Below are 72,089 nucleotides of genomic sequence, written 5' to 3'. Positions count from 1 at the left end.
GCCTAGGGTACAAGTGCATCATGGACAGCTTTCCCTTAAACATGCTCCTCTTATACAGTAAGCAGTAAGTTAAAAGATACATGTGTCATATTTCCATACAAGAAACACACTTGTACTATTGGTTACACGGCTTCAAACAGTTAAATCAATAACTGATGATGATGATGCTGATTTAATTATGATTCAACCTAAATAATGATATATAATAAATAAGAAATCAATCAATCAGTAATGAAAAAAATGAAAAATAATGTAAAATTTCTCAACCAGCAACACACATTTTATGCGTAAAGTGGATGCAAGGCAGGTGCTTTTAGAAAGCAGAGCGGACTGTGTTTTAGTAAGAGTCTTCAAAGTAAAAAAAAAAAGAAGAAAAGAAAAAAAAGAGCTAACCTTTCAGAAAAGAACTTTGTTGAGGAAAAAAATTTAAACCTGGACAGGTGTCCTGCACACCTTATTAGGAACCTTTATTAGGGACACCTGGACAGGTGTCCCTAATAAAGTGGATGGTGGGTGTGTCTTTTCAATTCAGGTGTCCAGGTGTTCCTAATAAAGTGGATGGTGGGTGTGTCTTTTCAATTCAGGTGTCCACGTGTTCCTAATAAAGTGGATGGAGGGTGTATCTTTTCAATTCAGGTGTCAGATGTCCAGGTGTCCCTAATAAAGTGGATGGTGGGTGTGTCTTTTCAATTCAGGTGTCAGATGTCCAGGTGTCCCTAATAAAGTGGATGGTGGGTGTGTCTTTTCAATTCAGGTGTCCACGTGTTCCTAATAAAGTGGATGGTGGGTGTGTCTTTTCAATTCAGGTGTCCAGGTGTTCCTAATAAAGTGGATGGTGGGTGTGTCTTTTCAATTCAGGTGTCAGATGTCCAGGTGTCCCTAATAAAGTGGATGGTGGGTGTGTCTTTTCAATTCAGGTGTCCAGGTGTTCCTAATAAAGTGGATGGTGGGTGTGTCTTTTCAATTCAGGTGTCAGATGTCCAGGTGTCCCTAATAAAGTGGATGGTGGGTGTGTCTTTTCAATTCAGGTGTCCAGGTGTTCCTAATAAAGTGGATGGTGGGTGTGTCTTTTCAATTCAGGTGTCCAGGTGTTCCTAATAAAGTGGATGGTGGGTGTGTCTTTTCAATTCAGGTGTCAGGTGTCCAGGTGTCCCTAATAAAGTGGATGGTGGGTGTGTCTTTTCAATTTAGGTGTCCAGGTGTTCCTAATAAAGTGGATGGTGGGTGTGTATTTTCAATTCAGGTGTCCAGGTGTTCCTAATAAAGTGGACGGTGGGTGTGTCTTTTCAATTCAGGTGTCCAGGTGTCCCTAATAAAGTGGATGGTGGGTGTGTCTTTTCAATTCAAGTGTCCAGGTGTCCCTAATAAAGTGGACGGTGGGTGTGTCTTTTCAATTCAGGTGTCCAGGTGTCCCTAATAAAGTGGATGGTGGGTGTGTATTTTCAATTCAGGTGTCCACGTGTTCCTAATAAAGTGGATGCTGGGTGTGTATTTTCAATTCAGGTGTCCAGGTGTCCCTAATAAAGTGGATGCTGGGTGTGTATTTTCAATTCAGGTGTCCAGGTGTCCCTAATAAAGTGGATGCTGGGTGTGTATTTTCAATTCAGGTGTCCAGGTGTCCCTAATAAAGTGGATGGTGGGTGTGTATTTTCAATTCAGGTGTCCCTAATAAAGTGGATGGTGGGTGTGTATTTTCAATTCAGGTGTCCACGTGTCCCTAATAAAGTGGATGCTGGGTGTGTATTTTCAATTCAGGTGTCCAGGTGTCCCTAATAAAGTGGATGCTGGGTGTGTATTTTCAATTCAGGTGTCCAGGTGTCCCTAATAAAGTGGATGGTGGGTGTGTATTTTCAATTCAGGTGTCCCTAATAAAGTGGATGGTGGTTGTGTATTTTCAATTCAGGTGTCCAGGTGTCCCTAATAAAGTGGATGGTGGGTGTGTATTTTCAATTCAGGTGTCCCTAATAAAGTGGATGGTGGTTGTGTATTTTCAATTCAGGTGTCAGGTGTCAATTAAAAGCCTTTTTTTTTTTTTCTGCGTTGCATACTGATGGTTTTTAAGTAACGAATAAATGTGAAAAACATACCTGGTGTCGATCTGCCTGAGAAGATTGTCATAGCGTTTGGAAAGCTTTTGAACGTCTGCTTCCTGCCGGTCGATGTCAGGGCAGTGCTCCTGCACTCTGTTCACCATGTTATCGCAGCTGAGTTTAGAGCTCCTCAGATTACTCTCCATGTCTGGGATGATGGTTTTCTTCACCCTCAGCTCCGAGCTCATGTCCTGTGTCGGACCGAATATAAATCATACAGCTTAAGAAATCATTCAGGACGATGTATAATATTGTGCTACGTGGCTTATAATTATTTCCGTTTGGATTTTCATTAAACCGAGCTTTACAGACGCAAGTTTCTGCAGAAGTGGAGATGTGTGTCCGCAGTGTCTTACAGTTAGCTCGCGCAGAGCCTTGTCCAGAGAGGTCGGGTCAGAGGGAGCGATTTCTTCTCTGGCCAGCCTGTTCTCGTAGGGTGTCAGCAGGTTTTTGCAGCTCTGTATCGAGCTCTCCAGTTTGTTGGAGTTCTGAAGTCTACAGAAATAAACGAGGAAGAACATTTTACTCTTCGTTTCTCGTATGTGTATGCACAAAACAAACAAACAAACAAACAAACAAACAAACAAAAACACGGCACATACCTATCATTCGAACACTTCAGCAGCTGATCGACCTTGTCGTATTTGTTGAGAGTCGTGTCGACCTTGGAGGAGAGCTGTGGAGCGCTGGCACACTTGGGGTTGGATTTGAGGAAAGTCTCAGCCTCACGAACTTTGGCGGTCTTCTCTGGCTCGATCTTACGGACGATGGAGGCGATGTCCTAAAAATAAACGAGTTGACGTTAATGGTTTTTCGGCTGAATCGATCTGAATGCGCAGACTGGACGAAGTCACTGCTTTAGATTTACTGAGAAGTTCCTGAGAAACACATGAACTCCCACGATACACTGCAACAGCTCAGTGTCTCCGTGATGTAAGTACGGAATGCCATTTTATTTCGAACTGAATGCCTATGATTATAAGCATCATGATGGATAAATGCAGCAATAAATATATGAGTCAGTATATTGTGAAATAATTCAATAAATAAATAAATAATACCAAACTTGAAATATTATGTTTCACAAGAACATAGTGACATTTCAGTTCATTTTTAATTTTGTAATTTTAATGCCGCATTTCTTACCCTCATGTTCTGCAGCCTGTCAGCGCTGTCCTGTACGGGGCGGCTCTGCTCCAGAGGGGGGCGCACTTGGGAATAAATGGCCTTCTCCTGCTTATCTAGGTCGTTCACCACTTTATCCAGTCCGGCCATCAGCTGGCGGCACTGCAGCTCCTGCTTATCTGTGATTCAGGTGCGAGGAAATCAGCTTAATAACTTCACATCCCGTTAGAACAACTTGAAGGTATGAAGCGAAAAGTGTGCGAGCAAGAGACAGAGAGATCTATTTAAATCCTTATTCACAACAAATCCTGATAAGACGCTATCCTGTTGTAGTCTGTCACGGTTATGTGTTTCGTCCTGTCGCTGTTTATACACAATATTAGGTCATAAACGGGTCGAGTTTCTTTTAAAATGAGTGGAAGTGAATTCTCCTAAAAACAATCATTCTAAATAGTGCTTTTTCAAAAATGCATTACTGATTGATGTTTTTCCCAGTACGTAGCCCTGTTACTTGTGTTTCAGTATGTATAGATGAAAAACACACAACAGAAGCCTGTTTTAATGCCGTGACATTGGAGTTAACGCTGTGTCTGAATGAATCCCAGGAACACACCTTGTCCACTCGTGCTGTCCTTCTTCAGGTTGGCCAGTCGGTTCTGCAGCGCCGCTTTGCTGCTCGCAACCTTCTGCTTGTTGGCCTTCTGCTGGCTCACGAGACTGTATCATGACAAAAGAAAGAAATACTGTCCATCCTAAAACTCTTTAAAAAAAATTAAAAAACCATACTTATACGTAGGCATGGAGAGGAAATAAAATGGCGATTGAACTGGCACTTTAGAAGTTATGCGCATGATATTAAAAGGTTTCATGATTAAATCTGTAATTATGGATTCTCCCTGATGTTTTATACTACTGTTCGTTATCCAGCCATCCATTTTCCGTAGCACTTGTTCATTCGTACGTTCTCCTTTGTGCATAAAATAACGCAAACATTGCGTACATTTCAATTTTGGATTAACATTCAAAGCCCTTTAGGACGTGAGACATATTATAGCTGTCTGTCCACAGGGCTACACAGGAAGAGGAATACTCACTTATCGGCGATGGCGACAGAGTCTGGGTCAGTCGGTGGAATGATGAAACACACGCCAGGGGCTGCCAGGGTGCGGCCGGCCGAGTCTTTCACGTCCCATTTGGCGCCGTTGTTCCTGAGCAGCGTGTAGCGTCCTCCTCGCTGAATCTGACCCTGTGCGTTCCACAAATAAACAAACAATCAGACGGAGCTTAAAAGGAATCCTGATATGTTTTGCTAAAAACGCGCTGCTAAATTCTCAGCAAAATCTGAGATTTATACGAGTCTCGCTGCTTAACCAGACGGGGTTTAAATCCGGTAAACTAAACAGCTCTACTCTGAGAGCAGAGGGAAAAAAGTGTTTGTGTCACTCGTTTTCCATTACTATCTTCCAATAATTGTCGATAAGAGGCATTAGAGACGGCTCGAGGAGGACTAGTGTTTAATACCTCGTCTGTGTCATAGTCGCACAACGCCTCGATGGGAAGAAGCTTTTGTGGTGGACTCCTGCGGTACTTCAAGGGCAGAACCTGAAGGCTGCGGTCCTGGAGAGCTTTCACGCGCTCATCAAAGTGATCCATGGCCTTCGCTTGGTCCTGTACAAATAAACACAGCTGTTTTGAGACTCTCCACCTGATCGCTCTGAAAACGTCCGTACGCTCACTCACGTGCTCACACACTTATGCACACACGCCCTCTACAAAAAAAAAAACAACCCAAAACAAATATGATTAATAAATGCTGAAATGACTATATTTACATTCAGGTCTGTGAGCAAGCCATCCAACTGGTACTGGTCTTTAAAGTCAGGGTTGTACTTCTGGTTGATTTCCGTATCCAGGCGCTTCAGCAAGTCCTGAGTGTCTCTGGCTTCCTTCTGAAACTGCGCACGGCAGAAAACGATCCGTTTAAAACTCTGACACGTGGCGTTATCGAATCATCCTTACCGCCGTGACTTCGTGTCCGTACGGCTCTTAAAGCAAGCGCACTATTAATTAGCCTTTTCCCCACCTTGTGGTAGTCATCCATGTGCTTGAGGTGATTCTCTTCACAGATGAGCAGGTTGAGATATTCCTTCCAGTCTGCATGGACAGCATCCATGTGCGCCTGGAGACGAAACACACGACAAAACAATAAGTAAGTGGATTTCTAAATATGTACGCTTTACATTAGGCCTGGACGATATCACTGAGATTTTCAACAATACAGGAAATTGCAAATTTTTAAAAAAAATGCCTACAGAAATAACATTTTTTTTTAAAAAAGTACTATTTTAAAGATGCGGTAAAAACAATTTCAACCCTATCTGCTTCCAATTACGATTAAAAAAAAAATGAAAAATGTTATAAAGATACGATTATATATTATAGACAATATTCACAATATCTCAGAACGCAGATGGTACATTCTGGCGAAAATGATCACGTTATTTATATTATATCATCATATTGCCTAGCCCTGCTTTACATCGTTTTAAATTTCAACTTACAAGCTTACAAAATTTGGTAAAAATTTATAAATAAATATAATAATAATAATAATAATAATAATAATAATCTGACTGTACCTCGATGACGTTCTTTCCTGGGTGTCCCTGGGCGATGAGTTTCTCCCCATCGTCACTCAGTTTAGTGACTGTCCCTTCCTTGGATTCCAGACACTTACTGATGAAGTTCTACAGACGTGGAATAAGGTGGAAAAAAAAGGGACTGTTAGTAATGAGTTAAGTTGTATTGTAGCGGATTTACCTAATGGAAGAAGGACTTTTACCATAGACGCATTTCATGGAAAAAAGGAAGTAAAGAATGAAAGCATGCAAATACATGACGGTTTCAGGGAAATGAACTTGAATGAATGAACGAGGTTTGTTTTCATTTTTATTAAAGTTGCTATGACAGCACATGACATGCAGGTTATAAATAAATAAATAAACAAACAAACAAATAAATAAATCGCAGCCGCCACATTTTATTCATTCGTTATGTAAATATGTTCTTTCATTCGTTTATACTCTTGCCCTCTCCTTGTGAAACAGGCTACTTCCCCGTTACAGTCCGCTCCCCCTTGAAGCCTTGCTTTATGCGTGTTGATGAACCTCCTTATCAGTTTGCTAAACAGAATTTTGAGACTATGTTTAACATAGCATAAATTAAAACACCTTTGTGTAGTACACTGTCCATAACAGCAGCCATAGATTTCCTTCATCACTACACAGTGAAAGGACGACGGATTTATGAGACTGCAGGCACGAACTGGTAAATCGTGGCCATGATTTACCTAAAACAAGGGAACGAACGAATACAATGTGCTCACGTATTAACAAGCCGTGGGAACGAATTCTCAATTCTAGGCCACTGTAGAGTATATTGTTTTTTTTTTTTTTTTATGACCCGCATGTCATGTGCAGGGGTGATGTATGATTCTGAGACGTGTTCATTTAGTTACAGCTCTCTGAGACACATTTGGCGAGGGCGGTTACCTCGTACTGCCTCTTGCGAGCCGGGTAGTCAAGGTTGGCATCGCTCCAGTCGTACATGATGCGTTCATCAGCCTGCTGGTCCAGCCAGTAGAGCTCGTTGGTGCAGCGCTGCATGTAGTCTCTCAGACTGAGCAGGTTCTTCTGACGAGCCGTGGAGCTTGCCTGGGTGTGAATTACATGCAAAAAATACAAAATAAATACACAAAATGTACAATGGAGCTTTGAATGGGTAAAGATGAAAGGCAAATTTTTAACACATCCTCCAAACACAGATTAACTTCCTATTCAAATCCACAGAGCTCACAGAGCTTTTCGTTTCATGACAGCTAAAAGGAGGGGAGCTTGCTTAAATCCAACATTAAATCCAACAGCAGAAAGGTAATGAAAGGGAACAGCGGAGTTTTACCAGGAGCTTGTTGTATTTTAGCTGCAGCCCACCAACGTAGTTCTGCAACACAAACGGGAGAGTCAGATGAGTCATACACCGTTCTCTAGTGTTTCAAACCTGCATTCGAGGTATCTAGTTAAATATTAACAATCGGACATGTTTATGGTTGTGTAATAAAGAAGAAGCAGCAGCTTTGGAACACAACTCGAATACATGAATACAAGGCTAGGCTAATGATAATATAACACGAGATGCTAGCAAATTAGCGATGCAGCTAAATCACCTTGTCTCCCTGACCGATGTAAGGAGCCAAGGCCTCCACTTCACTGTGAAAGATATTGTGCTCTTCCACTTCATTCTCAACAGTGGGCAGGTCTTGTCCAAATCCTTTGTTGTTGAGATTTGCCTGTATAAACACAACACACCCTTCCAGATTAATAGTTGGCTTTCTGTTGGTAAATGACTTGATTTCCAAAACAAGAGATGCAAATAGAGAGAGAGAGAAAGACTGAAGGAGATAGTCTTGGTTACTCACCGTTTTCTCATCGATGATCTTGCCCCAGTCGACGCTGGGAACCCCTTCGGATCGTGTCAGGTGGTAAATGTGGTTGTGATCATTCCGCAGCTTCTTCACACGCTCACGCAGCTGCATCATACTTAACAAAAATATCAATAAAAATGTGATTAGTCTACATTGCGTATTGGTCCATATCCTATTCTATCTAAAAAACTGATGCAAACATCAATGTCTTAATGCCAAGACGGTGATGGTGGAAATGTGAAACTTTAAGATGATCCAAGTGTCAGCAGGGGAAGCCCATCCTCCTCTGACCACTACTGGAATTACTGCTATATCAGATAGGCTACAGAATCCCAGTTTCAGTTTCTAATAAGGATACAGATGTTCAAGTTATGACTGAAATCTTTATAGATGTTAAAAAATAAAAAGTGAGATGGACTGGCCATCGGTTGACTCTCAGAGGTTAATAATGAATAGGAATGGGCACAAGTTCTCAAACTACTTGCAATCGTTTCTTCATTATTTTATTTTATCCTTTTTTACGTAGGAGCTTGAATTGGTCACACTGAAATCCTAACCGACGTAAATCCTTTCCGAAATGGAGCCACGATTGTTCACAGCGACACTGGGTGTGTAAAACATGGTCTGATCAGTTACACTGGTTTTGGGGGGGGGACTTATGATTATCACCCTGCATTTGAACACAGTGTGTTGGGCTAAAACAAATTTTGCTAGTCGATTACACTTATATGTAACAGTTACGACAGCAAATAAACCGCTTTCTCTATGTATTTGAGTCCTTGCTCATTTAAGATGTTGTTATGTTTAAGAACTTATAATATAGGTGGATCTAGATTGACGTGGATGTTAAATCGCCGGTCTACCGGCCTAACGACTTTACTGTAACATTAAGCACATGCTTAAGCTCTCTCTGATCGGCGCGTTTCCGTCGCGTCTACTCACTCGTGCTCGATCATCTCGGCCTGCGGGTGCTGCAGGCGCTTGGCTTCGGCTGCGTCTTCATCCAGACCGTTTAGCAAGTACAGCGAGTTCTCGATGGCCTTGTTGGTGGAATCCTGATATAGCGGTGGCTTGCCCTCGTTGATCTTGAGCACGTCCTGGTAATAAAAAAGTCGTCGAGAAAGTCATACGGTTAGATGGAACTTTCACTTTGGATTGATGCTAACACTGACTGACACTGAATCAAACCCAGAGGAAAATATTAGCATAACGTTCTAATTCCTGTGGTTAGCTGGTACGATCTCAGACAAACGTCATGTCTCGTACATGTCTTGTTCTGTACATTTAGTTAAAGGACCTAGAGAATGTAGTATAACTTTAGAATTTTTATTTATTTATTTATTTATTTATTTATTTTAAAGTACATGGCTGGACTTTGAAGACCATTTCGAGGGTACGATTACATTGTTTAGATCTCTGGCACCAAATATGCACAGTACCTTTCTAAATCACAGTGTATCTGCATTATTTATATTTATTATTAATATATTAAGGCTGTGTTGTCACTCAAGCGTCACCTTGTTGAGATTCTGCTCCGTCTCCAAGATGTTCTTCTCCACCTTGTCAGCATTCTTCTGCAGCTTCTCGATCAGAGTGGTCAGATCCACCCTGAGGTACACAGAAAGGTTTTAGTCTACAAACAGAATAAAGCGACAAACTAGCAAGTGAAATCATTTATATATATATATATATATATATATAATCAGGGCCTGATCTCAACATTACTGGCCTTCATAGACAGCTAATGTAATGCAGGAAGACGACACAGAACCCACTCTCTGTCTGCTCACCTGTCGGCTAAAACGAGTCCACACCTGCATTTATTATTTTTTTTAAAGGAATCGTGCTGCATGCACAAACACTCCTCATTCTCAGAACACACAGGAAACAGAATCAGACCACACCGGGAACATGACCGGCTCCTAAAGTCAACTGCCACACCTTTTTTCATGCACAAAACCAGGTATTGGAGTGTGTTACGCTACAGGGAAATCTTTAGAGTGGTAACAAGTGTCTAATATGCAGCTACTTTGCACAGCTGGGCATGAACTAACATGAGGAAAAAAAAGAAGCGAACACCACATTTACCTGGAGGGTGAAACCTGCACAATTTTACACTCATCCGATTTCTAGTGCACGGACTGTAGTTCTTTAATACTTGGAGATAAGCCTTCATTTCCCTGAGCTTTGAGTTTCAATGACTTTAAGGTGACGGGGGAAAGTGAGATCGCAAAACACAACAATGCGGGTTTTTCATACATGAACAGGATAGACCGGATTAATTCCCACAGGTTTTAGCGGAGAGAGAATGTAACTAAACGAAGCCGAGAGAAACTAAAACGTATACTAAATCTCTGTAAAAGAAAAATACACCACAACAACAAAGAATTCACAACTCCTCAGCGTGCATCGGAATTATAATGGTCTAACAAGGGGGTGTGGGGGCGGAGCTTTATCGACAAGACAATCTGAAATCATTTTGACTTGCAAAGTGTCTCGCTGCCTACACGAGCTTATCATCAGCGTGCATATCTGCAAACAGAAGTGCGCTTCAGGCAGAATGTCCTCATAACTGGTGATTATTGACATCATACAATGCAGCATGATTACACGGAGCTAGGATAAGAAATCTGGCTGTGCACGTTTCTGGAGAACACTCATTTCAAAACACTCATTAGTTCACATGATGTAATGAATGGGTTTTAATCATTCTGTGATAGTTACGCAATCCCATGTTTGGATAATCACTTCCAGAGAAATCAGAGCTTTCTGCTGAGGACATGTCTCCTTTCTTTCACAGCATGTTGCTGTTGTTCAGATATACAGGGAGTTGGTGCAGTATCAGTGGGAGAGGTCACGGTCATTTGTTGCCACACCGCATGTTTCTTGGATAAACACACAGTGGTGGCTCAGGTTCTGGGATTTTTGGCGAGAAGGGTAAGAGTTCAAGTCTCAGTATTGCTAACAGTCAGCTCTTGAGAAATGCTCTTAGCTGTCAACTACTTGAAGGACGTTGCAGAATATTTGAACTCACAATGTTAGCACAGAAGGCTAGGTTTTGTTTGTTCCTTGGACCAGCCAAGCCTGAACACCTAGTTCTAATAAAAGCAACACCAGCATTTGGATTGGTGAAGATTTGCTCAAGATTAGTTCGGCAAACTTTACATCGAAAAGTGAAGAAATGCTGTGGAATCGAAAGATACATAGGCCTATATTTTGTTCTGCAGATTATGACCACCGTACCTAAATGAACCTCGTTAGAATGCATTCAGAGAGTTTGTGAGGTTTTTCACCACTCGACAACATCGGGTGCGACTTTCATGGATGACCTAGACAGAAAGCTATGCAACTGAAAATTTTCCTTTCTCTGACATCTGTTTCAAATACAACAATCTCAACAAAATACCCAAGCCACATCCCTGCTGGGCACGTCCTTTAAAAAAAAAGAAATCACCAGAGAACTCTGTGGAGGCTTGGCATGCGGAGAGCATTATGGGTTGTAGTTTTGCGGCTGACCATGACTCATGCGAGAGCCGGGCCTTTCTTGTGTGTCTCATTCGGGAAATAAGGTCCAACGTTCAACTGATCTGATTCACATGTGGGATGGGACGCCATACACAAGTTTTTGACGTGGGCGTTAACAATACAACACACATCCCACGGAGCTGAAGCACATCCAGTACAAACACGAGAGCAGTTTCTAATTCATAACTTCACTAGAAACACAACAATGTCTTTACTAAGCCTAAATATACCGAATACCCCATTGAGAGTTCATAAAAAGCCATTTTGCATGCATGCAAAAAGCAGTGCGAATGCTCAAGGCTAAACTCAAATCTCCCATCCAGGCTACTTGTCTGAACTTGAACTGTTTCTTGGACCTTCCAGCCCAGGAACTAGAAAATCAGGCCACTGAAAAACAAAGAGACACCTCAAGGTCTTAAACAAGAAGAGCAACTCGGGGTAAGGTGCGATGGGAAGGGCATGGAAAGCAGACATTGTTCGAATTCCACCTCACCTCCCAACCAGGTAAACACTCATGTATAGAAATGACATTCATGTCAAACATCCACACACCTTGAAATGCCATTCAATCCAAGCACAGTTGTGAAACGACCTGAAACGCCGTCGTATCGGACACCTCCTCTTAGCACGCCTGTTTTAATTAGTCATTTCATTTTCAGTTGGCTTAATGAATACACCCAGATTAAAATGTGTCACAGTAGCAAACCTCCACTGTCTATTTAACGAAACTATTTCCTGAACATTCACACACTACTTGTATCTTTAACATACATAACCGGACCTTAAAAACCCCTGACGTACCTTTAAAACATTCATTAAAAAGCCACACCACAAAAATAAAGGTACCAACCTGCATTTTCTCTCATCCAGGGGACATGTTTGTACCACTAGTATGCATCTTTATACTTTTAGGGTACTTAATTGGACCGTAAACACCAGTGACATCCCTTTAAAACTTTCATTAAAGGTACACCACATACACCTTCCCAGGTACATCCTTACGAATAAAATAAATGTAGCCTACCAAACAGGACGTTTTCATTGTAGTTGGGGTGGTATCATCAAGGGAGCATGATTTGTACAATAAGTATTCATCTTTATACCTCTAAGGTACATTATACGACCTTAAAAACCACTGATGTACCTTTAAAGCACTGATTAAAAAGGTACACCGCATGCACCTTCGGAGGTACATTCTGGGAAAATAAATGTACCAAACTGCATTTTCTTGGTTGTAAGGGTGCCATTATTAATGGGGGGGGGCATGTTTTGTACCTTTAGTATGCATCTTTATACTTTTAGGGTACATTATAGGACCACTGAAGTTCCTTTAAAGCTTCACCTTTACACCACATTTACCTTTCTAGGTTTATTCTCAGAAATAAAGTCACTAGTGTGGTACTATTAAGGGAAATTATTATTATTTTTTCCCCAACCTTTAGTGTGTATATTTTACCTGAAAAGGTGTATGTGGTGGAGCTTTTCTAGAATTCATGACAGGATTTTGTGCTCCTGAGGGTGTCTCTAGCAAGCATTTTTTTTTTTTTTTTTAGCTTTTTATCATCAGAAAGAAGTTTATCCTTAAGCCTAAGGTGTGATATTTATATACAAATATCACACCTTAGGCTTAAAGCCTAGCTAAATGTCAGATAATCAGTCGGTTGATAGTTGACAGTTAGCATTTAAAAATAAATAAATAAATAATAAATAAAAAGCCGTTATTTTAAATATTTGAAAATTCGTGCTCGCGCGCGGAGCAAATTCACATCAAGGCAAGCAACACACGCCTGTTTGGCTGTTCAGAAAGTGCTCGTGCAGCCATTTTGACCTCTAAAACCGTTTTTTTTCGCTTACTTTTCTAAATAAAACGTACACTATGGCAGTCGAAGCTGACAGAATAATGTATAGTGAGGAAGGATGGTGAATGTAGGCTTTAAATAAAGGGCGGGGCACGAGCCCACACACACACACACACACACACACACAAATAAATAAACAAATGAAGCCCTCAACACACAATAATGACCAAAATGTCGACGAAAGCTCAGAACAAACACGCTTTAAATAAAATAGTAATAATATATCTTGCTCACTTTTTAGTGGACGTGGATGAGGGGGTCACGCTGGACTTCGCGGTCTTCCTCTTGAACATTCTGACAGATTTCCCAGCACTTGTATGAGTAAAAATCCGCCCTTTAGGGTGCTGTTCTGTTTAAAGTTGAAAGTTTCTCTACACACACTGAAGGATGCCGTCGCCAGGTAAAAACTCTTACACACGCAAAGCCAGAGCTCACAGCTGCTCTGTTCCAGCCAACACCTGCAGCTGTCTGTCTCTCTCTCACACACACACACACCTGCACTGGGGCTGTTTTACAGTGCACAGGGAAACGCCCACCTATGTGGGCGGGTCTCAGTGGTAGTAGAGTGGGCGGGGTTTCGTGCACACTAGGCATCAGGGTAAACCAAAAAGTGAGACAAAAAATCTACAATGCAATGGTAAAATCCTACTCCAGAAACAACAACAACAACAACAACAACAACAACAACAATGCAATGAAAATCAGAATAAACAGCAAACCAACCAACCAACAAACAAACATAAAACTATAGAATGCATTGAAATCTAACACCAGTGGGTAATGAAAATCATATTTCATGGAAAAAAAAAAAACAACATAAACTTATGCAAAGCAATGAAAATTATACTCTAGAAAAAAAAATATACAATGCAATGAAAATCAGAAAAAAAACAACAACCAACAAACAAACATAAAACTACAGAATGGATTGAAATCTTACTCCAGGGGGTTAAAAAACAAACAAACAAACAAACAAAAAAACATTATTATGCAAAAAATTATGCAATGCAATGCAATTAAATCCCTACTCTAGAAATAAAACCCCCATAAAATCGCACATACTTCATGGAAAGAAGCAACGTAAAATGATGCAAAGCAATGAAAAATCATACTCCAGAAGCAATATGCAATGCAATGAAAATTATACTCAATGCAAGAACATTCCTACTCCAGAAAAATCCCTCTCATAAAATGACACAATGCAATGAAAAAAAATCATACTTCAGAAAAAAACAACAACAATTATGCAAAGCAATGAAAATCATGCTTCATGAAAAAATACAGAATGCAATGAGCAAAAAAAACGAAACATTTTTTAAATTACAGAACGTAATGAAAACGAGATTACACAATGAGATTACAGAAAAAAAGAGATTACAGAGATTACACAATGCAGTGAAAATCATCCTCCAGAAAAAAAAACCCCTATAAAAGTACATAAAAGTACACAATGCAATTAAACCAAGGCAACTAAATAAGAATATTTCTATGTTGTTTTGGTAAATAGTTTTAGGTTTTCTAAAAAAATATAGACATCACACTAAATTATTTGCACAAAAGCTCAATTTTGATCAAAGCCAAAAGATGGCATGGTGATGGAAAACTATTAGCAAATGTTATAACATATTTATAAACACATATACCGCACCGTGCAAAAGGCACATGCAAAGAAATGCTGTAGAACGAAGTAATGAAAATGAATGTTTCTACGTTTTAAAAAATACCATAAAGAGCAGTAAACAGTAATAAATGAAACAAAGTCAATATTTGGTGTGACAACAAATTAAAAATAAAAATAAAAGTCGTAGTTTCCGGTACAATTTGTGCAGCTTTATAAGGAAATGAGCTGGAAGTGTTACTGAGCATCTTGCAGAACCAGACACGGTTCTTCTGGAGACTTTAACTGTCGCACTCGCTTCTTATTTTTGCAGCGAAACCCAGCGGCCATCGTAGTGTTTTCTGTCTGAAAAGCGTCTATTACCACTTAATACGCTGTTTTCAAACACTGACATACAAACATTTTTCTGTAGCATTGAATTTTGTGCGAGAAAACTAATGTTTGGAAATCTAACACACTTTTTGTACTGACTTGAAAAACATGGGGTGCCTAAAACTTTTGCACAGTACTGTACATATAATATCATATTTTATATCCATTAATACTTATGTTGTAGGTAATGGTCTACATTTGGAAGGTCCCAATTGTGTTCATTATCGCACGACTGTATAGCCTCATTGTGAGAACGTGTTAAATATTAATGCTATGAAGCATACGAGCAGCGTTAATGACAATGCTACTGTCGAGTGTGCATGAGAAAGAGTGTAATAGGTTTGTTAGTGATGATATAAGCAGCTACTGTATTATTGGGCATCACTGAGGAGGTTTAATTATTTGGAAACAGCTGAGAGTTCAGCAAGAAACTCCAAATCATAACCTGTTCAACTAAACTGTTGTAAACCTTTGCCTGTAGTTTGCAGTTTGATTAATGTGCCTTTCCTGTGAAGTTACTTTAAAATTACTTTAGAATTCTGGTTCGAGTCTCCCCGATGGAAGAGATTACAATAACTCGTCTAACCTGTGTGAAGACTGCATGCATTCCTCTTATTGTGCTGTCACCTGTCAGTGGCAGATTCGTGGTAAATGTTACAGTGAAGAAAACGAGCTGATGCAAAATTCACAAGAATTCTAACAGGATGATTTCTCAAGAATGAAGCTATAATTAGAACAAAGAAGACACTGCCTCATACACACGTCTCACACACATGGTTTCATACACACGGTTCATACACACTGCCTCATACACACTGCCTCATACACACGTCTCATACACACGGTTCATACACATGGTTTCATACATGCTGCCTCATACACGCTGTCTCATATATGCTGCCTCATACATACTGCCTCATACATGCTCATACACACTGCCTCATACATACTGCCTTATACACAATGTCTCATACACACTGCCTCAAACACATTGTCTCATACATGCTGCCTCATGCACGCTGCCTCATACAAGCTGTCTCATACACGCTGCCTCATACACACTGCTTCGTACACATTGCCTCATACATGCTGCCTCATACATGCTGCCTCATACATACTGCCTCATTTTCAATGTCTAATACATGGTGCCTCATACACGCGGCCTCATACACACTGCCTCATACACACTGCCTCATACACACTGCCTCATACACATTGTCTCATACACGCTACCTCATACACACGGTTTCATACACACTGTCTCATACATACGGTTTCATACACACTGCCTCATACACATGGTTTCATACACACTGTATCATACACAATGTCTCATACACAATATCTCCTACATGCTGCCTCATACAGGCTGCCTCATACATACTACCTCATATTCAATGTCTAATACATGCTGCCTCATCCAGGCTGCCTCATATACACTGCCTCATACACCATGTCTAATACTTGCTGCCTCATACACGCTACCTCATACACACTGCCTCATACACGCTACCTCATACACATGGTTTCATACACACTGCCTCATACACATGGTTTCATACACACTGTCTCGTACACAATGTCTCATACACAATGTCTCATACACACTGCCTCATACACAATATCTCATACATGCTGCCTCATACAGGCTGCCTCATACATACTACCTCATATTCAATGTCTAATACATGCTGCCTCATCCAGGCTGCCTCATATACAGTGCCTCATACACAATGTCTAATACATGCTGCCTCATACACGTTACCTCATACACACTGCCTCATACACAATATCTCATACATGCTGCCTCATACAGGCTGCCTCATACATACTACCTCATATTCAATGTCTAATACATGCTGCCTCATCCAGGCTGCCTCATACACACTGTATCATACACAATGTCTCATACACAATATCTCCTACATGCTGCTTCATACAGGCTGCCTCATACATACTACCTCATATTCAATGTCTAATACATGCTGCCTCATCCAGGCTGCCTCATATACACTGCCTCATACACAATGTCTAATACATGCTGCCTCATACACGCTACCTCATACACACTGCCTCATACATGCTACCTCATACACATGGTTTCATACACACTGCCTCATACACAATATCTCATACATGCTGCCTCATACAGGCTGCCTCATACATACTATCTCATATTCAATGTCTAATACATGCTGCCTCATCCAGGCTGCCTCATATACACTGCCTCATACACAATGTCTAATACATGCTGCCTCATACACGCTACCTCATACACACTGCCTCATACACGCTACCTCATACACATGGTTTCATACACACTGCCTCATACACATGGTTTCATACACACTGCCTCATACACATGGTTTCATACACGCTGTCTCATACACACGGTTTCATACACGCTGTCTCATTCACATGGTTTCATACACACTGCCTCATACATGCTGCCTCATACACAATGCCTCATACACACTGTCTTATACACATTGTCTCATACACACTGCCTCATACACACTGCCTCATACACACTGTCGCATACACACTGCCTCATGCACATTGTCTCATACTTGCTGTCTCATACATGCTGCCTCATACACGCTGTCTCATACATACTGCCTTATACACACTGTCTCACACATACTGCCTCATACACACTGCCTCATACACACTGCCTCATACACACTGTCTCATACACGCTGCCTCATGTACATTGTCTCATACACACTGCCTCATACTTGCTGTCTCATACATGCTGCCTCATACTTGTTGCCTCCGACACACTGTTTCATGCACGCTGCCTCATACATACTGCCTCATACTTGCTGTCTCATACATGCTGCCTCATACTTGTTGCCTCCGACACACTGTTTCATGCACGCTGCCTCATACACACTGCCTCATACACATTGTCTCATACATACTGCCTCATACACACTGCCTCATACACAGTGCCTCATACACGCTGTCTCATACATACTGCCTCATACACACTGCCTCATACATATTGTCTCATATATGCTGCCTCATACACACAATCTCATACACACTGCTTCAAAACAAAGTGTTTTATTCTTCTTATACCACAACAATTTGCCAAAGCTACAGCACATTGCACTTATCTATTTAAGTATAGTTACATTTAATGTTGTGAAACATCCACTAGGGGCTATAAACAGTCCTTCTCTCACCAGACTCTCCTTTCTCTCGCTCTTGAGTTAAAATTACAGCTCTATTTCTGACTTTTCCTAAGCATTGACACCGGAAACTTCACCACATCAACAAAAACACAGGTTTTAGAATCCGTTTCAAAGGCCCATTTCTTTGTTACTATAGAAACAATAACCTACTAGAATGAGCAAATTAATATAATTATGATTTGCAGATGCACTATTGTCAGAGCTGCTGCTATAAAAAAATAATCAACACATTCTGTTCAATCGGGCGCACACCGCCAGGGTCGGGGTTCGATTCCCGCGGCTCTGTGTGTGCGGAGTTTGCATGTTCTCCCCGTGCTGAGGGGGTTTCCTCCGGGTACTCTGGTTTTCTCCCCCAGTCCAAAGACATGCATGGTAGGCTGATTGGTGTGTCTAAAGTGTCCGTAGTGTATGAATGGGTGTGTGAGTGTGCGTGTGATTGTGCCCTGCGATGGACTTGCACCCTGTCCAGGGTGTACCCCGCCTTGTGCCCGATGCTCCCTGGGATAGGCTCCAGGTTCCCCCGCGACCCTGAAAAGGAGTAAGCAGTTGAAGATGGATGGATGGATGGATTCTGTCCAATGAGATTCAATATTACAACAGTGTTGTTTAGAGATGCACCGATGTATCGGCTGATAATAGTTTAAAAACAGCTGACGATCAGGGCCGATTATATCCTGTCAATCAAAAGAGGGTGGGAAAACACATTGATTTTACACCATAAGTGAGCAGCAGCAAAATCGAATCTACTCGATAAACCACTTGAAGCATTTGTTGTGTTGAACTATTTCAGTTGCTTTTGTTTGATTTTTTCATTGCAAACCGCTGAAAGTTTGTAAATTTTGACAATAAACCTGATTTTCAATGGGGGTTGAGTAATTTTGATTGCAACTGTATATTAAGGAACCCTCATGATTCATGAAATTCCAATAGAATTTTAGTCATTTCTAGGGCATAAAAAAGGATAGTAATTTATTATTCTCCAGGAATTATTTTTTAATATTTCTCTTATGGGCTCAATAAATTGTTATCTTATGTCTTATCCTATATTAATGCCTTAAAAATGACACGTTCATTGGCACTTTAAAACGGCAATATTATCTTTTCAGATGTTCAGTGGGGTTGAGGTCAGGGCTCTTTGCAGGACACTCGAGTTGGTCCACTCTGACCTTAACACACCATGTCATGCTGGAACAGGTTTGGGCCTCTTAGTTCCAGTGAAGGGAAATTGTAATGCTATAGCATACAAAGACATTCTACAAAATTGTGTGATTCCAACTCGGAAGGCCCACATATGGGTGTGATGGTCAGGTGTCCACAAACCTTTGGCTATACAGTACTTAAGGCAAACAATTTAGGTTGGAGTTTGGGAACCACTGGTACAAACAATACTGATGTAAATGGAAAAGTTCCTTCTCATACTCTGGGCTCCTCCTGAGTTTTACATGTTATCCTCCTCACCCATTTGGGTTTCCTCTGTGTTCTCTGCTTACCTCCCACCTCCCAAAAACACACCAGTAGGTAGATCCACTGCGACCCTGACCAGAACAAATTGCTAAATAATTATGAATGATTGATTTAATTAATTTTCCAACACCAGTCTTTTCTCCATTTTCTTCCAAGTTTGGTCACCTGCCAATTCCTGCCCACCCCCCAGCTTTCCCTTGTCATGTGACAGCTACCAACAGGAAAGGGGTGAAGGCTAACGAGTGCGTTCTCCAAGAAACCTGAAGCCAGCCAACTACATCCAATTGAACAGTGGCAGTGTAACACTGTAACACACTCAGAGGAAAACGCTATCCACCCTGTTCTGCATTCATGATCTCACAGACGCCCATGATGGGCTAGCATCGCTGTGATTGACAGGGGAGAGAGACAGAGTCTGCCCCTCCTACCCAGAGAGCACAGCCAGTTTTGTTCTCTTGACTCTATAGTGTGAATACTTTTCTATTGTGTCACTCAGAAGTTCACACCCTTCAGTCTTTTCACATAAGGAACAATGACTATGCTAATTGGTAGAGATAATCTAATAGCAATAAAATAAATTAAGGACCTCAACTGTAGGCTAAGCCAAGTAATGTAATGCTAGCTCAAATATCATTTTGGCAAGCAAGCAGCTAGCGCATACTTGCTTGGCGCTTGGTTTGCAGCATGCAATGTTAATTATTTAGCTAGCCTTCTTGGTAGAATTCATCATTTTGGTAGATGGTAGATGCTGATAGCGTTTACTGGTGGGTCCGTAATCAGGACAGCTATTTTTGCTAAAAATAGTGAATGCCTTTAAAGAATTTGTGTGTTAAGTGTGTGTGTTATTCGGTGATCACAGAACACTTCACATATAGCATTAAAGAGTGCTACATCTCCTGTTATCTAACACTAATCTGAATATTTCTAATAAGAGCTAAATGGTCCACACTTATATTGCGCTTTTATCCAAAGCGCTTTACACTGTGTCTCATTCACCCACACACTCATGGTAGCAGAGCTGCCACGCAAGGCACTAACTTGCCATCGGGAGGAACTTGGGGTTCAGTGTCTTGCCCAAGGACACTTCAGTACGTGGAGTCATGTGGGCCGGGAATCAAACCGCCAACCCTCCGATTAGTGGACAACCTGCTCTACCACCTGAGCCACAGCCGCCCCGAGAGCTAATAATAAGTGCTCTGGTGTGAGGCATAACGCACAGTAGCAGATTTTTAATGATGCTCAAGGATAATCAGGTGACGTGTTCAGTTGGGATGAGTGCATTATAGTAAATTAGTGTGTTTAACCTGAGCTCAGAAAGATGGGAGGCTGTGGAGTGACATCACCCTAAACATTCACATCCAAGGCCACGAGTGGGAGGGGCGCCACTTTATTTGCACACCTCTGTACAGTGTCACAAATAAACACACCTCACACACCCACAAATATACACACACCTCACACACCGTCACAAGTACACACACCTTTAAGCGAGTCAGTTTGATGGTATTATGTTACTGCCATACAGTGCATCCGGAAAGTATTCACAGCGCTTCACTTTTCCCACATTTTGTTATGTTACAGCCTTATTTCAAAATGGATTAAATTCATTATTTTCCTAAAATTCTACAAACAATACCCCACAATGACAACATGAAAGAAGTTTGTTTGAAATCTTTGCAAATTTTTTTTTTTTTTTAAAAAAGGCACATGTACATAAGTATTCACAGCCTTTGCTCAATACTTTGTTGAAGCACCTTTGGCACCAATTACAGCCTCAAGTCTTTTTGAGTATGATGCTACAAGCTTGGCACACCTATTTTTGGGCAGTTTCTCCCATTCTTCTTTGCAGGACCTCTCAAGCTCCATCAGGTTGGATGGGGAGCGTCGGTGCACAGCCATTTTCAGATCTCTCCAGAGATGTTCAATCGGGTTCAAGTCTGGGCTCTGGCTGGGCCACTCAAGGACATTCACAGAGTTGTCCTGTAGCCACTCCTTTGTTATCTTGGCTGTGTGCTTAGGGTCGTTGTCCTGTTGGAAGATGAACCTTCACCCCAGTCTGAGGTCCAGAGTGCTCTGGAGCAGGTTTTCATCAAGGATGTCTCTGTACATTGCTGCATTCATCTTTCCCTCGATCCTGACTAGTCTCCCAGTTCCTGCCGCTGAAAAACATCCCCACAGCATGATGCTGCCACCACCATGCTTCACTGTAAGGATGGTATTGGCCAGGTGATGACTGGTGCCTGGTTTCCTCCAGACATGACGCTTGCCATTCAGGCCAAAGAGTTCAATCTTTTTGTTTCTCATGGTCTGAGAGTCCTTCAGGTGCCCTTTAGCAAACTTCAGGTGGGCTGTCATGTGCCTTTTACTGAGGAGTGGCTTCTGTCTGGCCACTCAAGCATACAGGCCTGATTGGTGGAGTGCTGCAGAGATGGTTGTTCTTCTGGAAGGTTCTCCTCTCTCCACAGAGACACGCTGGAGCTCTGTCAGAGTGACCATCGGGTTTTTGGTCACCTCCCTGACTAAGGCCCTTCTCCCCCGATCGCTTAGTTTGGCCGGGCATCCAGCTCTAGGTAGAGTCCTGCTGGTTCCAGGCTTCTTCCATTTACGGATGATGGAGGCCACTGTGCTCATTGGGACCTTCAATGCTGCAGAAATGTTTCTGTACCCATCCCAGATCTGTGCCTCGATACAATCCCGTCTCGGAGGTCTACAGACAATTCCTTGGACTTCATGGCTTGGTTTGTGCTCTGACATGCATTGTTAACTGTGGGACCTTATATAGACAGGTGTGTGCCTTTCCAAAGCATGTCCAATCAACTGAATTTACCACAGGTGGACTCCAATCAAGCTGTAGAAACATCTCAACGATGATCAGTGGAAACAGGATGCACCTGAGCTCAATTTTGAGTGTCATGGCAAAGGCTGCGAATACTTATGTACATATGCTTTTCTTCTTTTTTATTTTTAATAAATTTGCAAAGATTTCAAACAAACTTCTTTCACGTTGTAATTATGGGGTGTTGTTTGTAGAATTTTGAGGAAAATAATGAATTTAATCCATTTTGAAATAAGGCTGTAACATAACAAAATGTGGAAAAAGTGAAGCGCTGTGAATACTTTCCGGATGCACTGTATTAATGCTAATATTTATTTGTTTTGGTGTGTGTTTGTGTAAGATCATAACCACCTGCCTAATACAGTCTAGGCCCTACTTGTGCCGCCAAAACAGCTCTGAGCCGTCAAGGCATGGACTCCACAAGACATCTGAAGGTGTGCTGTGGTATCTGGCACCAAGACGTTAGTAGCAGATCCTTTAAGTCCTGTAAGTTGCGAGTTGGGCCTCCAAAGATCGGACTTGTTTGATTGGATTGAGATCTGGTGATTTTGGAAGCTGAGTGAATACCTTGAACTTTTTGTCATGTTCTTCAAACTGAACAGTTTTTGCAGTGTGGCAGGACGCATTATCCTACTGAAAGAGGCCACTGCCATTAAGGAATACCGTTGCCATTAAGGGGTGTACTTGATCTGTAACAATGTTTAGGTAGGTGGTACGTGTCAAAGGAACATCCAGTGAATGCCAGGACCCAAGGTTTTCCAGCAGAGCATCACACTTCCTCCACCAGCTTGCCTTCTTCCCATAGTGCATCCTGCTGCCATCTCTTCTCCAGGAAAATCACACACACACACACACACACACACACACACACCTGATTGTCCACAAGATGTAAAAGAAAACGTGATTCCTCAGACCAGGCCACCTTCTTCCAGCTGCAGTTCATAGGCACAAAGCTACAGCATCCAGGTGAGATGCAAAGTGAGACTTGGCCACAATTTTTTTTCTTGGGAAATGGAAATCTTTAGCACAGTGATTCTCAACATGGGGTCTAGCCAGGGGGTCTGTGACTTTAAAAAATTTTTTGTCACAGAGGCAGAAATCACAACCCACCTTATCAAAGTTATTATATTTAGGGGTCCAAGCACCAAAGTCAAGTCAGACATAATATGTTCAGGTATAAAGAGCTCTGTGGCGCCAAAAATACTTACAATTTTAAATAAAATCTGGCAGTGGTGGCTCAGTGGTTAAAGGCTTTGGGTTACTGATCAGAAGGTCAGGAGTTCAAGCCCAGCACTGCCAAGCTACCACTGTTGGGCCCTTGAGCAAGGTCCTTATAAGATATATGGATATCTTATGGATAAGAGCGTCAGCCAAATGCCATAAAATGTAAATAAAGATTGTGAAATAAATCCGTATTGAGGGGGTCTGTGTAATTTATTTGACAGTTAAAGGGGTCCCTGGCTACAAAATATTTGAGAACCCCTGCTTCAGGGTATCCATGCGGGACAGCAAGAGAAGGCCATTACACTTCACTATATAAGACACAGATGCTCATGGTGCTGCTTTTATCAGCTGGCTGTTGATGGCTGTTGCTTCACTCGATCACAGTCCAGCCACACAGTTAAACATTAACTGTGTTAATTAATCAATCATCAGTTTGTCTCTCTGCCAAAGTTCACCTGTTTCTCCTAGGGTTGGACGAGCTGATTAGGAACTCCTGAAGAGTGAGGAGGATCAGAGAGTTCGCTTCTTAAAACCAGAGCTGCTGCATTTCAGGACTCAGGATAAAAGTTCATTTATTTGCAGATGAGCAGCTACATGGCTTCTTTTGACAAACACGTGTATAACACTTCACAATTGTATATTCATTGGATATGAAATGGATTTGAAATGAAACAGTCACGATGTGATTGAAGTGTAGACTTCAATTCAAGGGGTTTAACAAAAATATTGCATTAACTGTTTAGGAATTACAGCCATATTTACAGCGATTTTCACAAGCTCAAAAGTAATTGGACACTTGACATGACAGTTTCATGGCCAGGTTTGGCCTGTTTCCTCGTTATTTCATGACAAATTAAGGGGATAAAAGGTCCGGGGTTGATCCCAACCGTTGAATTTGCATTTGGTAGCCGTTCTTGGGAACTCTCAATGTGCGGTCCAAAGAGGTGACGATGCAAGCGAAGGAGGTCATCATTAGGCTGAAAAAACAAAACAGACCTATCAGAGAGGCAGCAGAAACTTTAAGAGTGATCAAATGAACAATCTGGTACGTTCTTAAAAAGAACTAACGCACTGGCGAGCTCAGAAACACCAAAAGCCCTGGAAGACCACAGAAGACAACTAAAGTGGATGATTGCAGAATTCTTTCCTTGTTGAAGAAAACCCCTTTCACAACATTTAGCCAAGTCCCGAATACTCTGGAGGAGGTAGGTGTTTCTTGAATGTAAATACCGAGTGTTTACCTCAAGATGCAAATCACTGGTAACACGCAAGAACAGAAAGGCCAGATTAGACTTTGCTAAAAAAAAAAAAAAAAACTTCTAAAAAAGCCTGACCAGTTCTGATGCAAGATTAACTTCTACCAGAATGATGGGAAGAGAAAAGTATGTAGAAGGAAATGAAGGGATCATGTTCCAGTGCATACCACATCATCTGTCAAACATGGTGGAGGCAGTGTTATGACATGGGCATGTATGGCTGCCAGTGGTACTGGGTCACTGGTGTTTATTGATGATGTGACTGCTGGTAGAAGTAACAGGATGAAATCTGAAGATATAGAGCTATACTTTCTGCTCAGATTCGGTCAAAAGCTACAAAACTGATACGACGATGCTTCACAGTACAGATGGATAATGAACCAAAGCATACTGCAAAAACAACCCAAGAGCTTCTTAAGGAAAAGAAATTAAATGTCCTTAAATGTCTGATCACCTAAATCCAATTGAGCTGTTTTTGCACTTAATTAAGAGAAAACTGATGGCAGAAAGACCCACAAACAAGCAGCAACCGAGGGTGGCTGCAGTATAGATCTGGCAAAGCATCTCAATGGAGGAAACTCAGCATTTGCAGATGTCCATGGGTTCCAGACTTCAGGTATTCATTGACCGAAAACGATTTGCATCCAAGTGTTAAAAAGTATCCTAATATTCATGATTATGTTAGTTTGTCCAATTACTTTTGAGCTTGTGAAAATGTAGGGACTCTCTAAAAAAAATTGTAAAATAAATGGCTGCAATTCCTAAATGCAATATTTTTTTTGTTAAACCCCTTGAATTAAAGGTGAATTGTGTTTATATATATATATATATATATATATATATATATATATATATATATATATATATATATATATATATATATATATATAAAGACAATTAAAATGTTTTGTTGAATTTTGATGAATTTTGTTTTGTATTATTTTATGAAACTACTGATAGGTGACGTGAATAACATTGATTATCTTGTTACAATGGCACCTGTCAAGGGGTGGGATATATTAGGCAGCAAGACTTTCATGTAATAAACACTCTAATTATTTTAATGTAAGTTTTATTTTATTTTAATTTTTATAGAAAATATCCTTATTTTTGTATCGGTGACTGTATGAAGTCTCACAAGCCAGTTAAAAGGTGTGTAAAAGGCAGGAATGTGATCTGAATTCTTTTGCATGTGTGTGTGTGTGTGAGAGAGAGAGAGGGGATTCTTTAGTGCATTCTTTGAGCTCCTTCTAGAAAAAGGGGGTGTGTTTTGCATACGGTTTGTTTTGCATGCGGAATTTGTGTGAGATGATCTGTCATTAAGGAAACTCGTTTTTGGAGTAACGTGGAGAGCAAGGGCAGATTCCTGCAGTGGGTGGAGTTCAGTGACAGGGAGTGTGTGTGTGTGTGTGTGTGTGTGTGTGTGTGTGTGTGTGTGTGTATGCGTGCCTCAGTAAAATGTGCAGGTGTGGGCAGAGAAAGCAAAAAGGATCGGTCGTTTCATACCAAAGATAAACGCGTTTATCAGATACAGTCACTCAACACCTAGATTAAGTGCCAAATAGTAAAAGTCACTTTTTTTAAAAACAAAGACAAAGAAAAAAAAACAAAACAATTAGCTTCCGAAGGAATTTGAATGCACGGCCTGTATGCGTATACCATGGTGTGATTTGCTATTTGCTAGCTAGCAAGTTACTCTGAAACAAATTCTATTAGTATACAAACACAAATATGAGTATAAATTTAAACTGTAATGAAATTGAATTGAGTTGAAGTTGTTAGCTAGCTTACATCGCTAAACGCTAATAGCTCTGTCCACCATGTTTGTTTAACATTAATGCAACCATTACATCATTAAATGCTCTATATTAAAATTTAGTAAATTTAGAGTAAAATTGACATACTTTACATCCCTCCTGAGAAAAACTGTTCCCAAAGCAAAAAGAAGCAAATTAGCGCCAATACAGTGCTGCTTGAAAGTTTGTGAACTCTTTAGAATTCTCTGTGCATCTGCATAAATATGACCTAAAGTGTCATCAGATTTTCTTAAAAGTTCTGAAGGTAGACAAAAAGAACCCAATTAAACAACTGAGACAAAAATATTATACTCAGTCAAGTATTTCTTGAGGGAAATGAACCTATACATCGTATCTGTGAGTTGCAAAAGTATGTGAACGTCTACGGTAAGTTAATTTGAAGGTGAAATTAGAGTCAGGTGTTTTCAGTCAATGGGATGATAATCAGGTGTGAGTGAGCGTCCTGTTTTATTTAAAGAACAGGGATCTATTAAAAGATGATTTTCACAACACATGTTTGTGGAAGTGAATCATGGCCTGAACAACGGAGACTTCTGAGGACCTCAGAAAGAGTTGTTGATGCTCATTACACTGGAAAAGGTTACAAAACCATCTCTAAAATGTTTGGACTCCACCAATCTACAGTCAGACAGACTGTGTACAAACGGAGGAAATTCAAGACCATTGCTACCCTCCCCAGGAGTGGTCGACTGTCAAAAATCACTTCGAGAGAAAGACGTGTAATAGTCTGCGAGGTCACAAATGAACCCGGGGTAACTTCTAAGCAACAAAAGGCCTCTGTCACATTGGCTAAAACTGAACAACAATGGTGCAGAGCCATATCTCCCTGCAGTTCTCGCCTGGTTTCCCACTGAAGATAAGCAAGGTTGAGCCTGGCCAGTACCTGGGTGGGAGAACTATTGGAGAAAACTAAGGTTGCTGCTGGAAGTGGTATTAGTGAGGCCAGCAGGGGGTGCTCACCCTGTGGTCTGTGTGGGGCCTAATCCCCCAGTATAGTGACAAACTGCACTGTCTTCTATGAGAAGTTAAACCAAGGTCCTGACTCCCTGTGGTCATTAAAAATCCCAGGACATTTATCATAAAAGAGTAGGGGTATAACCCCTATGTCCTGGTGAAATACCTCCATTGGCCCTTCTCTATCATGGCGCCCTAATAATCCCCATCTCTGAATTGGCCACATCATTCTCTCCTCTCCACTAATAGCTGGTGGGTGTTCTGGCGCACTATGGCTTTATAAAGAAAAGAGCTATATAAATGTAAGAAATTATTATTATTGTTAATGGTGTGCATGGCAGGATTGCAAGGACAAAGCCACTGCTCTCCAAAAAAACATCTGCAGTTTACTAAAGATCACGTGGACAAGCAGGAGGCTATTGGAAAAATGTTCTGTGGAAGGATGAGACCAAAATAGAACTTTTTGGGTTAAATGAGAAGCGTTATGTTTGGAGAAAGGAAAACACTGCATTCCAGTATGAGAACCTTATTCCATCTGGGAAACACGATGGTGGTAGTATCATGGTTTGGGCCTGTTTTGCTGCATCTGGGTCAAGACGGCTTGCCATCATTGATGGAACAATGAATTCTGAAGTATACCAGCGAATTCTAAAGTAAAATGTCAGGACATCTGTCCATGAACTGAATCTCAAGAGAAAGTGGGTCATGCAGCAAAACATAGACCCTAAACACACGAGTCGTTCTACCAAAGAACGGTTAAAGAAGAGTAAAGTTAATGTTTTGGAATGGCCAAGTCAGAGTCCTGACCTTAATCCAATAGAAATTTTGGGGAAGAACCTGAAGCAAGCAGTTCATGTGAGGTAACCCAACAACATGCCAGAGGTGAAGTTGTTCTGTACTGAGGAATGTGGTAAAATTCCTCCGAGCCCATTTGCAAGACCGATCAACAGTTATGGAAATGTTTAGTTGCAGTTATTGCTGCACAAGGGGGTCACACCATATACAGAAAGCAAATGTTCACATACTTTTGCCACTCACAGTTATGTAATATCGGATCATTTTCCTCAATAAATAAATGATCAATTATAGTGTTTTTGTCTCATTTGTTTAACCGGGTTCTCTTTATCTACGTTTAGGACTTGTGTGAAAATCTGATGTTTTATTTCATATTTATGCAGAAATATAGAAAATTCTAAAGGGTTCACAAACGTTCAAGCACCACTATACACGTAATGGTCTCGCTTCTCTTAACCTAATAGTCTCCGTGATAACACTTTACAATAACAGCACATGAATAATCATGCACTAACACGTGTTAATTAATACATTAAGTAACAAACATGTACTGACATGTAATCAAGGTGGTCGTTATTCACGCATGAATTCATAAGACTCACATCGTAGTTAAGGCTAACTCTTCATTAGTTCGTGATTAATACATGCCTTAACTCATCATTAGTTCATATTTAAGTAAGTATTATTTCACGTATTAGTACATCATTATTCATATACTGTTATTATAAAGTGTTACCAGTTCCATTAACCACTTTCCCATCGGTATCTAATAATATTTAGTGTTAGCGTAATAGAAGTATTCCACATGCATTAGCGCTAGTTTGCTTATTCGTAGCCATTTGAAGTCTTTTTAAAGAAGCGTGAATGTATAGTGAATTCACAGACAAGCCGGTGTGTGTGTTGTTCCTCTTTCACATCTGTGTATGTTTTTTCCCCCTTAATTTTACTGATATATGTATATCGCAAAATTATGTTATACCATAACACTAGCTAGCAAGTCACATGCACTGCCTAGCTAACAATTGCTAGCTAGCAAGTTACAGTCACTACACTGGAACGATGTCTGCCAAATTGCGAACACAAATACCGTGCTTGTATTACACATGTGCAGTCAAAGTAGTACAAAGTCACGCTGTCAGAGATTTGCTGATAGAACCTGGACCTGTTGTAAAGTCTTCTGCTCGGGTGTGTCGGCTTTATCACTCAATGACAGGAGTGCCACTGATCTTTTGGTTTAAATGCATTTTTTTCAGAGGAGTGCCACACGGAGTCTCGGTTTTCACGACCAGATACAATGCCACTTGTAACCAAGGTGTCTCAGATATGCAAGACAAATATGTAACCAAATTCATCACTGCCTTTTTACAATAGACATGGAAACAAAACAAAAAAAAAAAGGAGATAATAGGAGATGATTAATGGTGTGATATGAAATTAAATGAATTCCTGCACCTGGCCTCTCTGGGGTTTCAGAGTTGATGCTCGACATTTTTTTTTGTAATTAATGTATTATTAAATAATAGAACAATAAATCAAGTAAATAGTTTAAACCAGGGTATGATAACTATACAACCCAGTGCTGAGACCAATTAGGGCACTTCTTAGTCGGCTCCACCTTCCTATACAGTATAGATCAGGACATTTAACTACAAAGTCTGTATAAAGGTCACGATAAGCGACTAACATCACTAACAAGGTGACAACATTTACTTTTTAATGCTTAAAGATTAATGATTAGCTTATGGCTATACAGTAAATAAGACACTTTGAAGTGGTTATGTTTCGTTTCATAGTGGTGCTTTATGTTCCCAATGTACCTACATGTTTCTTCAGATAGATTATTCCAGGAGTAATTGAACCCCTTCTAAAAATAATAAATTCTTCCCTTAGCACTATCTGTGTACCTAAATCATTTAAACTAGCAGTTATCAAACCCCTGATTAAAAAACCTGACCTCGACCGCTGTCAACTGTCTAGCTATAGCCTAGTATCAAATCTCCGCTTTATCTCCAAGATATTAGAAAAAGTTGTAGCACAGCAGCTATGCTCGTACCTACATAGGAATTACATTCATGAAATGTATCAGCCAGGATTTAGACCTCATCATAGCACAGACACAGCGCTGGTTAAAGTAGTAAATGACCTCTGATCAGGGTTGTGTCTCCTTGCTCGTGTTACTTGACCTTAGTGCAGCTTTGGATGCTATAGATCATAGTTACGGAACAGCCTTCCAATTGGTGTTCGGAACTCAGACACAGTTTCAGTGTTTAAGGCCAGGCTGAAAACATATTTGTATACTCAAGGTTACCATGAATAGACTTACTTTTACGCAAAGTACACAGTCTTATCCATTACGGGATAGTAAGCATACTAACAGTCTCTCCCTCTCTTTACCTCCCTCTGACTCTCTCCTTCTGTCAAGCTACACATGATGTTATGGAGATGCCAGTGATCCTGACCCTTTCTGCTCTCCGGACCTGCCTGATCCATCCTGATGCCCTACCTCTGGATGGAGCTCTCATCAAATGGACGCTACATTCTACCACTGAGGACGACCCCAAGCAGTGCAGCCTGGAGATCGCTGAGGATGGTGCTGCTTGAAGTACTGTGGAAATGGTTTGGGGCCTCGATTTCACATGAACGGTTGTTATGTAAAAATCTGTATCCTGTGTTTATATGTTTCTGTAAAGCCGCTTTGAGACAACGTCCGTTGTAAAAAGCGCTATACAAATAAAATTGAACTGGATTGGATTGAATTTGGACTAGCACCAGGAATCTGATGTGGAAAGAATAAACGTGTACTATTCTGTCCATTCCTCTTGAAAAAAAACCTAGTGTTTTCTCTGCTCTAACACTCTGACTTCACCTCAGGATGGACTGTTAATTTGCTGATTATTTGAATCAAGCAGGGAAAATGTAAAAATCTGTAGGACAGTAGGTATTTGTGCATTAATTGAAAGGCAGCACCACAGAACCAACCCCAAGCAGATATCTCGGTTTATCACTGACATTGGTGTGGTGTGGTGTGGTGTGGTGTGTGTGTGTGTGTGTGTTGCTGCTACAAGTAAATCAGGTGCAGCAGCATTTCCAGAATATTTTATCACCTCGGTATCACTGCTAGATTGGGAAACAGCAGTTTGTAATGAAACAGAGTTGTAAATGCCCTGTAGTGATGATTTAGATTTGTGTGGAAGAAAACCGCCAACACCAACGATATCTTGGCTGATTGACTGCATTTAGGATAAGGAGGCCACTGTGTACATTTCATTTTTGGCCAAAGCATTACTTTAGGGGCGTCTGTGGTTCAGGTGGTAGAGCGGGTTGTCCACTAATTGTAGGGTTGGCGGTTCGATTCCCGGCCCACGTGACTCCACATGCCAAAGCGTCCTTGGGCAAGACACTGAATCCCGAGTTGCTCCCGATGGCAAGTTAGCGCCTTGCATGGCAGCTCTGCTACCATTGGTGTGTGTGTGAATGGGTGAATGAGAACCAGTGTAAAGTGCTTTGGATAAAGGCGCTATATAAGTGCGCCATTTACTTTAAATACAGGATAAAGTGTGTTCAATACCACAGCACTGTGCCTTTTAGTGCAGAACTGTGTGGTGTAGCGAGGTGTTTATGGAAGACAGTGGGACGTCAAAGCAAGAGGTGTGTATCTGAGGCATGTGGTGTGTGTGTGAGAGAGAGACAGAGAGACTCATAAGCTCAGAATCCTCTATAAGATCCAGAAACAAAGAAAGAAATGGAGACTCTGGCACAAACCCCTGGCACAAACCTGCTGTGCTGCAGTGAATCCAGCCATAAACACAGCTCCTGCTCTCAAACCCCTGGTTAAAAAACAAAACAAAAAAACCCCACCTCCCTGATATCAGGCCGCGATCTGGCGAGATACCTGTGTGCGCTCCACTTACACAAGCTTGTCTGTGTGTACCTGTGTGTGTGCACGCGAGTGTGTAGGTGATGACAGCCACACCCAGATCACCCAGAAGAACCTGCTCAGCTGGACTGATCTAAAAACTCATGACCAGTCCTTCACACATTCATGAGCAGGGCGGGGCAGAGATGCAAGTTGTTCTCAGGTTCATTCCTTCCATTCCCTGCCTGAAAAGACACACACACACACACACACACACACACACACACACACACACACCTTCATCGTACATCAGCAAAACTGATTAATCATTATTAAATCAATAACTGTGATTAATACAGATTTGCATGTATAACAAGGATATTGAGTATATGATCCATCCACCCATCCATCCATCTTCTAGCCCTTACTCCTTTTCAGGGTCAAGGGGGACCTGGAGCCTATCCCAGGAAGCATCGGGCACAAGGCGGGGTACACCCTGGACAGGGTGCCAGTCCATCTCAGGGCACACTCACATACACTCTCACACACCCATTCATACACTACGGACACTTTAGACACGCCAATCAGCCTACCATGCATGTCTTTGGACTGGGGAGGAAACCGGAGTACCCGGAGGAAACCCCCGCAGCACGGGGAGAACATGCAAACTCTGCACACACATGGCCCCGGCGGGACTCACACCCCAGACCCTGGAGGTGTGAGGTGAATGTGCTAACCACTAAGCCACCATGGACCCTGAGTATATGATATTATCTGAAAATATATGAAGGGAATAAATATTAATACGAACTGATTCAAAATGACAGACTGTAGAAAAAAGCATTCAGACCATCCAGCCATCCATCCGTCTTCTACCGCTTACTCCTTTTCAGGGTCACGGGCCCATTCACTTAAAAAAATATTTTGCTACAATTTATTATAGAAAATGTTTCTTTAAAATGGATTAAACTCATGTTTCCCTTCTCAATCCACAAAATATGTTCCATAATGTCCCTGAGGAAATTCCAGCTCTGTACTTTGCTTCCTCCATCTTTCTGTCATTCTTGAATCCTGCTTCTGAAAACCAGAGCACCCAGAGCACAAAAGAGCGAGTGAAAGGAACGTCCTTTTATACTGTGGCTGTGATCGTTCAGTGAATTGGATGTAGGTGATTAAAATGAAGGCGAGAATGAACGTACCAGTGTGTGAGTGGTCGGGGAATTGCAGTCCGTGGCGGCCATGTTTGTAGGCCGCGGTGCAGGCTGGGAAGTGGAGTTCGTGGTGTGAGTAGACCTAACATGCAACTACTCCTCACAATCATTGATGAGGCTGTGAAGGAGCATTGGGGGGGGGGGGGGGGGGGGGGGGGGGCGTGTCTGTAAAATGATTGAGAAGATGAGACAATGGCTTGAACTATTATTTAAAAAATAATAATTTCTACATAATTTTCCACATTATTTGTACTAGTAACAAATAAAACATATTGACTACTGCACCTTTAATGATGAAGAAAACTGACGTGTAGAATTTAGCAAGGAACTCATTTTCAACAGCACCTTACTAACGCACTTTATGTTGGTTGTTCCTTTAATTCTTCACTCATCATGGGTTAGAAAAATGCTCATGTATTACACGTAGGTCCTTGAGACCAAAGTCTCATTTCAGCATAATTACTTATGGCTCTACTATCAAGGTTTAATGTATCATACAGTCGACTGAAAAAGTGTTAATACACCATATGGAATTTTTTTTATTTTTTATTCTTTTCTTTTTCTTTTTCTTTTTTTTTTTGTTGTTTTTTTTTGGTTACATATTTGGACGATCAAACATTTGATCCTTTTTGAAACAGTGCCTATTAATAAAGGTGATACACGCTATCAAATGACACATAAAATTGCCATTTAATTGTAATTAAGTAAGTACACCCCTACATTTATCACATCTTTTATAAAATCCATCAAATTAGAATCAAGTGTTGAAGATTGGGTGCCAGAGGTGGAACCTGTCTTATTTATACCCCTTTCATATCTAGTGTCTGGTGTTCCCTTTGGTATTGAGGTGTGTGGTGTCATCATGCCAAGATCTAAAGAGTTCTGGACCATCAGAAAAAAAAGATTGTGGATGCCTATGAGTCTGGCAAGGGATTTAAAAAGGTCTCCAAACTATTTTAAATACATCATTCCACTCCCAATTTATCCAGAACTGGCCGTACCAGCAAATTCAGCCCAAGAGCAGACCATCTGATGCAAAAAGAAGTCCCCAAGAACCCCAAAACCCGATTTGAATCCCATTGAAATGTTGTGGGGGATTTGAAACGGGCAGAACATGCAAGAAAACCCTCAAACATCTTGCAACTGAAAGAATATTGCATGGAAGAGTGGTCAGAAATTCCAGCAAACCTGGTGAACAATTATACAAAACACCTACAATACCTTATTTCTGCTAAAGGGGGCATTACTAGCTTCTGAGGCCAAGGGTGTACTTACTTTTTCCACAGATGAATATCACATCTATTTCTATTTCTATTGAATAAATGATTGAAAAAGCTTTTGTTCACGTATATTAACATTTTTAATAGGCACTGTTTCAAAGATGATCGAATGCTTGCTTGTCTAAATATGTCAAAAAAGCCAACAATTTCCATGGGGTGTACTTATTTTTTCACTTGACTGTATATCATAGGGCCTATGGTATATAAAAGATTTTTAGAACAATGTACAATATAACATGGGTTTGGTGGTCTAAGCATAATAGGAGCATAATCGAACAGTAAAGAAATTTCATTGTTCATTTGATTTCTAGAGTCCACTAGGGAGGACTCTTACCAATCAAGCCCAGGTATAAAAAAAGAAAATAAAAAGAAGCTACTCCCAAAATCACCCAATGGTGTGTATGAGCTGGGTCCAGAAAATGACCAGTCATCTATCGAGGATCCATGAGGATGTTCCTGCTGGACAGGAAAGGGACATGAATAAGACTGCTGCTGATGATGATTATGAATTTCTTCTGATCATTGTTAAGTGTTCCTGCTTTCTAATGGTATATGTATAAACTTGTTTGTCTTAATGGTACAATAACGTTCACAAATCTCTTTTTCTGCTAAAAGATGACAAGGGATTCTCTGAAGAATCAGAAATGGAAGCATCTTTCTCCGTCTTGGTCTCCCTGATGCTCTAGAAGATGATGATGGAGGTTAAGATTAGGAGGATGACTTTGAGCCTTTTGTTGAAAAAGACAAGCTTCCAGAGAAGAAGAAGAAGATACAACACAGCTTCAGCCAACAACGAGGGTTTCTAACATATTTCTTATATAATTCATTACTTAAGGAAAGAAGCCATCTTCGGACATGGCACCACAAAGTAAACTTAACAAAATACCGTACTTTCTATCAAGTACACAGACAAAAAGAAGCCATGATTGTGCGTAGTCGTGAAAGGTGAGTAGTCATGAATTACACGATATGGCCAACAGTATGTAGTAGACACCTGAACATCTCACCCATATGTGCATTTTCAACATCCCTTTCCAGATTTAGTCCCCGTTTGCTCTTATAATAACCCTTCTACTAGATTTTGTAGCATGGCTATGGGGATTTGCTCATTGGGGTTCACTGGGGTGCAGCTGGAGTCACAGTTCATCCCAAAGGTGTTCAGTGGGGTTGAGGTCAGGGCTCTGCACAGGATACTCGAGTTCTTCCACTCCAACCTTGGCAAATCATGTCTTCTTGGACCTTTGTGTGCCCAACGGGGGACATCCTGGACGAGGTGCCAATCCATCGCAGGGTACAATCACACACACATTCACACACCCATTCATACACTATGGACACTTTGGACATGCCAATCAGCCTACCATACATGTCTTTGGACTGGGGGAGGAAACCGGAATACCCGGAGGAAACCCCCGCAGCACGGGGAGAACATGCAAACTCCGCACACACATAGGGGCAGCGGTGGGAATCGAACCCTCAACCCTACATGTGTGAGGCGAACGTGCTAATCACTAAGGCACCGTGTGCCGGCTAACAAATATCATAGATTTTCAACAAAAATACTATATACAGACCTTTTGTACGTTTTTGTGTAAAGCAGCAGCTCATAGTCTTTTCAATATCTTCTACCATTTTGGCGACATTATTGTAGTCATAAACAACGCATAGCAATTGACGGTAAACTGATCATCCTGACAGTGTGTACAAGACTGTAAACAAATACACACCACGAACACAAATACAACCCTCTGATGCACAAACTAAAATGTCACACTCCCTTCAAATGTTGATCCTCAGTGTTCACATCAGTGTTTATAGCGTATAGTTATACTGCTGTCGACTCCTGAGCTGCACTCGGGGTTAATTATGTCATGGGCCCGATATAAATATCTGATCATGGGACAAAACAAGTCCACTCGAGTGAATCTGACCCAGCTAAGATCCAGCGTGTGTATAAAACTACTCCTCCTCTTTTTCAGCTTTTTACTGTTAGTCACATTAATGCATATGATTCACTAAGTAATATGAATCATTTAGTAACTGCAGTGTAACTAACTGGAAAGGCATGTAGCTGTGCGAATAAGGAATGTAATACTAGACTTGAGGACAGATTGTGGGAGTGTAAGGGATTAATGACTAGTTAGCAGACTGAAAGGCTTAGTTCAGGAGTGACATAGAGCTTTGTTTGGGTCTGGCACAAAAGGAGGAAGACTGATACCAAGAATACATGCTTTCCAGGATAATAAAAACACTATTAGAGCGTTATAGCTTCAGCCCACTAGATGGCAATGTCAAATATATTGCAGGGGCAAGCACTTTTGGCAGAGGGATGAATCCATGAGGGATATGATTATTACCTAGAGAAACTGAATCAGGAACTGGATCCAACCAGCTAATATTTCCCCTCATTTTTATGTATTTATTTTTAATCTTACCGCACCATTTGTGTTTCTCTAATCTACTGTAGATCCTCTTACACTCCATTTACATTGTCTTTTTGGACCATCCTGTATGTTTAGCAGTGTCTCAGCTGAGTCTTGCATCATCTATACATACTAACAAAGGGATTTATTTACATAGTATTACCATGTATTTTACATTTAATATAAGAATGAATAATATTAGTCTTCTTGAAATGTTCAAACTGTCCAAATGAATGTGTGTACTTTATGGTAGTTTATTACTGTGAAGCACCATATCAGACTAGCTACATGTACGCTTGGTGACTCTTGGTTAAATGAATCATAATACAATAACACAAATTACTGTATACTCTTTGGAAATTTACTAACACAAAGACATTAAAATGGCATTTTCATCATTCAGGAAAAAAAAAAAAACAATTAAAACTTTTTTATATGTTTAAAAAAAAAAACTTTTAAGACTTAATGATTAAAGAACCACACCAACAACAATAATAAAAACAATGAAAACGTTTCAAAAATACTTTTAAGATTTAATGATCAAACAACAACAAAAACAATAATAATGTTTGTGCTTTATGTTGATACCATAATTGCATGCAAGTGTATCAGTCTATGTCTGTAAAAAAAAATCCGTTCAGCGCTCAGTGGTAATGATGAAGAGGCTCGTCCTTCTGGATCCCTCTGAGGAACAGAGATGCATAAAGGACTGTGGAAATTTGTGTTTTATCCCCTCCATCCTCCAATTTGACCAATATATTATGCATTATTACTTATACCTTTTTGCTTGTTAGAAATAAAATGTATTACAGGTTTACATTTATACTCATGTACTGTATGCCTGTGTTAAACTAATACAAAAAATGTCATTTCTGTGTGTACTGTTAAATTGATTTTTTAAAAATTATGATGTAGACACTTTATACAACGTATAAGTTGTGTAACGTTTTAAGAGTGAAGAAACCTTAGGGCCAGGCTGGATACAAATACTTTTAGGAAGTCCTTTGTTTTCCCAGAATGTTTTTGGTGGAGAAAGACATTTTAACCCTTTAATCCCTTAAACAATCCCTTGCACGTCCGGTGTTAGGGGTTCGAATCCTGACTACACCCTGTGTGCATGGAGCTTGCATGTTTTTCCCTTCGGGGGTTCTCCTGATTGGGGGTTTCCTCCGAGTACTTCAGTTTCCTCTCCCAGTCCAAAGACATGTGTTGTAGGCGAATTGGCATTTCCAAATTGTCCGAAGTGTGTGAATGTGTATGCGATGCGATCCATGGTTTTCCCCAGCCTTGTGTTCTGAGTTCCGTCTGACAGGCCCCAGACTCCCATGCAAACCCTGGGTAGGATAAGCAGTTCAGATGTAATGACGTGTCATGATAATATCTAAGCGTGAAGAAGGGTTTGGGACAGATTTGTTTCTTTCTTTCAGAATGTGGTGAGTTCTCTGATCATTGGTTCAGATGTGTTTGCATTTTATACAAAGCAGTCTGATGATCCTTATAAGCATGAAGTTCAGAGAAAGCAGGCTGGGTGCACATGAATGTATTTTAGGAAATGAAATCCCTTTATTTCATAATGTTCTGGCTCAAGATGTGTTAAGCCCTTAAACAGTGCTTACTGACTCATATAGAGAATATGATCTGATATATGATATTCTATGATCTGATATGAACTGATATCATATTATATTGTATTAGATTAGATTATATGGTCCTTTGGAGGGTGATAGTTAAAACGAAAATCATGGAAAAATAGATTTATTAGTGCAAAGCTGATTTACATTACACCACACGGGTGTTTTGATCAGAGCCAAGACAGAATAGGAAACATTTCTGTCGCTATGACGAGTTCTTTTCGAACGTGTTTTAAACTGTGTGTTCACTTCATTCTATATTCTATATTCTTCAATATTCCAAGCTAGACGACATTTCTAGTTCTCTAACCAAGTGAAACTTTCAGTGAGAAACTGTACCTGCTTCTTAGCGACTAGGTGAGTAAACTACCGCACACTCATGCTGAGCAGAGAGGAATGTCGAGTTAGAAATGATGTCTAAAATGAACTAAATACAAATAATACCTTGATATATTTCCTCAAACCTCAAACAATGCGTCGAGGGCGTTGTTTTTTAACCGTAATGTTTAAACCAGAGGGACATTATAGAGAAGGTTCATGAGAGTAAATCTCACAGAGAGGTGAAAATTTACAGTATAAACAGATTAACATTGTGGTCACAGTGACATCTAGTGGTGAGAGCCGGTATGGCTTTATCTCTTCTGTGTGAACCCTTCTGTTTCTGTTTGAGAACTGGGGAAATTAGATTGAATAGCCATGTATGTGTACAACTTCGTGTTCCAGTTGCATGCCGTCCAGGTGGGACACACACACACACACACACACACACACACACACACACACACACACACAGCAAGTGAAGAACTTCACATCATCCAGCCTGACCTTCAGATTAGAGGATACCTAACTGCACTATAACATTTCACAGACAACAGACAATAGTTAGGAGGGAAAAGAAAAAAAAAAAGGGGGGGGGGGGGGGGGGGGAAGCTTGAGGCCCAGTGTTTAGTCCTGAGGAACGTTATAATATGTAAGGTTGTAGTTTTTAATCCTGGACACAATTAATACAAGAAACTGTCAAATGAATAAGATTTCTATAAGCATAGAGTCATGTAATTAGTCTGTAGCCCTAACTGAGGATTTGACTCCAGGGATGCCCAGCAACACGTATCAACCTGATCATGGCGACCTGCATCAGTTTCACACTGTGGCTTTTCCTGGCCCTCTTATGAGGTGAGACTCTCGTTCTCCTCTCTTATAAGATAAATCGAACATTCGTTGTAAGCAGTAATGTTTTCAACCGTATCGTGTGCAGTAATCCTCATAATCCAGCTGTGTTCCAACATCTGTTGCAGCAATAAGATGCAGAAAGAGGACCTGTTGAAGTTTATAGAGTGCCAAGTAGAGGAGTGTCTCAGTCGGATTAAAGAACTTCACCAAATGGAGGCCTACTTCTTTTGGCAGATTATGGACTTGTTCTGCCGTCAGAACGGAGTAAGTGTTATAGTTCAGTACGTGTGGTGTTTGACTTTGTAAGCAAATATGTTTTTCATGAAAGTAAAGATTCTCTGAATTATAATAAGTGCCTAAAAGAATAAATCTAGTAGCTGTGCTATTCATATTCAGTTACATCCCTAATACCTACAATGCATGTGTAACTTAATGACATTTCTTACAGGAAGTGATGATGGCTCAAGTCACCACTATCCTCTTCAAGGGAGACGGCTTAATTAAGAAGAAGGTATCAAAACTTATATCACATCATTATCAGCATTTGTCTGTATATAATTGCATTGTTTTTGCCAGACTGCTGACTAAAATGACTATTTCTGCTCCAGCTGAGAGGAACTGAGGACCTGAAGTACTGGTTCCTTTCTCTGGCGCAACTTTTGTGCTCCTCTGCCCCAGATGATGAGCGAAGAGAAGCCGTGATTCAGATGGGAGATGATCTCGGTATGGATAAGCTCCACAGTAACCACATTCTTTTCTGAAAATGTTGTAATCATATCCTGAACTGTTTCATGGACCCTGATCCTCACATGCATGTTTGATGCTTCATCTGCAGCCTTCAAAGGACTGACGTTCGCAGCGCACATCTGCTACGTGGTGGCAAAAGTGGAGCTGGGGACACGTAGTCGATTCGAATTGATCGGATGTGACAAGTATTTGTGTGTGTGTGTGTCTGTGTGTGTGTGTATGTGTGTGACGTCTTTCCTGAATTGCTACTGATCATTTTTTTCTATTTGCACCAGTGTGCCATTCGGTCTGACAGTCCTGACTTCAGCCATTGAGAGAACAGAGGTTTACGAGTACGTGCTGTCTCTGACCTCAGGCCTGGCCCAGCCAAACTTCCAGGTTGGAATTTCTCCACTTTTCTGTTTCATGCGCACCGATCTTCAAATTTAACCGCTGTACTGAGAACGAATGACTGTCTTAGATCTTCAAGTTGTGTCACGCCAACCGGTTCGCCCAGGCTGAATTTCCCAAGGAAGCCATGCAGTATTGCGAGACCATCGCCAGGGCAGTCATCACCTTCCCCGGCAGAATCAAAAGAAGCTTTGTTAAACGGCTCGTTTTGGTAAATAAGATTATTAACGATTGGGAAATGGTTTCCAGGTTTTTAATGCAAAGTCTTCATCCCTAATGTACTTTCATTATCTGTATTGTAGCTGTTTAACATGCTGCAAGAAGGGGCAGAAGGACAAGAACCTGTGTGGCTGCTAGAGCTTTGCCAGCTGTATAAAATCAAAGCCACTGATGCAGATGCTAATTCTGACTCAGAGCAATACTCAACATCTACCGGCTCTGAAATGGAGTACAACCTTCAGACCTCAGAGAATAGCTCGACGAGTCACAAGATCATCGCTCCGCAGTCTCCTGATGTGGAGCGGACTGACCCAGAGAGTATGCTAAATCCCCCATTCGGACAAAAACATTTTCACATTGCGAGCTTTGTACAGTGTTGTGTAGTTTAGGTTACTCATAACTCTCACACACCGATTCGTAAACTCACAAATCAGCACTGAAACCTAATAACTTGTGCGTTTTAGCATATACAGAAATAAAGACTTGTACTATTTTTACTAGGTCCTCATATTCAAGGTGCTTTGCCCTACTCAAAGAGACGATAACGTAATAATGCTGTAATATAATAGCTGTTAACAAGACAAGTCTCGTTCTTTCCTCGTTATTGCGAGACAGGACACTGAGCATGATGCTGTTTCATCCTTCATTCGATTTCATTTAACCGAATTATTGTTTGCTTAACAGTCGTGTTTGCGTCACGGTACACCACGGGAGAGCTGCTGAGGATGGGAAGCTTCGGGTCTGTCTACGCAGGCATCCGTGTGGAAGACGGGAAAGAGGTAAATGTTCTCCCTCACTCCCATAAACAAACCGCACTCCACGGTAGCTGCTGGTTAGCAGTGAACATGTGTAGTTTTGATTGTACAGCTTCCTGCATGGTAATTCCTCTTCCAAATCGTCCCTTGAACGTCTGATTATATTGTGTATAATTTTGTGAACAGGTTGCCATCAAAACGGTGGGCAAGAACATCGTGACCAACATCTTGATCGATGTAAGTAACCTTATTTTTTACTTAAGCAGTAAGCTCCAAATAGCAAGCGTTTTATAGACTAGGGGTCTGCTGCACCAGCTGAATGTGAGTTTGATCATAAATCAGGGTGTGATTACAAACAGGGAATACTACATGCGTTGTAGTACTGTACTTTGTACACTCGAACGTAGTGGCCAGTTAGGCTACAACACAACTTACGTTCTGCTGGTGCAAGTACAGAGCAAAATGACGTGACTGTTTACTGGTTCCTGCGAACATAATGGAAAACAATCCACTGTAACATCTCTGCTTATCATAGTTTAGATGTATTCACACAGAACCCATGATAACCACATCTGTCCTTATTTTAGCCCAGAGAGAGGCGCGAGCTGCCATTGGAGGTGGCTCTAATGGAGATGGTGTCCAAGCCACCTCGCTGCAGCAACGTGGTGGAGCTGCTGGACTATTTCGAAATGCCCGATCGCATCGTCATGGTGCTGGAACGACCCAGCCCCTGTATGACCCTCAGAGATTTCGCCAGACTTCAGGACGGCTGTCTGACTGAAGCACAGACACGAGACATCATGCAGCAAGTGGTTCAGGCGGCTCGTCACTGCTGCGACCGCAAAGTGTTACATCGCGACATCAAGGCCGAGAATCTGCTCATCAATACGGACACGATGCAAGTCAAAATAATAGATTTTGTCTACGGAGACTTACTGAAGGACACACCGTACAGAAAGTATGCAGGTAATAATTTCAAAATAAATATGCAATAGAATCAGAAGGAAGCAGTGGAGAACCATTTCTGACGTGTTTATTTTTTTCTTGTGACATTGCTAACGACCCTTTTTCTCTCCTTTACACTCAGGCACTCGTGCTTTCTGTCCTCCTGAGTGGCTGATGTTAGGAATGTATGAGGGCATTCCTGCTACCATCTGGGGTCTGGGAATTCTGATGTACAACTTGGTCTGTGGAAACTACCCCTTTAGATCCGACAGAGACTTTGAAGGCGGTCGACTGGACTTATGTCCTGGTGTGTCTCGAGGTGAGTCAATACAGAAGCATCACATTTATACCTGTGTGATAAAGCATAGCAAAATGACTGGACTTCTAGACTGACCTCTGTCTCGTCACTGCACACACAGATTTCTTCGATCTGATGATGTGGTGCCTGGAGTTCGAGCCTACTTTGCGCCCGTCCTTTGAGGACATCACCAGGCATGAGTGGTTCACAGAGGGAGTCCAGGTTAGACAGCAAGGATACATTACAGCTAATTAATATGAGCTAAGGCTTTGCTGTAACAGTCTAGATTATATGATTGTACTGGATCAGTATTGAGTTCTGTATCACAGATTAACATGCTTATGTAATTATACTCAGAACATATCATTATATGAAAGAAACAAAGTGTAAAAAAAGGAAGCACTAATAGTTTTCTATCCTAGTCTATTTTAATTTACATTTATTAATTTATTCATTTAGCGGACGCTTTTATCCAAAACGACTTACAAATGAGGAAATACAAGCAAAGCGATATATCAAGCGGAGAACAATACAAGTTGTGCTGCCGTGCAAGATGTATAATTGAGATCTAGAGAAGCAAAGTGCACAGAGTAGAGGTGTAAGTGCTAGAGTAATTAAAACGTTTTATTTTTATTATAAATAATGTGAGCTTGGAATTTTAGGGGTTAGTTAAGTGCTCACGGAAGAGGTGGGTCTTTAGCTGTTTTTTAGGAACATAGAGACAGATTCTGCGGTCCGGATTGAGGTTGGAAGCTCATTCCACCACTGAGGGACAGTCAGTGTGAAGGTTCTGGAAAGTAGTAGGCACTACTACTGAGTAGGCACTACTAAGCGTCGGTCGTTAACCGATCTCTGATTGCAGATTTAATGTTTGTTTGTTTGTTTTATTTTGCAGATCCTTTCTGGAACCAATGATGTGGCAACAGCCTGACCATGTACTGCAAAACACACACACACACAGACACACACACACACACACACACACACACACAAATAAATAAAAAAAAACAAAACAAATAGAAATGTTTTAGACAGACAATAAGTGTTATTCTGTGTCTAAAACATTTCTATTTGTTTTTTTTTTATTTTCAATGTGTTGTTTGCTTTGTCATATTAAATGTAGAAAAAGATCTGACATGATTTATCTTGGTTTCTTTCTTCTTCTTCTTCTTCTTCTTCTTCTTCTTCTTCTTCTTCTTTACATCATAAAACCCTGCTATTTTAACAGGGGTGTGTAGACTTTTTATTTCCCCTGTAAGGTGTGTTTTTAAGGCATCACCACCCTCCTACACACACTGTGGCAGTCTGTCAGAACACTAACACACATGATTTCAATGACGATGAATATCTAGTGGTCACTGTTTGTCTTAATGGTTTTCATTGTAGCATATTTAGAGTTTCTGTTTGTTATCTGCAGATTTCCCTCTCAGGTATGAATACATTTGTAAATATTCTGCCAATATGGATGTCTGGTTTTTATGTTTTATTTTATATTATCATTTCCCGGAGCGGCCACTAGATGCCGCCTCAATCCTTCACCATTATCAACTCAAGCATTTCATTTACACTTGAAGATGAAATATCAATATTGGAATATTTTTTTTATTTTCTGAAAGATTTTATGATCTAGAAGTTCTTTTTAAATCCTCTGAGGTCAAGAAGATCTTCCAGACACAGCTCCTTAGTGGCTGAATATAATTATTTGTGATGATTACTTTTTAGTTTTGAGCAAAAGCACATGAGAAGCCTAGCAAGCTCTTGGGTTTAAAAGGCCGAACAGATCTAAACCACACTGTGTTTCTGCTATTAAAGATTTTACCACTCACATCTGTACAGCCTTAACTTATAAATGAAGTATTTAAAATTGTTCAACTGTTCAAACATAAGAGATATCAGAAATGGATCATTTATTCATTCATTCATTCATTCATTCATTCATTTATCCTGCTCTGGGGTGTGGTGGATCCAGAACCTATCCCAGGAACACTGGGAACATGATGGGAGAATCACCCTAGATAATACGGCAGTCCATCCCAGGCCACCCTGCACACACACACACACACACATTTATACACTCATTCACATCCCAACGTACTGTATTCCCTTCATACCACACCAATGTGCTAATGCTGACAATGTTTTATTTATTAAAGAATGATGTCCTACTTTTTTTTTTTACAGTTCATAATGACATTTTTAACGTCGTGTGACGTCCAAAAAAAACAAGGTAAATAACTACAAAGAAACTCCATCCAGACTTAACAGACATGCCGGGGAAAGTACTGACTCTTACAAAGATCAAAGAATGATAATGTATTAGAACTAGCACATTAATACAAACCTTGCAGGCAACACTATTGCCAGGGCTGCTGTTATAGAACATTAATCACCACCTTTTGACCATTCATATTCAAGAATTTAACATCCTGCAGTTCCATCATTAACTATAGACGTTTGATATATAAATGTAAAGATCTGTTCAACTCTTAAAGCCTCAGCTCAGTGTATTAATTACACCCACAGTGTTTTATTTTGGTGGTACTAGCAGGAAGGGCACCTGACACACCTCCAGATATGCCAGCGAGAGCCGTGAACAAAGACTGTGACGTCATCATGGAAATGCGGAGTCCAGCTGGTCAGACACAGAGGGACAGAGAACGGAGATAAGGCAAGATCCCAGTTGTGATTAGACCACCAATCGTGTGAGGTGATGACAGGGGTGAAGCAACAGCATAAAATGAGCCGTGTGTTAACGATGCACAGGAAATGAGAAAGGAGCCACGGTTTCTAAACATGGTGCTCAAATGAAATCTTCAGTACTTACATGATGGTGAATATGAGATGGTGTTAAATGTGTTACTGCAAGCAACTGGCAGATGAATATTTTTATTATGCAAGAAATCCCTGTTCCCTGTTCAATCAATAATCAAATATTCAATAATGTTACTTATAACACTACAAACTGCCTTCCACTTCACTGTATTCAAAAGCATGTAGCCATATCAAACTCTTTAATTAATTAATTAATTACATCCTCTAAAAGAATTTTTATTTAACAAAGAAAGATGTATCTAACTTATTGATATAGTGACACGTTGTGTAAGACGACATTTGTTTATTTATTTATTATTCAGTACTTTGTAGCAGTTAGTAAGTTTTCCGCCATGAGAAAATCTTCAGAACAGAGGAATTTGCACTTTCCCGTTTCTGGGTAACACGCTGACAAGATTTTTTTTTCTCTTATTAACTTTAAGAGAGATAAAATAAGAGAAGCTGGTGAGGGAACGACTGTTTGTCGCTACTATAAGATAAGTGATAACAGGAACTTGTCTCGCAGACAGTCCAGAACATTAAATCTAAATATTCAGAATTAATGAGTTTTCTGTAAAATGCTGTATGAACATGTCATTAATCGATAGACTATGTGCTACTAGATTCTTCCAAGTCTGAACAAGGTGAACAATGTCTGCAATGTTATAAAAACACGGTTTGAAATATTAAACTCTTCCTAATCTGTTCTCCATCCACTTTCAGTCTTAACCCTAGACCCTGTAGGACACCTAGCCAGTCCACCTTTATTCCAGCATGATACAGCTAATGAATGTGTGTTAGTAATTAAAACAAGAACAGTGTGGAACATCTGGGGTCATTGACTAGATTGTGAACATCTGCACTAAATAAACTGCAACATCAAATTACATTAATGGTGTCACGAAATGGTGGTGAATGTGGGTTGGCTTTCCATGAAAACAGAAGTGGCTGTTAGCCTAAAACACAATGGGAACGGGGTGAGACGTGTGGCCGAGTGACGTAGGGAGTTCTGGGCGTACTCGGCACATGGGAGGAATCTGGATCAGTCCTCGGGGTTTGATACACAGAATGTCCGGAGAAACCGTCCTATCTCCTGGTTCCACTTGACCATTCGCTTGTGGGTTGTAGCCTGAGGTGAGATTGATGGCGATCCCCATCTTCTCCATGAAACTGGAGCAGACACGAGATGTGAATTGTGGTCCCCGATCACTGACAATTTCCTCTGATATTCCAAAGTACCTGAATACAGTGCATCCGGAAAGTATTCACAGCGCTTCACTTTTTCCACATTTTGTTATGTTACAGCTTTATTCCAAAATGGATTACATTCATTATTTTCCTCAAAATTCTACAAACAATACCCCATAATGACAGCGTGAAAGAAGTTTGTTTGAAATCTTTGCAAATTTATTAAAAATAAAAAACAAAAAAAGCATTATACATAAGTATTCACAGCCTTTGCTCAATACTTTGTTGAAGTGCCTTTGGAACCAATTACAGCCTCAAGTCTTCTTGAGTATGATGCTACAAGCTTGGCACACCTATTTTTGGGCAGTTTCTCCCATTCTTCTTTGCAGGACCTCTCAAGCTCCATCAGGTTGGATGAGGAGCGTCAGCCATTTTCAGATCTCTCCAGAGATGTTCAATCGGGTTCAAGTCTGGCCTCTGGCTGGGCCACTCAAGGACATTCACAGAGTTGTCCTGTAGCCACTCCTTTGTTATCTTGACTGTGTGCTTAGGGTCGTTGTCCTGTTGAAAGATGAACCTTCGCACCAGTCTGAGGTCCAGAGCGCTCTGGTGCAGGTTTTCATCAAGAATGTCTCTGTACATTGCTGCATTCATCTTTCCCTCGATCCTGACTAGTCTCCCTAACCCTAACCCTTGCCGCTGAAAAACAGCCCCACAGCATGATGCTGCCACCACCTTCACTGTATGCTTCACTGTAGGGATGGTATTGGCCAGGTGATGAGTGGTGTCTGGTTTCCTCCAGACATGGCGCTTGCCATTCAGGCCAAAGAGTTCCAACTTTGTTTCATCAGACCAGAGAATTTTGTTTCTCCTGGTCTGAGAGTCCTTCAGGTGCCTTTTGGCAAACTCCAGGTGGGCTGTGGCTTCCGTCTGGCCACTCTACCATACAGGCCTGATTGGTGGAGTAGAAAACCGGTCCACAGCCACCAAGATTGTTGTGTTACCTTGAGATTCTGGTAGGTTGGTGATGAAGTCAATGGAAAGGTACGTTCAAGTATGGGTTGGGGATTGAGCTTGCCGGCATGAATTCGTCATGGTTTTCTTGGACCTCTGTGCTGTGTAGACGGGAGAGGGCATCGGCCTTTATTTTCTTGGAACCTGACCTGTAAGACAAGGTGAACTGGAAGCGGTAGAAGAATAATGACCAGCGGGCTTGACGAGGTGTCAGACGCTTGGCTGTACGTAAGTACTCAAGGTTCTTGTGGTCTGTGAAAATAATGAAGGGGTGTGTTACTCCCTCTAGCCAATGTTGCCATTCCTCCAGGCCTAGTTTGACTGCCAAGAGTTCCCTGTTTCCCACATCATAGTTTTGTTCTGCTGGAGACAGTTTCTTGGAAAAGAAGGCCACAGGATGAAGTTTGGGCTTATCTTCGAACCTCTGTGAGAGGATAGTTCCCACTCCTGTCTCCGATGCATCAACCTCCACGACAAAGGGCTTGGACAGGTCCCGTTGCTTTAGGATGTGATCTGTGGTGAAGGCTCTCTTGAGGTGATCTAATGCTGTTTGGGGAGCTGGATTCCAGGGCAATCGTTTTGGCTTGCCTCTTAGCAGGGACGTTAAAGGGTCTGCGATGGAGCTGAAACATCAGAAGAAGTTGGCAAAGCCCAGAAATCATTGTAAATCCCTGACTGTTCATGGAGTGGGCCAATCCACACCCACCTGTACCTTAATTTGGTCCATGGTGACACCCTCAGGGTTGATGATGTAGCCCAAGAACGAGATGGTGTGCTGGTGTAATTCAAATTTCTCTGCTTTACCATAGAGCTGGTGTTAAGGAGTCTTTGTAGAAACAATGTAACACTGAGGGGGCGCTAGAGAGCAGGGGATGTAGAGGGTCTGATGTATCCTTGCTGGAGTGCCTCTTGAATATATTCCTCCATAGCTCGTTGTTCCGTCTGTGATAGTGGATTCACCCGCCCTCGAGGTGGACTGGCTCTGGGAAGCAGTTCAATAGCACAATCATATGGTCGGTGTGGTGGTAGTCAGTTGGCTTTCTCCTTGCTGAAAATCTCCAAGAGGTCCTGATATTCAGGGGAAATTTGAACTGGAGTGGGTTGGTTAGAGCTTTCGATGGATGTAACCACCAGCGGAAATACTGGTGTTTGTAGACAGTGTGCAAGGCAGTGAGTAGACCAGTGTGTGATTTGTTTGTCAGTCCATGAGATGCATGCATTATGTTGCTCCAACCAGGGGTGACCTAGGATGATGGGATGTCTAGCAGAGACTGTGATATAGAGGATGATGATCTCTTTGTGGAGTGCGCTGTCTTGGAGGGTGAGAGGCTCAGTGCAGTGTGAGATGATCCCTCTCCTGATTGGGGCTCCAGCAATGGCTTGGGATCTTCCGTGGCTGTAGTAATGGATGAACGGGGATGTTGAACTGGTTCACTGTATCTTGATCGATGAAATTCCCCACCACTTCAGAGTCAATCAGCGCTTCTAGGACAAAAGACACCCCTGAGTATTCAACCATGACTGGTAGAACGAATGTTTGCTGAGAGAATAACTGGGGTGGACTCACCCTTTGCGAGTGGGGTCTGAGAATTGAGAGGGCACTGCAGGATGAGATGGTTGTCTTGTCCACAGTAAAAGCAGCGAAACTCTTGCTGGCATCTCTCTCTCTCCTCTTCATTGAGCCACGTGGGCCCCAGCTGCATAGGCTTTGTAGTGGCCTTCGGTGCTGTGCGATGTCTCTCGCTACAGGAGGGACAGCAGCTCTGAAGAAGGCCTAATCGCCAGGTCAATCAGCGAATCGAGGGTGAGTTGTTCATAACGGAAGGCTAGCGCTGTTATCACTTCTGGGTTAAGTCAATTGCGAAATACAGTTTTTAGTGCTGGTTCATTCCACTCACTCCTGGCGGTGATGGTCCGCCTCACTCCCATACTGCTGTTGCCAGGTGAGTGCATTGCCGGTTAAGAGTTCCATGAAGTAGGTGATTTTCTGTGCCTCTAGGATGCCTTCATAGCTGGCAAAGAACAACGAATATTGCAGGAGAAACCCTTTGCATCGTGCTGGATCACCTGCATACTTCCCCGATACTGGTATAGGAGGAAACGGGGTGTGAGTCTGCATGACAACCGGAGTGTTCTTGGACAGACAAGCGACCTGCTCGGTCAGGTAGGTGAGCTGTTGGTGAGACTCTCCCATGAGCCGCCTGTGGGCCACGACGGTTCGTCGCCACTCCATCATACCTGCTGCTTCCATGTTGAGGCGAAGTATGCTGTCACAAAATGGAGGCGAAGACAGAAGCAAGTGCAGGTTATGTAGTTTAATACCAAAAACAAGAATTCCAAAGGCTAATGCAAAATCCACAAACTTAAACAGGCAGAGGACTTAAATCAGGCAATCAGGCAAACAGTCAAAACAAGGGTAGACAGAGAGACGAGGTCAAGAAACGAGAGCAAAGTCAAAACCAGAAAAACAAACATGATATCAAGGCTTGATGTATGGGGTCGGCTGTGGCTCAGGTGGTAGAGCGGGTTGTCCACTAATCGTAGGGTTGGTGGTTTGATTCCCGGCCCACATGACTCCACATGCCGAAGTGTCCTTGGGCAAGACACTGAACCCCAAGTTGCTCCCGATGGCAAGTTGGCACCTTGCATGGCGGCTCTGCTACCATTGTTGTGTGTGTGTGTGTGTGTGTGTGTGTGTGTGTGTGTGTGTGTGTGTGTGTGTGTGTGTGAATGGGTGAATGAGACCAGTTTGGAAAAAAGCACTGTATAAATTTAGACAGAGAGCTAGTCAACTGAGTGTATACTTTGCAAAGACATTGTGTGTGAACAGTCTCTATGAAGGAGTGGTGTGGGTGATGGTGCAATTGGCGGCAGGTGTGTCCAATTAGAATTCAGGCCTTAGTGAGCATGTTTGGGAGTTGTAATTTTCGTCGGCCATGTTTGTCGTTCGTGGTGCATTCTGGGAAATGGAGTCACTGGTTTGCTGTGACATGACAAATGGACTCATTATGATTACTGATTAAAAACAAAACAGGTGTATCTCTGTGATGTTGGTCTGTGTGAATGCAGGAATATATTCATTCTTCATCAGGTAAACACCTCTGGAATTCTGGAAATGGCAAGTATCCAATCAGTAAGAGGCACTAAGTGTCGTGTTGCCAGATTGGTCTGAATTCCTTGACAGAATTTTTCATTTTATTTTTGGGGAATTTTCCTTGCATCTACAGTAGGTCTATACTGTATATAATACCACACCAATATCATGCCATCTTTTAATGAAACAATTTCCTTGGCCTATTTATAATTCACAGTTACAACTACTGATCATATTTGTAGTCTATTGCTTTGTTTAAGATTTATACACTCTCAGAAAAACAGAGCTAACTTATAGCGTTCCTTGTTGTTCCATTCGAACCCTAAAGGTTACCTTTAATGTACATATTTCGCCTGGAATTGTGGATACCTCAGAAAAAAGAGGAGTAAACTGTAGCTTTATTTGTCGGTGGGGTGGAACCCTCAAGCATACACCTTTTGTGCCTTTTAGTATGTCTCTATTACCTTTAAAGCTTTGCTCTAAAAACTAATTTCAGGTCAATTATATACCGTAAATCATGTTCAAATTATTTTAAGTACACTATATCCCCGTCTCCAGGTGGATGTATATCTTTGAAAGACAGAAAAAAATATATATCCATGATTGTGGGTACAGGCCAGTGACAAGTTGTGCACATTTAATTAGCTGTCCAGACTATGAAAAGTACAGTTTGGTGCTTTTATTTATGGGAGTGTGGGTGGCTACCAGTTTGGCACGCATCAAATCTGGCAACCCTGCGAACTAAACCGCATCCTTCCCTCCCACCTCTTTCTCGCAGGGGGGGCTGTAATGCGCATCTGCCCCTTTAAGAGGTCTCGGGTCCAGCGCAGCGGGGTTTTTCCTTTTCTCCGCGGCCACGCAGCGCGATGAGGAGCAGCGCCGAGGCGAAGCCATGCGCGCCGGGACCGCCTGCCTGCTGCGACTCACCGCGCTCTGCATCATCCTGCTCTCCCACGCAGCAGCAGCTTACTTCGGGTCAGACCTACACCTATTCTCCGTGGAATGAACCTCAGAGTTCCTGTTTATTATTATTAATTGTATTTATTTTTTGGGGGGTAGGGGGGAAGCCGTTTGTAGAAGTTTGGGAAGTAGAACTCTACTTGTGTTTCATTTGGTTCAAAAAACGATTACAGAATAAAGTTATATTTGTATGTCAGACTTGTTAATTATAGTAATTAGGAGCTGTGTAGGGATCTACTTTGGCGCTGTTTAGGAGCAGGTCGCGACGCGTGATGATGGTGCTGTTGCGCGCAATTACGCGCGGCTTTCCTTCTGGATCATTATAAATCCTGACCTAAGAAAAGTGAAAAAGATTAAAAGGACAGATTATTATTATTATTATTATTATTATTATTATTATTATTATTGCTATTATTATTATTATTATTATTATTATTATTAACACCACAATTATTGCGTCACTTTCCACCTTGCCATGACCTTTGCAATATTTTTTATTTTTTATTTTTATAAACCTGCAGTTTTGGGGAGAATAGTGTCTGCCAAATAGGCCTATCTGGTACCGTGCTTATGTACCGAACCACAGATTGTGGGAAAAAAAAAAAAAAAAAGTTGATGTGCTATCATTATTTCGATGATAATTATATTTGAGTGCATTGATTTGATTGGTGTAGGCTACATTATACTTAGAACTTAGATTATATTAGCCCGTGTGCCACACTGGACACTACATAGAGTGTCTTTACATGTTCAGAATGTATATTTTCACAGAAAAACACCTAACTATAGCTTAGTGTCTACTATTCAAATGCACGTATTCAAATTAAAGTTGCATTCAAAGCACGCGCGTGGCGATAAAGCATGCAAATGGTCTCAGTGATTTTGTAAAAAAAAAAAAAGTACTGTTGCAAACCTTAAAGTTGTTAAAGGTAAAAGTATATCTTAAAGAAACAACTGCAATCATAGGTGTGCAATAATCCCAGTTTGTCTTGCATTAAATATTCACTGGAGGTCATATTTGATTTTCTAGGCTCACGGGCCAGGAGCCCTTGGCTTTTTTGTCCAGCCCGTACAGCAGCGAGACCGCAGGTGGAAAAGTGCACGTAAAACACTGCGAGCAGATGACGCTAACGCGGCGTCAGAAGCGCGCGTGCCGCCGCGAGCCGGGCCTGGCGGAGACGCTGCGGGAGTCGGTGCGCCTCAGCCTGATGGAGTGCCGTTACCAGTTCCGCAATGAGCGCTGGAACTGCAGCACGGACGGCCGGGGAAGCCTCCTGAAGCGAGGTAGGGCTTTAAGAGCTGGATCATACTGCAAATCAAGGAGGTGCTGAATTCTTACACTGCATGCCTTATCTCAGTGCTCTCCAAACCTGACCCTGGACTTCATGACCAGTTTATAACCTGTCTGATGAACCGGATCGGATTTGTTTCTTTAGTCTTGGATTAACTAGACACACTCTCAGAAATAAAGGTACGGAAATGCACTTTTCCTTGTGGGTGCATCTTCTGTAGTCTTTGTAGTATCCCGCATCTATTAGTGTGTATCACTTACCTGGGAAGGTGCACCTGTAATTAGCTTTCGGAGTAAAGCTTTGCAAGTACATCAGTGACCCTTAAGGTCCGATTATATATTTTTTCTTTTCCGATGTTCAGCGATACTGAAACCTTGAGCATCAGCCGATACCATCCGAAATTGAGTTCTGTAAAAACGACCGAGCTTACATTTTTTAAAAACTGTATCACTTCACAGTTCACCAAAAAAAAAAAAAATCACTTATTGTAAATATAATAAAGTTTAAATATAATAAAATCAGTCCTAACAAAAGAAAAAAAGAAAAACGGTCAAGTCTCTTTATACAGTATGTAACTGTTTCCATTTCCTTCCAAATCCAATCCCAATCTTTGTTATTTGTTACAGGATCCAGTATCTGAACCTGTTTTCTCTGATAAACACTGTTTTTACTGGTAACGACCCAATTCCGATACTGGATACTGGATCAGTGCCATCTTTATCCACTTATGTACTTTAAATCATTTTTCAAGGTAAATAGATATACACTAAAGGTACAATAGAAGTATTCTTGTCGATACAAGTACCACAACAACGACAAGGACAACTACAGTTTGCTACCTGATCCAGCTTATTACCCTATCATCAACACTTTCATTATCACTTTCAGCAGGAGAAGTGACTTAAAGCTGTGGATGAGCAGTGGGAACCACGTACATCTCCGAATATGTTAGGTTTTATTCTTGGGATTAAATTTTCAGACTTTTCAGTCTGTTAACGCATTGTAGATTTTGGATTAGAAAGCTGCCACGTGATATTTTTTAAAATATAAAAGGATATAAATAAAGGATATTATATAAAGCATGCTGAGTTGTTCTGCAGTGGGTTTGTTAACTTTGGCGCATCATTTACGGTAACATCAAACACTCAGTAAAGCCGCCAGTGTTAAATGATGGCTTTGGTGCGGCAGTGGTGTGAAATCTGTAAATCTGTGATCCCAGTATAGTGCTGCATTTACACCTACACACTGCTCGCATCAAGTGTTCGTTTGTGTCTCGTATAAACACTGGTGTGAATTCAACAATGGATACTTTGATGTGCGGTTGGACTTCTTCCACAGCAGAGTTTCAACGGGTGAAGTGTGGGCCAAAGAAACAATGCAGAAAATTTCCCTACATCATAATAATGTAGCTTATAACACAGTAACATGTACTGATTTGCACTAAATGTGTTAGAATCAATGACGGAGTATTTCCCCATCACCAATTTGCTTTTTAAAATGTTTTAGAAACGCTACCCAATTCCACCCTCAGTGGTACAGTCTGAATGTAGGGGACACATACATATTGCCTGTTTCCGATGTAACCTATTAGTTCTTATTTACAAATAATGTCTATAGTGTTGTTGTGGTGTTGTACATCCATGTCCCTATTACGTAAGGTTGTTTATTATCGTATCATTATATGTATTTTCACATTGTTTGTTGTTGTTTATTTTTTTAAACTCAGTCCCCGAACAGTTTGCTGCAAAGACAAAGTCCAGTTTGTCAGTTTGTGTTGCAGACCTCTAACACACTCAACAGCTGCATGAACTCTGGGCGGCCTCAAGATCCTGATGTTTCTAGGGGGAATATCTTTAAAGCATTAACAGTTTAAAAGCTGGCTATTTTAAGGAGGATGTGTGTGTGTGTGTGTGTGTGTGTGTGTGTGTAAAAAGCTGGTCACCGTGATGGGAATGTGAGATCCATCCGCAGGTCTGCATGGTAATTACGGGCTCTGGGGGAAATGTGGCGGGGCCTTTTGCGAGGCCTGTTTTGCTATTTTTAACTACAGCGAGAGCACCCGGTTCCGTAAGGAAAAGGGCGGCGGACTTTCATCTGAGGAAAGAAAAAAAAAAACGTAGTCAAAATAGCAATTAATTGGATCAAAATACAGCCATAAGGTCGGCTGTGGCCTCAACAAATTACTCAGTTAAAAAGTCGTACTTGCGAAGGGTCGTATATTCAGACTTATATGTGACTAAATAGATAGATGGATAGATAGATAGATAGATAGAGTGATCAATACCATGGCATGCTCAAGACCATGTAGAAAGTGATATAAAATGAAGTTTCATAATATTTGACTAATATTTTGTCAAATGTTGAGCTGTACATGCAAACTGAAATGAATGAACCTACTAACACAACGCTCTCGACAGCTTTCAAGGAGACGGCCTTCCTCCTGGCAGTGTCCTCAGCAGCTCTGTCACACACTCTGGCCAAAGCGTGTAGTTCGGGCCGTATGGAGCGCTGCACATGTGACGACACTCCGGGTCTGCAACAGCGTGAAGCGTGGCAGTGGGGAGTGTGTGGAGACAATCTGAAGTACAGCACCAGGTTCCTCAAGAAGTTCCTGGGCCAGAAACGGGTTAGCAAGGACCTGCGGGCTCAGGTCGATGCACATAATATAAACGCCGGCATCAGGGTGAGTGACACGACTGCTTTTGGATACAAACTCTTGTCAATGAGTCTGTACTTTCTGACAGTGTGGTAGTCCTCTATTGTAGCTAAATTGTCGTTATTACACCTATTTCTAAAATCTAAGTAAATTCAATGATACCACTGCACTGTTGGTTTCTCAAATCTGATTGGTCAGAAATCGATTCTGACAGTAGTACCAGCTCTAATTCAAATGATAAGTCAATACTATCGTTTCTACGTATATTCTACAACTCATTCACAGGGACTTGGATGGTTCATCATCTACATAATCTAATTATGATAATAATACTAATAGTAATAATAATAAATGGAAATCATTGTTTGATATGGTGAAGAGACCTTTATTTCACGTTTATGGAAGGAGTCTCCAGTGTCAGCATTTTTTTTAATGGTCACGAAGTTTTCAAGACGGAGGACTTGGCGCTTTCTGATTTCTCTGCAACATGTCAAGCTGCATTTTTTCTGTCTTATTAACGTCATGGGAAAAATAAATAAATAAAAGAAGCTGGTGAGGGAATTACCAGGAACTAACTGTATGATATTGTAAGCTAATGGATGTCACTATTGAAGTCCTCCTTCTCACAGCATTGGGTTAAGAACGTCCATAAGGCTTCTGTGCAGCTTTCATTCTCATAGATAAATCTCTTCCTTGATTGGTGGGATGCGACCCTCCTTGACAGCTGCCCGAAGCATTTTTTGCCCAAGGTGAGGCAGATAGATAGGCAGTCACCGTTTGGCCCTCTGGAGACAGGTGTTGCTTCCTCTGGCCTAGGCTTGCTGTGGGGGTCTTCTGCAAATTAGAGGGTTGCCATCTAGATCATTATACGGGGCAGAAGCAAGTATAATATATGAGCAGTTTTTTTCCTGCATGACATATGTTTTCTAGGTGGCCACACTCAAGATGTCCATAAATTGTCTTACAGATTGGGCTGCAGATTATCAGCCTCAGGCAGCAAGCGAGAAAGAGTCACACCATGAGAGAAGATTACCTTTAAGAATCTAAGATTTCCCTGGGTGAACACTCAGAGACAATAACAAACTGGTTAACTAAATGCTTGTTGTCCTCCCCTCCCCTCTGTTGCTCTTCCTATCTATCCATCTCGCTGTGTTTCTGAGAGAGTGAATGAGAGATGGGAGAGAGGAGAAAACATGGCCCTCAGGGGGACTTCATACCTGTGCTGGGTGGAATAATGTGTGTAGCCCCCTCTCTCTTTACATATTGCCCCTGGGTGTAACCCTCACCCCCGACCCATTGGTGATATGACCCCGTCCTGCCCTCTTGTCTGAATCCTCGGAAACTATATTTATATTATATATATATTGACCATATATCCGATGTTAGAAGAGGTCGCTCTTGTAGCCCGTGCTTTTTTTTCCCTACAGAGGAACAGATTAGAAGGACAAAAAGATGAAACAAACAAACAAACAAAAAAATACCCAAAATGGCACAAAGAAGTTGGCATTTGTGATAAAAAAGACACTGTGAAGGTCCACAGCAGTGGTCACCAACCCTGTTCCTGGAGATCTAACTTCCTGAATATTTTAGCTCCAAACATAATCGTGCCCACCTGACCATCTAATCATTGCCTTAGGAAGTTCTTGATCAACCAAAAGAGGTGTGTTAGATTCTGGTAGGAGATGAAACCTGCAGGAAGGTAGATCTCAAGCAAGAGGGTTGGTGACCACTGATCTACAGTGTCTCTTCAACTAGGGCAGACTGAAGGCAAGGGAAAGGTTAGAAAGAGAGATGAGGTGCTCTTACAGCCATGATCTCCATCACAAATAGCTCAGGGCTTAGCAGTCCCAAGGCATCCCAAAACACACATACAGACTCATAAAACACATACACAAACCTAGATATACCCTGCAGGAAAATAACTCTGTCACATAAGAAGCCAAGATAAGATCTTTACTAATGAATCAGCCTTATCTGGCTGTCAGCTCTCTTTTCTATATTTCCTCTATCACTCAAATGCTCTGTATTTCTTTCAGGCTGTAAAGAACGGGCTGGTGACGACCTGCAAGTGTCACGGCGTCTCCGGCTCATGTGCAGTGCGCACGTGTTGGAAGCAGCTTTCGCCGTTTTATGTGACTGGCCAGCTGCTGAAGTATCGCTATGACACGTCCGTGCGTGTCCTCAGTGTCACCAATGCAGCTACCGGTGACACCGAGCTGGCCGGGCCGGCACGCCGAGGTGACACGGCTCCCCGGCCACACCCCTCCGAGCTGGTGTTCTTAGAAGAGTCGCCTAGCTTCTGCCGCCCTTCTCGGTACTCGGCCGGTACAGCCGGTCGCTCCTGCGCCAAGGACACAAGCTGCAGCAGCCTTTGCTGTGGACGCGGCTACAACACAGCGCTACGCCTCGTCACACTGTCCTGCAACTGCCAGGTACGGTGGTGTTGCCACGTCGAGTGCCAGACCTGTGTCCGCGAAGAAGAGGTATACACATGCAAGAAGCACTGAGAGAAACAGAAAGAGAGCAAAGCAAAAAGGAGCTCCAACTGACTCCACTGGCGCAACATTTCTCCAGTTCTGGCCTCTCAGACAAGTGTGGGCAAAGATGGACGAGACACGCCCCCCCCACCTGCCCACCCCCCCACCCCCAAGGCATGGCTGTCCAAAATAGGACTTGTGCTCCTGCTGTCATGGAAGAAAAGGGGACGTTGTGGGAATTCCATGATTCTCACCCGCTGAGGTTGCTTCAAGCAAGAAAAAAAAAAGCCACTGATAGAGGTCTTAACAGGACTGATCTCCTCCTCTCTGAATGCACTGCAATTAAATGAGGGTTTTCTGGTTTTCACGGGTAGGTGCCATGAATCATTTTGCGGGACTCAACGTAGAGGTGCTGGAGCGGATCTGGAAGATATGCGAGACAGTTGATCCACCCAGTCATGTACCTGTCTATCTGTATGTCAGTCTGTCTGCCTGTCTGCCTTCCTGCCTGTGCCTGTGTTTAAAACAAAAACCTAAGGGTCAAATATGCTGATATTATGAAGCACTTAAATTTGTCACGTGATTATTGTCTCACTCGTATGTTTTGATAGGAAGAAAATGGATCTGAATGCTAATTAAAATGCAAGGTAAAGTTATCAGAAATACTAGAAGCTGGAAAGCCGATAGAATTATGCGACATGTTATACTGTATAACATTCTTTAAAATTTTTTTTTTTTTAAAAATCATATCGTGAATCAACAATTGTAGAAAACCCATCATTGTACATTACTCTCGTTGTTATTAAGTGCTCAGAAATCCTATATATGATAAGCCACCTGACACACAAGAGAGCACTTGAGTACGTTAATAACGTGTGATCAAGATTTCCACCAGCTGTGTAAAATTTGTGAAACATCTGCTCACTTATTGTAGTGTCTTTATACTAGACGTTGCCATCAAGGACAAACGAGGACCTCATTCCCGGAACAAAGATCACCCCCATCACATTCCCTACATAAAGCCTACTTCGGCATCATCTGAGGCTCTTTCATGTCTGCGAAGTCTTTGAAAAGGCTCGTTCCACCCGCCTATTATTTTCTCTATTACCAATCAGAGAAAATAACAGCTGTTAATCTCTCGAAAGCCCTGCGTTTCTGTTGGTCTAAAGGTCACACGCGGACCGCACAGCACGTCTTAGTCACGTAGCCTTAATGGCTTTAATGTTTGTTGTGTTTTATGTTACTTTGAAAATCTCCAAATATGATGCGGATCCTTAGTGGAAGTGGCAGTGCACGAGACTGGGCATTCAGTGAGTTTTACTACTTGTCATGAACATACTGTATGACAGAAATTCATGTGCACTTACGCGCAGTTAAATATTATCAAACTGAAAGCTGGAACCTGTGAGAGAATACGTGCCTACTTGTGCAATATGTGTGTGTGTGTGTGTGTGTGTGTGTGTGTGTGTGCACAGGAAGAGAACTTCAGTAAAATTGGCCACATCAATCAAGCTGAGGAAGATCCAAGTTTCTAGTGTCATGGTTAGTGAACTGCGGGTTGTAAAAAGCGTACAAGAGGTGTAGAAGATCTTTACATTTCAGTTTCAGTAAGGGATTTGTAATGTGGTTTAAACCTTAAATCGTCCGCAGACGTTCAAGTCATTTAATGAATTAATTTAAACAAAAACAAAAAAAAGGCCGTGTATAGTCCAGTCGACATTATAGAAACGATTGTACACTGATACTTATCATGTATTTCTCATGCATCTTGTATTATCCACAATCATACCAAACCCAAACCCAAAAGGATAAGAAAAAGCAGCAAGACGTTTCATCTTAACCGTATTTTCTGTAATATTTTACCTAAGAGAGCCGGGTCGAGCGTCTTTGAGGATATCTTTAAGAGAGATCATGTCTAAATGGAGTGGAAGGGATACACCCATTGATGCAAATTTCTCCAAACCATTGCGGAAGCCGAGGAAAGACAAATCCAATTGCTCCCTTATCCATGTGCACGCGTGTGTGTGTGTGTGTGTGTGTGTGTGTGTGTGTGTGTGTGTGTTGAAATGTAAAATGCATACAGTGTTTATATACTCATTCGTTAAGTAGCTGTAGGTTTGTGTTCATATGGGTTTAGCAGTATCATATTTTTCTTTGCATAAGGCACACTTTCTCCTGGGGATTTTTTTTTTCTACCTCACACGCTTTTGGGGAAGTTAAATATTTAAAAAGAAAAAAAAAAAAAGAAGAAAAAAAAAGAAAAGAAAAAAGTTTATATTCATATCTAAGCAGATATTTAAAACAAAAGCTTTTTTTTTTTTTTTTTTAAATCTTAACATGCAACACCTCTGAACTAGTATATACACCTTTAAAAAAAAAAAAAAAACACTTTATGACCTACTTCTTTATTTAATAATTATAATAATGACTTTATTATCAAAGTATGATGTTAACCTTTGTATAGACTGGTTTCTATTATATATATCATTCAGAAATAAACCTGAACTTTGACCTAATCGCTCCGTCTCTGTGGTCGAACACCTGTGTGACGCTCCTCACGTGAGCGGTTTTAGTTAAATGAGAGCTCGTTATTATGCAGCCCACTGAGGGAACGCTGACCTCTCTGATCACGTCACGTCATGATCCTGCCCTGGTTTCCGTCAGTTTTCACGCAAGTGGTATTTCAACTTTAGCACCAATTACATTATTTGTTTTGTTTAGTTTTTTTTTTTTTAAACACAACATTACCAACAAAGGTAGTTTTGCATAGAGTATATTACACTAAGAACGTTTCGGTTGTACGGTATATTGTAAAACAGGACATGTTTTCCATTTAATTCCCTCAAGACTACTATGAGTATTCTGTGTAGGAACATTGTATTGAAAGGTTGACGGTTCTAGTGTAGTGAAAAGTGTTATATGGCAAATGTGCCCCTCCTATGCAAATAACAGCACTACCTGTGTATCTAGAGGCATGTATAGTAGGGATGTAACTGAATATGAATACATTATTTGGGTTGAAGAGATAATGTGTTATAAACAGATACAAATACAGATACGAATCGTAGGATGCACAGTGTTTGATTGTTGTTGTTGTGTTTTTTTTAAAAAAACAACTTGACATTAAGGTTCACAGAGTGTGTTTAATTACATGTAGGTGAGCTGTCAGATGTGAAACTTGCAGGACAAAGAAGACCATGTTCATTAATGTTATCATGAACGTTGCATTCATTAGAAAGGCATTTACAGTGTTCATTCATTCATCCTTAGTAACTGCCTGGTCAGAGTTGTGATGCTTTAAATTAGGCTACTTGTTTGTTTATATGTTGGGAAATAGAACCAGTTAAATTAGTTAAATTAGAAAATCGAAACGTCAGAAAGTCAAACATAATGACTACATGAGTGGGATTAAAAATGGCGCCCGTGCACATCTCTTAAAAAAAAATTTTAAAAGAAAAAAGAAAAAGAAAAGAAAACATCTTCCAGTTCAGGACATGTGACACTTCAGGTTTAAATCCAAATACAGACACAGATACAGATACGGGTTGTTGGAGGAATAAACAGATACACATCGGATTACGTCCCTAATATAGAGTGTACGTGTAACTAACAAAAGTATTATTAGAAAGTGGAACCCGGAAATCGTTTATTTTCTGCAAGCTAATCTAATGCTGTAAGATTAAAATGAATTCCGACAGGGCTGCTTGAAAGTTTGTGAACCCGTTAGGATTTTCTATAGATCTGCATAAATATGACCTGAGGCATCATCAGATTTTTACAAAAGTCCTAAAAGTAGGCAAAGAGACCCCAATTAAACAAATGAGACCAAAATATTATACTCGGTCATTTATTTATTAAGGAAAATAATCCAATATTTCATATCTCACGGATTAGCGGTTCATTTGAAGGTGAAATTAGAGTCAGGTGTTTTCAATCGATGGGGTGACGATCAGGTGTGAGTGAGTGAGTGAGTGTCCGGTTTTATTTAAAGAACAGGGATCTATCAGAGTCTGATCTTCACAACACACGTTTGTGGAAGTGTATCATCAGTGTATCACAAACAATGGAGATTTCTGAGGACCTCAGGAAAAAAAAAAAAAAAAAAAGAGTTGTTGATGCTCATCACACTGGAAAAGGTTACAAAAGGTCATATTTATGCAGATGTATAGACAATTCTAATTCACAAACTTTCAAGCACCACTGTGCACTGAGATATATATCTGCGTTTAATGTAATAAAGCATCAACGTCTGTGTTTAATCATAAACTTACCAGGTTAGATGGTTTAAATGCAACACTTATTAGTTTGTTTCGTGCAACTGGATTCATAGGGAAATTCTTGTGGTCCAGGCTACCGTGTCATCTTTGATGATGTCAGTCTATTTGTTTTTTTGTTTTTTTTTAAATTATACGATTTTCCCACCCATATATAGCTAAAAGCAATCAAAGCACTATATTTTAAAAAAAGGGACATGCACTACTGAACAGATTTGTTTATTAGGGAGGACCCATGCCCAATGACACATGAATTAAGGCTTGGCAAATTCAGTGAATGTTATTGCCAAAAAAAAAAAAAAAAAAGCCACGAGTACAGTCCCCTGACAGGAAAATGGAACAGATAATGCAGTTCTCCATGTGAGATATAAGACAGGCATTAATTTTGGCTTTACACAAACCTGGACAAAAAAAAACACACACACACAATTATAGATCACGCAAATATTCACTCTAATTTTGGTAGATTAGACATGCCAGTCAGGACTACAGTATACAGAGGAATAAAGCGAGCCGTGTTTTATTGACTGTTTAATTAAAGAGAAGATGACCCGACCTCTGGATGGTGCTTGACCTATGTATGGCACAGGTTTCATCCAGAGGAAGTTGTATCTGGTATTAACAGACAGAACGGCAGGGGTTTTTTGGGGTTTTTAAAAAAAATTTTTTGCACATGTAGACTTAGCAATTGAAGAATTAACATTCTCCATAACTCCATTCTCCATAACTCCATAACATTCTCCAAGAGTTAACATTCTCCATAACATCTTAACGAATGTCCCATAAACTCAAACAATGTTTGTTTGTTTAAAAAAAAATTTTAAAAAATGAAAGAATGTTCCAAAGATGAATGAATACAAATTGTGGATTGGAGTATGCAGATGATCGTGTGTAAGACAGCCACAGTTTTATTGCTAGTTACCATGGCAGCCATAAGCCCAAACCCAAAACACATACATACACACACACACACAGTGCTGTAGTGTGTGTAATATACGAACGTGTGGGTATTCGCCATTGCTATTTGATGCGTGTGACGGTAATAACACGATGTCCTGTCTCTCTTTGCTAGAGATGTAATGACTATAATAGACCTGCGCTATTACCCACTCTCGCTGCCGGGGCACCTCCACCGAGCAGACCCCCCTAATCACTGTTTATCAGCACTTATCTTTATTAAAAAGAGCAATCAGGAGAGAAAGGGAGGGATAGGTAGGGTGTAGGAGGCCAAGTGGAACAGGTTTAATGTCTACAAGACAACAAGTCTCATCATACGCTTGCTTTGGGGATGAAGGTGATTTAGTGAGGAACTTTAAAAATGTGCTCTTGTTTCCTTGTTTTAAAACCACACACACACACACACACACACACACACACGGAGGGATAAGCACTTAGACAGACGCATGCTTCACATAGACACATACTTCAACAAAGGAATTTTTGCCCCTCGGGGTATTTAAAAAAGAAAGAGAGACAGAATACTGCAAGGAAGGAGTAATTGATGGACAACTGTCATTTCTGTTTCAATTCAATTCGATTTTATTTGTATAGTGCGTCGAGCAAAGCAGCGTTACAGAAGTCAAGACGTACAGTAGATTCAGATCCACAACGTGCACGCCGGAGCCGTTAGCGGCAAGAAAGAACGCTCCGAGATGACGCGAGGAAGACACGTCAAGAGGATCCAAATTCAAAAGCGAACCCTTTCAGCAGTACTAAGTGTTCAGTACGAGCGGATTGTGAATAAGAGTCCCGGGATGAGTGTTTACGATTACAGCAGCAGTTCTTATCCACTAAACAAAGCACGACACTGGAAATAAACTGTTTTGCGGACGTGCAAACCTTTCACGTATCCACGTGAGACCATCAGTCACTGTTTGACGTCTCGGACACGGAAACCAGAGATTTAATGAAGCAGAGAGAGACAGTCATTGGCCTACAGCAAACCTCTCAAACTTCACTTAAATATTCCACACACACACACACACACACACACACACACACACACACACACACTCCCCCCCAACACACCCCACAGTTAGTTATAATCAAACGATTCAAATATTAAGCACGTTAGAGGAAAATATGTAACGTATTTGTTTATTAAAGCTATGGGCTTTTTTATTCTTGAACTTTTGAAGGAGAGAAGAGAAAAAAAAACCCAGCTCCAGGTATTACAAGATTTGAACCATTGGTTTGTATCGTGTTAACGACCGTATTTCTCTAGTATTACACGGTCTATTAGTATTGCGTACAGTATGCCGAATCTGCTTTTGAAATATTAAGGTTTAACATATACGAAGCATAGTTATGATAAAGTACTTCAGTCAAATTATGGTAGAAGAATCATCGTTGAGAATTTGAACCAAAATGACCATAAAGAGTCATAGTAAAAGCACGAGTAGGTGTGTGTCTTGGTAAAAGCAGTAAATTGTAGTGAAGTTTTCTAACTTACTGCAGGTTAGAATTGTGTGACTGGTGTCATTTTATACCTATACAATTAAAGTGACCCGGCACTTAAGGTTATAATGAAGTATTATAGGTTTTTGTATGTTTATATGGCTATTAGATTAGAGATTAGAGATTTGATGAGATTAGATATTAGACTGTCCATATAAGATTTCACTGTGTTTTTTTTTTTTTGGGGGGGGGGGGGGGGGGGGAGTTGCAGCCAAAAATGTTTGATTTGATTTTGCTGCGGCTTTTTTTAAAAAGTTATTTAATTTTTTTTTTCCCCGGAAAACTGCAGAAATCGCAATCGCACAAAATCGTTTCGCACGTTCTTTCGCACGGGTGTTTGTTAGTAAATGAGACCTTTTTAGCTGTACTCGTGTTCGAAGCACATGAATCGAACAGGGCTTTGACCGAATGAGCGTCGGTGATGAGGTCACATGACGCGTCTCGGCCCAAATCTGCGGTCATTTTGAAAAATTTCAAGCTCCTCCGATTATTGCGGCGCTCGCTCGATTTTGAGCTCATTTCTGCGATCGCAAAATCGCGAAATCCTGGAGGACTGATTAGAAAGCTTCACTGTCACTCTAGACATCTAGACAACAAACCTGACAAACATGCAGTGCAAAATTAGAAAGGAAAAAAATTGCCAGTGCACCTTTGGACAAGACGATAAATAGGACAATCTGTACAGTGAAGACAGTACCATTAATACACCATTAAATACGATGCAACACACGACACAACATAGTATAACATAGCCGCCATCATGTTATTAAAATATAAAAATATACTGTATAACTAAATAAGATGACAGAGAAGCAAGGTCCTATAGTCACATCTATGAAAGGGATTATTACATGTATTCAATTCATTCAGACTTAATAAAATCATATCCGGATCACATTAATTGAAGTCCTCATTGTACCATCCAAGCCAAACCGTCTGAAGCCAAGACAGTACTATACATTCAGAGGTGTGTGTGTGTGTGTGTGTGTGTGTGTGTGTAGAGGTCAGTGCGGTGACCCTCATGGGGTCTAAAGAGGCTGCCACAGAGCTAGTTTAATAACGAATAGTAAAGCCTTCATTTCCCCAAAACTGAGCATCCAGAGAGAACAGAGTCCACTTCTCACGCACCCATCTCAAAGACAGAGGCCCCCACCAGGGAACTGTGTGTGTGTGTGTGTGTGTGTGTGTGTGTGTGTGTATGTGTGTGTGTGTGTGTGAAGTGACAACTCCAGCTTGTTTTCTCAGTGGAGTAAAGAAGATAAATCTGTTACTCCCTCAGGACGAGACACTTTATCTACCATCTTTAGACTAACGAACAGGAAACACACACACACACATACACACACACACAGAGAGAAAGAGAGAGAGAGAGAGAGAAATGTCTAATGCCAAATAATAGTCCTTCAGCCCCTTTTGAAACCACTGATAGTTACACTAGCAGACATTAAAAGCACTAAAAAGCAAATGGACAACCACAAACGAGTCACACAGGATTACGCCTCTCTCTTTAAAGGGGCCGAGAGCTGAGGTCAGCGGGTCATTGACTCTCGACATTTTCATAAATATTTTTCCCTGTTGCTTAGCAAACGTCTTTTTACATGTAGCGAGTTACATATTTTTAGGTAGATTGCAGGTTTATACATCACCAATTGGTACACATAGATGCTTAGCGTAGCATGGCGACTAGCCTGCTGCTGCCTGAAGCGAATCCTTGTTCATATGAACCGTGAACCTGATGGCAAAGGCCACTGTACATTCAGCGCAGGTGTGATGAGAAAGAGAGAGAAGAAACGAGAGAGGAAATAAGTGTGTGTGTGTGTGTGTGTGTGTGTGTGTGTGTGTGTGTGAGAGCGATCTGAAATGTGAAATGACTAATGTTGTTGCTCAAGAACACCCAGAGCCTGCAGCTATGATGGGATAAGCGCCTCCATACTTTTGTCCCTCCGTCCCATCATCCCTCTACCTTCACATTCTTTCTCTCTCTCTCTCTCTTCATCCTTCATCGCTGACACACTCCTGCTTCCATATCCGTTCATTTTGCCCTTCATACAACTCTTCATCCTTTTATACTTTTATCCCTTCATAACTAGATCCGACTAAGCCTGCACTCCCCGCTCTGTCCGTACCTCTGGACAGAGTACCGTCTCAGTGAGGGTGAGTTGTGTTCGTTGGTAAGTGTGTTAGTTCACTCAGTGAGCACAAAAAAGTAACCTGAATGAATGAATGAAGAAGTGAGAGTGATTGAGGAGGAAGTGGTCATGTTCTGTCGTTGATCAGACACTGGATTTATAGTGTGCAGTTTATTAGGAACATCATGCGGTTATCCAATTAGCCAATCATGTGGCAGCAGTGCAAGGCATCCAATCATGCACATATACAAGCTTCAGTTAACGTTTACTGCATGGTTGTTGGTGCCAGACTGCATCAACCTGCTTTGAGTATTTCAGAAAATCGCCATATACAGTGGTCTGTAGAGTTTACACAGAATGGTGAGGGAAACAAAAACCATCCAGTGAGTGGAAACGAGGAGAATGGACAGACTGGTTCGAGCTGACAGGTCACGCAAATAACCGCTCTTTACAACCGTGGTGAGCAGAAAAGCATCTCAAAACACACAAAACGTCGAACAATGGCAGTCTGGTCAGCCAAAAACTGGATGAAGATTGGGGAAAAAAAAACGTCGCCTGGTCTTCAACTTCCTAGTTTCAACAATCACAGATCACATACTATTATCCAAAATAGTACGAGATGTCCAGACTCTTAACCATGCTCTCATGCTCATCCTTTTGCCAATGATTCTTGTTTCACACACACACACACACACACACACACACACACATGCGCACACATAATCTGGGTTTAAGTGCCTGAGAGCTGGGAAAGTGGTGAGGGAGGATTTCCCATCAGCATATGCACAGCACTTTTACAGAAACACCTGGATGCCTGAAGCATGAACCCACCAGCACACAGCAAAACACACTCACCCCACGCACACACTATCTGCTGCTACAGGGCTTAAAACACCAGAGCAGTGCCCCCTGCTGAGCAAACACACACACACACACACACACACACACACACACACACAACAACAACAACAACAATAACAACCACACTGTGCTCACTGAGTAATAACACACAATGTGACCGATATTCAGAATTCTTAATGATATAAAGGTGAAAATATAATATCAACCTCTTACACACACACACACACACACACACACACACACACACACATACACATGTAGCAAGTTCTCTCTTCTGTCCTGACCTCCATTAGTAGTGAAAGCAAGACTTTCCCAGATCAACAAGCTGCGCAGGAGATAAGGAAAGATACCGGCCGGAGCGGACTGTTCCCTTCACACACACACACACACACACACACACACACACACTCTATATCAACCTCTTAGCAAGATTCAACTGTACTGTGTAGGCAAATGGATGTAAATAGACACTCTTTACAAAGAATTCATAGTTGTTGTTTTTTTTCTTTTTTTCAAACCCTAAAGAAACAAGAGCACCAGCATGTGCACCATTCTTACATGACCTCTCAATGTCAACGGGTGGACATCGTGAGCGGTCAATCAGTGCATGAGGGTAAAGTAGGAACGCCCAATCTGAAGTGTTGTTTATGATATTGTCCTGACATTGAGGGAGAGAGAGAGAGAGAGAGAGAACAATATGAGACAAGATCCCTCATCTCTTTAGAAGGGTGATGCTGGAGGGGCGAATGCGTCCTTTCTCACAGGTGGTATAGCCACAGGGCCCGGTGTGTTTATGTGAGTTGCTGGCAGCTGCAAGGTCCTCGTGTTTAGAGGGAAAGAGTACGTTAGAGAGAGAATGAGAGCATATGAGAGAATGACAGCGTAGGAGAGAAATACTGTATATAAAACATTGCAAGGTTCCAGATTTGACTGGATTTGATCTCTCACATCTGGCTGGCACTTTCACATTCATTTCTGATTGCAATTACTCGATAGCGGATGTTCCTCCATGATTACTGAACCTTTTGTGGAACTAAAAAGTTTTGGGAAGTTCCTGGACGGGTTCCTGTTTTGTGTTTCCACTGTACTTTATCGTACTCTAGAAGCCATATAATTTCAGCATTAACACGGTGAATATGGAGGGAGGGTTAGGGTTAGGGTTAGTCGCGTTAATGTTTTATTTGTTGAATAAATATGATGTTAACCCGCTGCCCGGCAAGCAATATCACACTATGGACCCGAGTCCATTGCTGTCTCCACATGCCACTAGAACAGTGTAAAAAATACCCTTCGGGGAACATTTTTCACTCGTTCGTGTAAAAGAAAATGAAATATTCTGCTTTGTCAGTTGTGTTGCACTACCCTGGATATAAAACAAGATTTTAGCAATTAGCAGGGGCCATTCTTTGAAGCTTGTGATTAACCAATCAGAGCTCATCCTCAAAATTCCTGGTAAAAGTGCACTTTTCTGAAAGTGAAGAAAGGGTTGAAAGGATTCGTGGAACTACAGCCCAGGAACTAAACCCATGCACATAAAATTCTTGAAAAGGTTCCTGAACAAAATATAAAAACATGCCCCCATACACATCCAGGTGGATGCTACACAACAAGTGGTGATTGAGGAGATCCCCCCCCCCCACCATGTAAAGCGCTTTGAGTGTCTAGAAATAATTGTAACTGTAAACTGTAAACATGTTATACCAAATAGATGTACTTTAATGATCCCCAAGTGGGAAATTTGGACATTACATTAGCAGAAGAAGATGGGATAAATACACTTAATTACACAAACTTCACATATTTGCACATACACACAGCGCACACAAAAAGCACGCAGAACATTCTGACTGAAACGTTTACGTCCAATATGTTTGTGTGAGATGTGAGGTTACGGGCTTAGTGTGAAGGAAGATTCCCCTCAGTGCTTGCAAATATTACCCATAAAAACAAGCAGTGATGTATCGCTAGTGACTAATAAGCCTTATATTGATTTATATTGATTGGTGTTGTGGAACTGCATGTCAGAAACGAGCCCAAATAGCGCTTCTTCAAACACTGTGGTGGAATGAACCAGTTAAAGGTGCTCCAGGATAGTACATCATGGAGGGGGATGAGCAGAATTGTTCCGAATGTTCCCCAAAACTGCTACCACATCCTATTACTTCCTGATTAAAAGTACCTGAGTATCTGGATGAAGAATGTGAATTCTGAACAAATGACCAACATGCAGCTTCCACCACAACTGCCATCAACTGTGGGGGGGTGGGGGGGGGGGGTGCATCTCCATATAATACTGTATGCAAATACACAAACCATGATAGCCATGCCAAGCCTGGAAGGCGAGATCTGATATTTTCCATGTTGTATTCTAATGTTTTGCTATCCAAAGGAATTTTGGGTCAACAGAGTCATTCTATACACTTTTTAACACACCTGGACTGCATCTCCTGCCTCTGGTCCTCAGGTGTTTGTGTACATGTGTGTATTTTAGGACAGGACTGAAAGATGCCTTGTCGCTGGAGGAAAGGCAGGAAAGGTCGGCCTGTGTAACCTCCGACCGAGAAGAAGAAGAAGAAGAAAAAGAAGAAGAAAAAAGGGCACCAACATAACACATGTCACTCAGGCTTAAGCAGCCTTCAGCAGATTTTACTACATGTCTGGGTTACGTTTACATGCCAGGTAGTAATCTACTGTAAGCATGTTTTTTTTTAAATATTTGTCTTGGGTTCATTTTACACCTGTAGACCAAATTATTTTTCATAAGTACACTCGTGTCTCCCTGGTGAAATACTGCTTCTGGCCTCGGGCACTGTTGTGACACGGAGGATGGAGAAGGAGATAGACAGAGATGGAGAGTGTGAGAGAGCAAGAAGCAGCATGAATGAAGTCAGGGCTGGAGGGCAGAGAAGGAAGAGAGTCAGAGAAGCAGCAGACAAGCATCAACCAGCAACTAGGAGTTTCAAGGATCCTCTGTACATAGCTGTCTGTCGCAACCGCTGCAAAGCTACACAACAACACACACATACATACATACATACATGCATACATACACTCGTTCCTGGCCTTATGACACACTGAGAGCACGCCTGGTGGTGACTGAGAGATAAAGCAGGGTGGATAGTAGGTTAACACTGTACTGGTAAACCCAGCAAAGAATTTTAGTTTCCCGAATGTTGTTATACTAAAAAAAAAATTCCAAGAATGTTCAATCTGCCAGGTTTTCGGACATTCCTACAACATTTTGAATTGTAAAACCACTTGTAGTTCTATAATGTTGATTTGATGCATCTGCTACAGTAAGTGAGCAATAAAATACTTAGGAACATGCTGTTATAG

At 41.2% G+C, this 72,089-nt stretch overlaps 3 protein-coding genes across 6 annotated transcripts in view; 2 read left to right on the top strand and 1 right to left on the bottom strand.

The window, feature by feature from the left end:
* Window positions 1-14,492, bottom strand: part of ppl (periplakin) — a 19,436-nt gene extending 4,944 nt beyond the window's left edge. Inside the window, exons 1-17 of the mRNA XM_053616469.1 lie at window positions 13,314-14,492; window positions 9,213-9,303; window positions 8,638-8,792; window positions 7,690-7,810; window positions 7,438-7,560; window positions 7,173-7,214; window positions 6,767-6,928; window positions 5,855-5,962; window positions 5,299-5,394; window positions 5,048-5,170; window positions 4,737-4,883; window positions 4,310-4,461; window positions 3,829-3,932; window positions 3,237-3,394; window positions 2,693-2,871; window positions 2,447-2,585; window positions 2,088-2,281 (exon numbers count right to left, since the gene is read on the bottom strand). Of these exons, the coding sequence (XP_053472444.1) occupies window positions 2,088-2,281; window positions 2,447-2,585; window positions 2,693-2,871; window positions 3,237-3,394; window positions 3,829-3,932; window positions 4,310-4,461; window positions 4,737-4,883; window positions 5,048-5,170; window positions 5,299-5,394; window positions 5,855-5,962; window positions 6,767-6,928; window positions 7,173-7,214; window positions 7,438-7,560; window positions 7,690-7,810; window positions 8,638-8,792; window positions 9,213-9,303; window positions 13,314-13,372 (2,153 nt within the window). The 5' untranslated portion in view covers window positions 13,373-14,492. The remainder of the gene's footprint in view (window positions 1-2,087; window positions 2,282-2,446; window positions 2,586-2,692; window positions 2,872-3,236; window positions 3,395-3,828; window positions 3,933-4,309; window positions 4,462-4,736; window positions 4,884-5,047; window positions 5,171-5,298; window positions 5,395-5,854; window positions 5,963-6,766; window positions 6,929-7,172; window positions 7,215-7,437; window positions 7,561-7,689; window positions 7,811-8,637; window positions 8,793-9,212; window positions 9,304-13,313) is intronic.
* A 23,972-nt stretch (window positions 14,493-38,464) lies between these two features.
* Window positions 38,465-44,994, top strand: LOC128602558 (serine/threonine-protein kinase par-1-like). 4 transcript variants are annotated; one of them, XM_053616446.1, is made up of 16 exons: window positions 38,465-38,818; window positions 39,301-39,373; window positions 40,108-40,189; window positions 40,312-40,450; window positions 40,635-40,697; window positions 40,795-40,909; window positions 41,022-41,130; window positions 41,209-41,311; window positions 41,394-41,534; window positions 41,626-41,860; window positions 42,227-42,321; window positions 42,484-42,534; window positions 42,885-43,263; window positions 43,385-43,561; window positions 43,662-43,762; window positions 44,436-44,994. In XM_053616446.1, exons 3-16 carry the CDS (start codon window positions 40,110-40,112, stop codon window positions 44,469-44,471), a joined length of 1,824 nt encoding a protein of 607 aa, XP_053472421.1. In that variant the 5' UTR covers window positions 38,465-38,818; window positions 39,301-39,373; window positions 40,108-40,109; the 3' UTR covers window positions 44,472-44,994. The 4 variants fall into 4 exon arrangements, with proteins under 4 accessions (XP_053472421.1, XP_053472428.1, XP_053472414.1 ...); XM_053616453.1 differs by lacking the exon at window positions 38,465-38,818 and having other exon boundaries at window positions 39,100-39,373; window positions 41,022-41,124; XM_053616439.1 differs by lacking the exon at window positions 38,465-38,818 and having other exon boundaries at window positions 39,100-39,373.
* A 7,301-nt stretch (window positions 44,995-52,295) lies between these two features.
* wnt9b (wingless-type MMTV integration site family, member 9B) lies at window positions 52,296-59,089 on the top strand. Its single transcript, XM_053616431.1, has 4 exons — window positions 52,296-52,622; window positions 53,638-53,891; window positions 56,317-56,582; window positions 58,592-59,089. The coding sequence occupies exons 1-4, from the start codon at window positions 52,540-52,542 to the stop codon at window positions 59,060-59,062; spliced, it is 1,074 nt and encodes a 357-aa protein (XP_053472406.1). The 5' UTR covers window positions 52,296-52,539; the 3' UTR covers window positions 59,063-59,089.
* The last annotated feature ends 13,000 nt before the right edge of the window (window positions 59,090-72,089 follow it).

The sequence above is a fragment of the Ictalurus furcatus genome, chromosome 2, assembly GCF_023375685.1.
Source record: "Ictalurus furcatus strain D&B chromosome 2, Billie_1.0, whole genome shotgun sequence".
Lineage (NCBI taxonomy): Eukaryota > Metazoa > Chordata > Actinopteri > Siluriformes > Ictaluridae > Ictalurus > Ictalurus furcatus.
Note: the sequence above shows the minus strand (reverse complement) of the source record. Positions and strands in the feature narration are given on the sequence as shown.

What these genes read in the sequence shown, in the direction of transcription:
- wnt9b (XM_053616431.1), top strand. Translation starts at nt 52,540, where the DNA reads ATGCGCGCCGGGACCGCCTGCCTGCTGCGACTCACCGCGCTCTGCATC. An exon ending in GGGAAGCCTCCTGAAGCGAG is followed by an intron (nt 53,892 to 56,316) that starts GTAGGGCTTTAA and finishes CGCTCTCGACAG; the next exon opens with CTTTCAAGGAGACGGCCTTC. An exon ending in ATATAAACGCCGGCATCAGG is followed by an intron (nt 56,583 to 58,591) that starts GTGAGTGACACG and finishes TATTTCTTTCAG; the next exon opens with GCTGTAAAGAACGGGCTGGT.
- LOC128602558 (XM_053616446.1), top strand. Translation starts at nt 40,110, where the DNA reads ATGCCCAGCAACACGTATCAACCTGATCATGGCGACCTGCATCAGTTT. An exon ending in TCAGATGGGAGATGATCTCG is followed by an intron (nt 40,910 to 41,021) that starts GTATGGATAAGC and finishes CTTCATCTGCAG; the next exon opens with CCTTCAAAGGACTGACGTTC. An exon ending in TGTGACAAGTATTTGTGTGT is followed by an intron (nt 41,131 to 41,208) that starts GTGTGTGTCTGT and finishes TATTTGCACCAG; the next exon opens with TGTGCCATTCGGTCTGACAG.